Source organism: Phocoena sinus, chromosome 9 (assembly GCF_008692025.1).
Source record: "Phocoena sinus isolate mPhoSin1 chromosome 9, mPhoSin1.pri, whole genome shotgun sequence".
Lineage (NCBI taxonomy): Eukaryota > Metazoa > Chordata > Mammalia > Artiodactyla > Phocoenidae > Phocoena > Phocoena sinus.
This window is the reverse complement of record NC_045771.1, coordinates 83,248,362-83,320,450: the sequence shown is the minus strand read 5'-3', so window position 1 is coordinate 83,320,450 and position 72,089 is coordinate 83,248,362. Positions and strand designations below refer to the sequence as shown.

Genomic DNA, 72,089 nt, shown 5'->3' with positions numbered 1-72,089 from the left:
TTGTTCTAAGACCACTAGGATAGTGATTGGAAGTGTACTTGGAGGACACTGTTGCATCAAGGTAATTTCCTACACAGCTCTGTAGTTCCTATTTCAGGTTCAAAAACAAGTTTCTATTTATTTATCAATAGAATAATTTATCATGCAAAATATGAAGAAAATATTCAACAGACTTGTTACGTAAACAAAAAGTTACAAACAGTATATTCAGTATAAGGCCCAGATGGCAAATAATTTCTTTCAACAACCATTTGATAGTAATTGCCTGAAATCATTTGGATGAGAATGATTTAAACTTGTTGAGAAAGATACAGTCTCCAAGATCTACGCAGATCAAAGGCTGTGAACAGTTAGCAAGGTCTATCATGAGAAATGTTAAGTGAGAAAATTCATGGATCCCTTGGGGAAGAAAAAACCGCTAAAGTAACTATGAAATGGGCAAGATGATGTGTGGCTTTAACCATTAACATCATTAAATGGAATAAAAATTTATGGTCAACTAGTTTAATTCACTGTCACACTGTAGATATATTTACAAACAAAAACTATCGAAGTTCAGCGTATACTGATAGTAGGGTTCATTTCTAAACATTAAAGCTCCATGTTTGACTCATTTTTATATACACGCTGAATAAAATATTTATTATTGATGAAAATGTGCATAAGGTTCTAAAACAGGAATCAGCAAACTTTTTCTGTAAAGGACAAGATAGGAAATACTGAAGGCTTTGCAGGTCATATGGCCTCAGTGGCAGTCGCCCTACTCATCTCTGTCACTGCAGCACAAAGCAGTCATAGACAATATCAAACAAATGGGTGTGACTGTGTTCCAAGAAACATCTATTTATAAAACAGAGGGTGGACTAGAATTGGCCCACCTGCCACAGTTTCTTGATCCCTATACCAGAAGGTGCTTAAAATTTGTAGAACTTCATATCATGAACAATCATTTTGCGTGGCTTGGTTAGCCTGAAAGTCTCCTATAACGCTACAGTTGTACTAACCTATCATAGCTATGTAAAGTATATGTCATGAAGAACTGGGGCTACATGAAATAGATACTTTTCAACTGACTGAATTGCTTTGCCACACCAACAAAGGAACTCTTGACTTTCAGAATTAGGGACCAGTGTTACCATCTCAAATGGGGCTGCTCTGCTTGATACAATCTGAATGATTAAATAAGGAGTGTTAACCATATCTTGAATTGGTGGGGCTCTCCTACTTCAAAACTCATTTGCTCTCTTCTCAGATATTCTTTATACTTGTTTGACAATAAAATTTTGATCTGCTTTTCTCTTTATGGGTAGACATTTACAAATTCAGGCTTTTAGTATTTCAAAAAATTGTTCTTCAATAAAGTATTTTATTATTTTTTATCTTGTTTCTATTGTGAATAAATTTAAAACTCCAAGTCTCCTTTCTCTAAATGCAATGGATAGACTGGTGCCTGGGGTTTGAATTCCAAGCCCACTGCTTACTGTTTGACCTTAGGAAAATTAATTAACCCCTCTATGTCTTAGTGCCCTTATCTGTAAAATGAAGATACTGGTACCTAAATCATGGAGTGGCTTTGAAGACTAAACAAGTTAATTCATGTCAACTGCTTTCCACAGTAAATGAAAGAGTAAGCACTCAAATGTTAATTAAGACCTTGTAATTGTGGTAGATCATAGCATCTACGAGTTGATTGCCTAGTAATTCATATTTCTCCTCTGTCAAAATTGGTAGCCCTGGAAAAATTACTCAAATTAATCAACTTACGGAAAAAGCTGAAAGTTTATTATTACTACATTATACTATTATATCCTGGATTTAAATTTACCCTAGTTACAAGCTAGTAAGCTACCTTAAAATGTACATAGATGTTGGCAGAAGAGACATGACATTCCTGGGAGAGAGACAAAAATTCTCTTATAGATCAGTAAAAAACTTGAATATCAGCCTATTTGCTTTCGCTTCCCTTGGACCTCAAGTCTCACATGGGAGGTGCAATAAGGTCAAATGGTTATTGTGCACATAGTGGGATTGTACTGCAGATCAGGAAGACTGAGTTTCAGGGATCTACCACTTGCACAGCAAGCAGTAAGCAAGGCCTCTTATGGTTTGGAGGGCAGGAGTGAGGCATTATATCATCCCTCCACGTTCACCACTGAAAACATAAGCCAAAGAAAAGGCCCAGATAGTGAGCAGTTAGGTCCTGTTTTTCTTGGCACACCCAGCAAGACACGTAAGAAAACAATAAGCCCAACAACTACTATTTCTTTCATTTGTACACCAGGCCCAGCAGTGTGTGATACGTTCATTTTTCTTTACTCTTTTAAGCTCTATGATAAACAGCTTGGTAAACTTGGGTTTAATGACTTTAAACTAATTTCTTCTTGGACTGTTTTTCAAGCTCTTAATGTGCTGTAAATCTCCAAAAAGAAAAATTTACTGTTCAGTGTTTCCCAAACTTTTATGACCATGGGTTTCTTTTACTTAAGAAGAATTACTTACAAATACCAAGTGCATTTTTCAAAAGTACTGTTGCTGTTGCTATTCTGCTTGCTTCTCACTATTTCCTGATCTTTTAAGAAAAATCACTGTAATACACTTAATCTGTTCATGAATATACAGTGCCAAGATCTAGTAGTTTTCTGGTGACATCCTTAAGATTTTCTATGGATAATATCCTGTCATCTGCATCAATTAATTTGGTAAACTTACAGTTACAAAATTAATATAAAGAAATTTGTTGCATTTATATACACTAACAACAAAATAACAGATAGAAAAATAAAGGAAATAATCCTGTTTACTATAACATCAGAAAGAATAAACACCTATGAATAAACCTAGTTAAGAAGGCAAAAGACCTGTACTTGGAAAACTATAAGACTCTGATGAAAGAAATTGAAGATGAAACAAACAGTTGGAAAGATATACCTTGTTCTTGGATTGGAAGAGTTAATATTGTTAAAAAGACCGAACTACCCAAGGCAGTCTAGAGATTCAGTGTAATCCCTATCAAATTATCAATGGCATTTTTCACAGAAATAGTAAAAAAATTTTTTTAAATTTCTGTGGAAACATAAAAGACCCCAAATAGCCAAAGCAACCTTGAGAAAGAAGAATAGACCTGGAAGAATCAGGTGCCCTGACTTTGGACTATACTACAAATCTACAGTCATCAAAACAGTATGGTACTGGCATAAAAACAGACACTTAGATCAATGGAACAGGACAGAAAGCTCAGAAATAAACCCACCCACCTATGCTCAATTAATCTACAGAAAAGGAGGCAAGAATATACAATGAAGAAAAGGCACTCTCCATAACAAGTGGTACTGGGAAAACTGGACAGCTACATGTAAAAGAATGAAATTAGAACAGTCCTTAACACCATACACAAAAATAAACTCAAAATGGATTAAAGATCTAAATGTAGGACTGGATACTATAAAACTCCTAGAAGAAAACATAGGCAGAACACTCTTTTACATAAATCACAGCAGTACCTTTTTGGATCCACCTCCTAGAGTAATGGAAATAAAAACAAAAATAAACAAATGGGACTTAATTAAAGTTAAAAGCATTTGCACAGCAAAGGAAACCATAAACAAAACAAAAATACAGCCTACTGAATGGGAGAAAATATTTGCAAACAATGCAACTGACAAGGGATTAATTTCCAAATATATAAACAGCTCACACAGTTCAATATCCAAAAAAAAAAACAAAACACAAAACAAACAACAACAACCACCCAATCAAAAAATGTGCAGAAGATCTAAACAGACATTTTTCCAAAGAGGACATACAGATGGCCAACAGGTACATGAAAAGATACTCAATATTGCTAATTACTAGAGAAAAGCAAATCAAAACTGCAGTGAGGGATCACCAGTTCAGAATGACCACCATGAAAAAGTCTACAACTAATAAATGCTGGAGAGGGTGTGGAGAAAAGGGAACCGTCCTCCACTGTTGGTGGGAATGTAAACTGGTGCAGCAATTATGGAAAACAGAATGGAAGTTTCTTTAAAAAAGTAAAAATAGAATTGCCATATGATCCAGAGATCCCACTGCTGGGCTTACACCCAGAGAAAATTATAATTTGAAAAGACACAAGTACCTCAATGTTCTTAGCAGCACTGTTTACAACAGCCAAGACATGGAAGCAGCCTACGTGTCCATCAACATATAAATGGATAAAGAAGATGTGGTATGAACACACAATGGAATATTACTCAGCCATAAAAAAGAATGAAATAATGCCATCTGCAGTAACATGGATGGAAATAGAGATTAACATACTAAGTGAAGCCAGTCAGACAGAGAAAGACAAATATCACATGACATCACTTGTATGTGGAATATAAAAAATTGATACAAATGAACTTATTTACAAAACATAAATAGACTTACACACACAGAAAACAAACTTATGGTTACCAAAGGGGAAAGTGGGGGAAGGGAGAAATTAGGAGTTTAGAATTAAAACATACACACTACTATATATAAAATAGATAACCAACAAGGACCTACTGTATAGCACAGGAACTATACGCAGTATCTTCTAAGAACATATAATGGATAAGAATCTTAAAAAGAACATATATATGCATATATATAACTGAATCACTTTGCCGTACACCTGAAACTAACACAGCATTGTAAATCAACTATATTTCAATAAAAATTATAAAATTAAAAAGGGAAAACAAAACTTATAAAATAAAGTGCCTAAGGCAGAAAGAGGTACATGTAAAGTGCTCAGTATTTGAAATAGTTGCCTTCCCTCTTCTGTGGCTTTCACTGGCATGCTAACCTTAATCATCCGATCATGGTAGTAACTGCATTGTTTTATTAACTTTTTGTACCATATAACACATTCCTGGACTACACAGCTACCATTTTTAAGTGAATGCTAAACATTCTTTTAATTCCCTGCTGTAACTTTCTGAAATTCTTCTCTTGCTCTTACATGTGGGATATCTTACTAATGATTATTCTTCCTTTACATTCAGTACAACCTCATTCTGTGGCAAACTCTATTCACCATTGTACAATAGTTAGATTACTCTATCATGACATTCAGGAGATATCAATTGGTTAACATCATGGCAATTTTGCTCATAAAAAGAAGTTAAGGAGTGTTATTAGCTGTGGCAGATACAGTGGTAGCCCCAAATATTTTGTCCACTCCCCTGCATCTCTCAGACCCCTACAATTAGGAGCAGTTATGCAATAAATTCTGGCTGATTGTCCATGGATGGAAGCGCCACAGAATACTTCCTCAGAAGCATTGCAGAGCATTCGGGTTCTTATCAGCTGCTGCTACACCTGACCACGTGCAGATGAGATGGTGGGCTCCCATCAGCTTGACTTCCTGGGTGACCGTGTAGAGCACAGCCCCATGAGCTCTCAAGTGTGAAGCATGTGTTATGAGAAAGAAATCAACTGTTGTGTTAAGCCATGGAGATTTTATTAAGTTATATTATCATGAAAAGAAAACCATTTTTGAATAATAAAAGGGCCCCCCCAAAGCTAGAAATTTTTAAATCCACAAACAGCCTATATACTCCCTGTGTTAATAAATTTGGAAACCTTGAAGGTGCTTGTTATTGAGAATTAAGATATCCTGTAGTAACGTTTACTAAATGGTGTCCCTTAGAACACTAATTCTTGGGTATAATAGATACTATATGTAAAAAATTGGTCTGCTGGAGAAATATTTGGGAAATACTGTAAACTAAATAGTCCCCTTGAAGAGTCACTAAACATATAAGCATGATATATGTTCCAAGACACCAATATTTCTTTAATCCAATTTTCTAAATGTAAGCATGGAAGACAGTGTTTTCTATTAAAAATTTGGGGTATCCAAGTGAAACAAAATCTATATTCACACAGAAACCTGAATGTAATGTTTATAACAGCTTTTTTCTTCTGTAACCACCAAACACTGGAAACAACCAAGTGTTCCTCCCCTGGGAAATGGATAAACCAACTGTGGTCTATCCACACCATGAAAGAGCACTCAGCCACAGAAAGGAAAAAAGTGCTGATACACCCAACAATATGGGTAAACTTCAAATGTGTTACACTAAGTGAAAGAAGCCATTCTCAAGAGGCCACATACTGTATAACAACATCCACTTGCATGACATCCTAGAAGAGGCAAAAAATACAAGCATAGCGAACAGATCTGGGTTCACTGGGTTAGCACTGGGGTGGGCTGGGGGGATGGGGGGCACAAAGAAATTACACGGGTGCTGGAAATTTTCTGCACGCTGTCTGTGCACGAGGCTGTAAGAACCTAGTCTATGCATGTGTAAAAATTCATCAAACTGTATACCAAAAAAGTGATCTTAACTGTACGTAAATGTGAAATGTTTAATTCCTATCAAAAAACTTAAAATACTAAAAAAATATTTGGGGTAGTAACTTACAGAATTCCAGTTTGGAAAAGCCAGCATGAGGAAATGTTTAGTACTTCTTTTCAACAGGGCTGCTAAGTGATAGAGGGACTATGCATCTTTCGTATATTTCAGGAGCTCCAGATAAATGGGTACAATATAAGGAAGATAAAGAAGATACATGTTGGCTCAAAAAAGAACCCTCTTTACTCCCTAAGAAAATGCTTGGATGGAAATTAATGAGGACAACCCTCAACTTCTGCTGGCAGCAGTCAAGTTCCAAACTAGAATAGATTATTTGTGGGAGTGCCTAAGGCACCTGAACCTTAACTTCCTAGTCATGACAAAAATTTCCTGTTACATATAAAATTTTGAAGCAGGTGAGCAAAGGGAAGTACAAGGTGCAACACACAAGAACACACATGTGCATGAATACACGTGCATATGTACATACAAGGATACATATGAGTGTGAGTTTACATAGGTATGTGTATATAGATAAGATCATAAAAATGACTTCTTCCCCCTTCTTGTAGAGAGTTAAGTCAGCTTTGCAAAAGTTCAAGTCAAGATTAGGTCTGCCAACATTTTCAGCAGGCCCATGAAATTTACATACTAATCTGGCCCTGCCCACATGAGAGCTATCCAGATATACAAAAGTGCTCTCTCTTTAATCTGTCTTTTACACACAGCTCCTACTGCGGCTTCTATAAAACATGTGGATAAGTTTATTTTATATCTTTAATGCAGTAGGCTTACTTTCATTCTGTGGTTTGATTCATTAAACTGCATCGTTTAAGTCTAAATTTTAATGACCCTGATAGTCTACATTTCATCTTTAATGGTGTCCTTTAAATTTTCTTTTAAAGGTGATATCAGTAACCTCCATTTTAATCACTCAAGCTTTCGCTGGCATTACCATACCCTGCTATGTTTGTGCATTCAATATTCTCTTCTTAAATTATGTACATATGTTTTTATTTTTACCCTTGCATGTGAAGACCCTGCTCACGATATAAAGCAGGTATAACCTCCCATTGGTTTAATATTTCTATTAATGAACAAAGCAGCGATTGAAGAAATACGTTTGCTTATGTATATATGCACACAGACACACAATCATGTGTATTGTGTATGTGCATAAATACCGGTGTGTAAATCTCTATGGTTAGTTACCCAAAGGATTAAAGTGATGAAACTTATTTTACCTTATGGTTTTACACTGGTAACTAATGTTTTGAGATACTTTACAGTGTATGTGTACAGTGTATGTGTTACAGGTCTTTAGAATGAATTTTATTTGTTTTATTTAATCTCAAAATAATTCTATTACTTGCCACTTACAGAATACTGTCATTGTTCATTCCTTCTTTGTTGTATATAGATATCATTTTCTTTTCTAATATCAGGTTATTTAAAATTGTTATTCAATGTGTACAAATGTCTTGAAAAGAATATGTAAAATTGGTATTGATCAAGAACTCGTTTATATATATATATATTTTTTTTTTTTCTTTTAGAATAGAGTATAGGTTCCTCAGTCAGTCTATCTGGGTTTCAGTCCTTCTTTTGCAAATATTAGCTGTGTGACCTCAACTAGTTCTCTAAAGAACATAGTAAGTGGTATGATAGGTCAATGAGATAACATATGTGAAACACTTATTTGGACAAATGGCAGATAGTAAGGTCCCAATACATATTCACTCTGTTACTGTATTATCACTGTAATTTATAGGTCTTTGCTTACCCATGTAATTCATAGGTCTTTGTTAGAATTGCAATGCATATAATATTAAAATTCTTTTCATTTGCTGGACTGTAAAAAAAGAAATGAATCTCTTTATAGACTCTATCTACTACAAAGAATCTATTGGGTTGGCCCAAAAGTTCATTCGGGTTTCTCTGTAAGATGTATGGAAAAAAATAAACAGAGCACTCTATGACATAAATCACAGCAAGATCCTTTTTGATCCACCTCCTAGAGAAATGGAAATAAAAACAAAAATAAACAAATGGGACCTAATGAAACTTCAAAGCTTTTGCACAGCAAAGGAAACCATAAACAAGACCAAAAGACAACCCTCAGAATGGGAGAAAATATTTGCAAATGAAGCAACTGACAAAGAATTAATCTCCAAAATTTACAAGCAGCTCATGCAGCTCAATATCAAAAAAACAAACAACCCAATCCAAAAATGGGCAGAAGACCTAAATAGACATTTCTCCAAAGAAGATATACAGATTGCCAACAAACACATGAAAGAATGCTCAACATCAGTAATCATTAGAGAAATACAAATCATAACTACAATGAGATATCATCTCACACTGGTCAGAATGGCCATCATCAAAAAATCTAGAAACAATAAATGCTGGAGAGGGTGTGGAGAAAAGGGAACCCTTTTGCACTGTTGATGGGAATGTAAATTGATACAGCCACTATGGAGAACAGTATGGAGGTTCCTTAAAAAACTAAAAATAGAACTACCATACGACCCAGCAATCCCACTCCTGGGCATATACCCTGAGAAAACCAAAATTCAAAAAGAGTCATGTACCAAAATGTTCATTGCAGCTCTATTTACAATAGCCAGGACATGGAAGCAACCTAAGTGTCCAACATCGGATGAATGGATAAAGAAGATGTGGCACATATATACAATGGAATATTACTCAGCCATAAAAAGAAACGAAATTGAGTTATTTGTAGTGATGTGGATGGACCTAGAGTCTGTCATACAGAGTGAAGTAAGTCAGAAAGAGAAAAATAAATACCGTATGCTAACACATATATATAGAATCTAAAAAAAAAAAAGGTCATGAAGAACGTAGGGGCAAGATGGGAATAAAGACACAGACCTACTAGAGAATGGACTTGAGGATATGGGGAGGGGGAAGGGTACGCTGGGACAAAGTGAGAGAGTGGCATGGACTTATATACACTACCAAACCTAAAATACATAGCTAATGGGAAGCAGCCACATAGCACAGGGAGATCAGCTCAGTGCTTTGTGACCACCTAGAGGAGTGGGATAGCAAGGATGGGAGGGAGGGAGACACAAGAGGGAAGAGATATGGGAACATATATATATGTATAACTGATTCACTTTGTTATAAGGCAGAAACTAACACACCATTGTAAAGCAATTACACTCCAATAAAGATGTTTAAAAAAAAAAAGATGTTATGGAAAAACCCGAACGAACTTTTGGGCCAACCCAATACATATAGGTTTATGTTTTAAAATTTAAATCTACCATATGACTTTGTTTTCAGCTTAAGGCTTGTAGTTATTCTCTTTGACAAAAGAGGAAATCAGGAATATGATGACTGTGTGTTGCCCAGTTCACAAAACCCATTATTATTAATAAAGCTGTGGTCAGAACTTGGGCCATGTGATTCTTCTTCTAGAACTCTTATTATGCATCCGTCATCTGCTACTCAAATATGTTGGGATATTTACAATTACTCAACTTACTCTTTTACCTCCTTTACTTCACAAGTGTTAAATTCCATGAATCAGCTTATCTAGAAATACTGTTATAAAGGATTTTCTGAAACCATACAAATGCTAGACGAAAGTTTGTTCACTATTTTTCATATTGTTGGAGAAAGCCTTTCAAAACATGACACAATACTTAAAAGGAATTACTGTGAAAATTAATGGCATAAAAGTTAAAAATTTCAGTAATTTATAAAAATACAATAAAAATAAACTTTGAAATAGTCAAAAAAATTTTTAATTGTCAACTGTAAGAAGGCTAGCTACTTCCTTACTAATTAATAAGGAAGGGACAAACCCACAAGGGGAAAAAAAGATATTATCATTAATATTTTAAAATGTAAATGCCAATATAATTAAGAAAATACGTTAAAGTTCACTTAATTAAATATTTACCAGTAAATGCTAAAAACTTAAAGTACAATATAAACCAGTGTGAGTGATGTATGGAGAGAGGCATTTTCACACATTGTTATTTACCTGTATGAACTGAAATTTGGTAAAACTCTCCCTATCAAAACAAAAGTATGTACTTTCAACCCAGAAATTTCACTTTCTGTTTACTAGTGCCCAAGCACATAAACAAAACTATACAGGCATGAATTTTTAGCATTGTTTTTGTAAGATCAGAGAACTAGAAAAATCAAAAGTTTCATTAAAAATAATACTGGTCATTTAAAAGACAATACTACATTTATTATGGACCATTTTTTAATAATGGAAAAAAATAGAGTTAACACTATCAATGATATGAGAATATCCCCAAGGTACTTGATATTAAAAGAGGCAAGTTGCAGAAAGTATGATTCAGTGTATGTAATAGTCCATACACATATGTATATAAGTTTAAAATTCTTAAAATTAATGGAGGGTATGAGGACACACCTGACATTGGTCACTTCTGAGGAACAGAACTGGTGGTTGAACAAGACTTCTCATTTTATACCTCTAAACAGATAAAACTATCTCCCCTCCCATGAAGCCAACATTCTAGTAGATGCAGAGACAGGACAAAAAAATAGGTCAAATATATGTCTGATAGAGAGACGTAATCTCCAGGAGCTAGAGCAAAGAGAGAAAAGGGGAAAGGGACCTATGGAAAGGGAAGCACTTTGTTGCCTCATCATCAGGCCCCTGTCAAGTGTTGCACACAGCTCGCCTCAATTAATTCCTATTATGATTCTCTTATTTAGTTTTCTCCATTTTCTGATTAAGAAAATATGAATAAGTAGTTATTTAACTCCTAATCCCCAATCAATATAACTAGTGTTGGTAACATCAGGAGTCACTTATGTCTGTCTGTTTCCAAATTCTAAGGGGTCTTTCAGAAAAAAAAGAAGAGCTCCCGAAGCACTGTGCCTAAGCTGACTTTAGCACGTTGACAGTTTTAACTTTCACTCCACTGAATTTGTCTAGTGCTCTAGTGGATTTACATAAGGCAAGGTATACCCTCATAAAAAATATCCTTTCAAAATATTGCACATACACAATCGTTTTAAAGTGGAAACCCCAACATGCATTAGAAATGGGTACAGTATTTTTCTGCCTTATTGCTCAAGCTGAATGTTTTGCTCAAAATGTAAATATATGGTTGCAGACTACACATAGCTTGCATTTTCTGGGTCTTGTGTGCTAAGCTACTAAGGAACTGTTGTCTATGGGGCTGAACACTTAACAGCTGCCTTTGGGAATGTAAATTTGATTCTTTGGGCTGCTCATGGGAGGGTGTGACATTTTCCTCTTCAGAGACAGAGGACTGGATGGCATTAGGCCATTGATTAAATAGTGATCCAAGTAAATTCAGTGTCAACTTATGCATCTATTTTACATGTATTTTCTTCTGAATCACCTTTCTCTAATAGTCTTCATATTTTCATTATCATTTAACTATCCTTTCAATATGTTTAAGATATGCTGTTTAAAATGGCATCTGAACTCCTGTGTTGGTGGGCTATTTCTGAATTGTCACACTGGAGGGTCTGCATATGTGTATTTGTGAGAATTAAGGCTGAGAAGGAAATGTATCAAAGCAGATTAAATACAATAAAATAGACATTCTTTTTTTTTTTTTTTTTTTTTTTTTTTTTTTTTGGTGGTACGCGGGCCTCTTACTGCTGTGGCCTCTCCCGTTGCGGAGCACAAGCTCCGGACGCGCAGGCTCAGCGGCCACGGCTCACGGGCCCAGCCGCTCCGCGGCACGCGGGATCCTCCCGCACCGGGGCACGAACCCGCCTCCCCTGCATCGGCAGGCGGACTCTCAACCACTGCGCCACCAGGGAAGCCCTAAAATAGACATTCTTAATCAAAATATTAAATTAGCCTTTATACTACCTTTTTTACTAATACAACAAAGATAAAAGTTCACAGATATAAGGAAATCATCTTTTTAGATTACCTAAAATGTCCATAAGTTACTCTTCTTAAATGAAAAGCATAATGAGATCACACAGGTCATTTCTACTTTATCGTAATTAAATGGTCTGACATTGGAAAAAAGAATCTCAATATACCTAAAATTTTTTTATAACTTATTAATTTTACAATAAATTTGTCAGTCAAAATACTCTGGAAAAATAATGCAACACTTGAGGAAGAAGAGTGCTTTGGATTCCTTTCCAGTTGTATTGCACAGCTAGCAAATGAAGATCCAACACATGCCCAGAAGGGACAGCACAAGCAATCCAATGAGGACTGGTTTAAATACGACCTAATGAACTAAATGTATTTCTGCCTATTACTGTTAGGTTGTCTTTCAAGGCTGACTTAGAGGTATTTATTCAGCTGGTCAGAATAAATACAGAAATATCAATTCAAATAAATTCAGAAATATCAATTCAATCTATCTGGTCTATTGTGTCATTTAGAGCTTCTGTTTCCTTATTTATGTTCATTTTGGATGATCTGTCCATTGGTGTAAGTAAGGTGTAAAGTCCCCCACTATTACTGTGTTACTGTTGATTTCCTCTTTTACAACTGTTTGCAGTTGCCTTATGTATTGAGGTCCTCCTATTTTGGGTACATATACATTTATAATTGTTGTATCTTCTTCTTGGATTGATCCCTTGATCATTGTGTCATGTCCTTCCTTGTCTCTTGTAACATTCTTTATTTTAAAGTCTATTTTATCTGATACGAGTATTGCTACTCCAGCTTTCTTTTGATTTCTATTTGCATGGAATATCTTTTTCCATACCCTCACTTTCACTCTGTACGTGTCCCTAGGTCTGAACTGGGTCTCTTGTAGACAGCATATATATGGGTCTTCTTTTTGTGTCCATTCAGCAAGCCTGTGTCTTTTGGTTGGAGCATTTAATCCATTCACATTTAAGGTAATTATCAATATGTATGTTCCTATGACCATTTTCTTAATTGTTTTGGGTTTGTTTTTGTAGGTCCTTTTCTTCTCTTGTGTTTCTTGCCTAGAGAAGTTCCTTTAGCATTTGTTGTAGAGCTGGTTTAGTGGTGCTAAATTCTTTTAGCTTTTCTTTAGCTTTTGTCTGTAAAGCTTTTGATCCCTTGAATCTGAATGAGATCCTTGCTGGGGTAGAGTACTCTTGGTTGTAGGTCCTTCCCTTTCATCACTTTAAGTGTATCATGTCACTCCCTTCTGGCTTGTAGCATTTCTGCTGACAAATCAGCTGTTAACCTTATGGGAGTTTCCTTGTGTGTTATTTGTCATTCTTCCCTTGCTGCTTTCAATAATTTTTCTTTGTCTTTAATTTTTGCCAATTTGATTACTATGTGTCTCGGCGTGTTTCTACTTGTGTTTACCTTGTATGGGACTCGCTGTGCTTCCTGAGCTTGGTTGGCTATTTCCTTTCCCATGTTAGGGAAGTTTCTGACTATAATCTCTTCAAATATTTTCTCTGGTCCTTTCTCTGTCTCTTCTCCTTCTGGGACCCCTATAATGAGAATGTTGTTGTGTTTAATATTGTCCCAGAAGTTTCTTAGGCTGTCTTCATTTCTTTTCATGCTTATTTCTTTATTCTGTTCCGCAGCAGTGAGTTCCACCATTCTGTCTTCCAGGTCACTTAGCCGTTCTTCTGCCTCAGGTATTCTGCTATTGATTTCTTCTAGTATAGTTTTCATTTCAGTTATTGTATTGTACATCTCTGTTCGTTTGTTACTTAATTCTTCTGGGTCTTTATTAAAACACTTCTTGCATCTTCTCGATCTTTGCCTCCATTCTTTTTTTGAGGTCCTGGATCATCTTCACTATCTTTATTCTGAATTCTTTTTCTGGAAGGTTGCCTATATTCCCTTCATTTTGTTGTTTTTCTGGGGTTTTATCTTGTTCCTTCATCTGGTACATAGCCCTCTGCCATTTCATATTGTCTGTCTTTCTGTGAATGTGGTTTCTGTTCCACAGGCTGCAGGATTGTAGTTCTTCTTGCTTCTGCTGTCTGCCCTCTGGTGGATGAGGCTATCTAAGAGGTTTGCGCAAGTTTCCTTATGGGAGGGACGGGTGGTGGGTAGAGCTGACTCTTGCTCTGGTGGGCAGAGCTCAGTTAAACTTTAATCCACTTGTCTACTGATAGATGGGGCTGGGTTCCCTCCCTGTTGGTTGTTTGGCCTGAGGCAACCCAACACTGGAGTCTACCTGGGCTCTTTGTTAGGTATAATGACAGACTCTGGGAGGGCTCATGCCAAGAAGTACTTGTCAGAACTTCTGCTGCCAGTGTCCTTGTCCCCACGGTGAGCCACAGCCACCTCCTGCCTCTGCAGGACACCCTCCAATACTAGCAGGTAGGTCTGGTTCATTCTCCCCTGGGGTCACTGCTCCTTCCCATGGGTCTCGATGCACACACTTTGTGTGTGCCCTCTAAGAGTGGACTTTGTTTCCCCCAGTCCTGTCAAAGTCCTGCAGTCAAATCCCACTAGCCTTCAAAGTCTGATTCTCTAGGAATTCCTCCTCCAGTTGCCGGATCCCTAGGTTTGGAAGCCTGACGTGGGGCTCAGAACCTTCCCTCCAGTGGGTGGACTTCTGTGGTATAAGTGTTCTCCAGTCTGTGAGTCACCCACCCAGCAGTTATGGGATTTGATTTACTGTGATTGCACCCCTCCTACCATCTCATTGTGGCTTCTCCTTTGTCTTTGGCTGTGGGGTATCTTTTTTGGTGAGTTCCCGTGTCTTCCTGTTGATTACTGTCCAGCAGCTAGTTGTGATTCTGGTGTTCTCACAAGAGGGAGTGAGAGCACATCCTTCTACTCCGCCATCTTGGTTCAGGCCCCATCCAAAACAACTTTTAAGTTGTTATATTTGAAAAACATAATTTAGTGATGTATATTATTGTTTTACATTATAGATATCTATAAACTTTTTTCTATTACATATTTTTACCTCCATATATTCTGATAGGATGGAAATGCACAAGTATATTAAAAGGATTATGGTAAGTTCAAGAAAAAAATGTGTTGGAGATCTCCTAATCTAGTTATTTAAACATTTTCCACAGAGCCCTTGGGTTCTGTGGGGATGACTCAGAGCCCAAATGAGATGTGACTGGAAGGGGAATGGGCCATAGTTCCCACTTTGACCAGAATAGCTGTTCTTTTAACTATCTTTACATATTGGGATCGCATGTAAAATACGTACTAGTCTAATGACCTTCTGTTTCCACATGATGAAACAACCAGATTTAAATGACTGGTTTAACTAGCTTGGATGTGTATCTGCATTTTACTCATGTCTAGGGAATCATGGCTTTGTAAACACACCTAGATATTGTGTAAAGTAAGAGTGTGAAAAGGAACTTAATTAATTTTGAAAGCTAAATTTCACCACTCATATTCAACCTGTTGTTGTGTTAATTACACTCAAAACTCTAAAACTGAGTTTTATGGGCAGATACTGTATTTATTAGGTGAGGAAGATTGAGTATCAAAAGAATAATAGTGTGTGTCTAGTGGAAAACACAGGTGTCTGATCTGGTTCCCTATTCTAAGGAAAAATGGAAAGAAGACTTATGGATAGAATAGGAAATTTGTGATACTCACTCATGAGTTAGAAAATGTCATCCAAGTCCTGGCATTCATTTATGGTACAAGTATATATTCTTGTAATCTGAAACTGTTTTAAAGTTTCGTAGTTCACATCCCAGGAAATTTTACCTCTGGGTGATGGCTTTTATTTATTTTTATTTTTTTTTAATTACTTTATTTTTGGCTGTTTTGGGTCTTCATTGCTGCATGCAGGTTTCTCTAGTTGCAGCGAGCGGGGGCTACTTTTCATTGTGGTGCACAGGCTTCTCATTGCGGTGGCTTCTCTTGTTGTGGAGCCTGGGCTCTAGGTGCACAGGCTTCAGTAGCTGTGGCGCACGGGCTCAGTAGTTGTAGCGCATGGGCTTAGTTGCTCCGTGGCATGTGTGATCTTCCCGGACCAGGGATCGAACCCGTGTCCCCTGCATTGGCAGGCAGATTCTTAACCAAAGAGCCATCAGGGAAGTCCCTGGGTGATGCCTTTTCTAGGTGGAGTTTCCCAGGGAACACAGCTCTATCCACACATGGGAATAATTACAGATTCCCTGGGAACTTTGTTGTTCTGAACTACGTATTGCAGATGCTTTTTAGAGCTCAGCCTCAGTTCCTACCACCAGTGCAACATAGTGCAAAGGCATACTGCTCATTCTAGAAACACTATGTAGATATGACAACAAAAAAAGAAACAGAAAAATTCTATTCTTCCTTCTTTCAAAGAAAGCCCACATGTAGATATACTCACGAATTCTACAAAAGAAATAGAATTTATGATCTATGAACTGATAGGATACAGCTGATATCCCTACAGACTCAAGAAAAGTATGTGATTAGTGATATCTTAAAACATACTTTTTACTTTCTCTACTTGACATAAGTCTTAATAATTAATTTTCTTTCCAGCACCTTTGTTTTCTAAATTTAAGTACTTTAAACAAGCAGTAAATTACTACAGACATCAATATCTTGTCTATTTCTATGAAGAAGAAACAATAAAGAAAAAAGTTTAATCTAAAATTAGCAAATAAAATAAATTTTAATATGTAAGATGCTGCATTGTTAAGAAAACCAAGTAAGCAAGAAAAAATTTTACTTGCTATAAATAACTGCATTTGAGAGAAAAGTGGGGAAGCTGTTGAATAGGATGTGCTGAGTAACCTGAACTTTCTTCTTATGTACTCAGTGTATGCCTTACATAATGGGTTTGTCCCTCTTTTGCTTCAGGTGAATAAAACTACAGGTGACCCTTGAACAAAACAGGTTGAAACTTCAAGGGTCCACTTTTATGCAGATTTTTTTCAATAAAAACTACAGCACTGCCCAATCCACAATGGGTCATTGGTTGAATCCATGCAGAACCACAGATAAGGAAGGCTGACTATATAGTTATAATGTGGTTTTTCCACTGTGAAAAGGGTCTGTGCCTATAACCCCTCTGTGTTATTCAAGGGTCAACTGTATTTATAATTTTGTAGTATGAAGCATAAGGTTAAAGTATGATTATGATAGCAATACTTATTCATGGTGACAAGGCACTGAAGCATAATAAATGTACCCAAGTACGGTAATCACTCCCTTATCCATGGATGTCTTGGGGTACCTTCCAAGACTTTCAGCATGGCCCTGAAACCATGGACAGCACCAAATCCTAAGCAATACCCCTTATTCAAGATTTTGCTTTGGACAGTTTTAGTTGCCCTCAGTTGACCTTATGTGACTGTGGGTAACTGAAACCACAGAAAGCAAAGCTGCTGATAAAGCAGGACTACACTCATGTGAAATATCTTCCCTATTCTTAGAGGGAAAAAAATGGAAACTTACATCAAGGTAACAAAAGTGAGTCACGCAGTTAAAAATTTGAAAAAGTAGATAAACTCAATCTTTTTCTGCTGAAAATATCAGTACACATGTGCAGGAATGTTAGAGTAACTCTGGTATCATTGCTTATGCATTATCCAGAGTTAGACTAGGAACTGCCTAACCATGCGATTCAACACAATAAATTATTGACACTTCTGTTTTCTGATGAACTTGACTCAACAGCAGTGGGCTGTGTACACTATGTCACTTTAGTTTTAACTTTAAAGCAGACAGAGTCTAGGCAGTATGCAGGTCTGCCCATGATTTGATGTCTCTCAGCTCAGGGTTCTTATAAGTCATAATAATGAGTTTTCAGGTTTAAAGAGGGAGGCACTGAAGAACGTGCTGCCCCCTGGGTTCTCCAGTGGACTTTCTTGGGACTCTTTGCCCCTTGGGACTCTTCCCTACAGTCCATGGGGATGCTTGAATAAAGGAGAATGATTCTGGTAAAGGTCAAATAGATTGTCAACTAGGTGATGGCATAGAATCCGAAAAGTAGCAAATAAACACACGTATATCCATTTTAGCAACAACCAAATTATAATTTTTAAATCATTTTATATTCCATCTGTCAGAACTGCAAAGGACATCGGGGTCTCAGGGTTGCCACCACTGTTATAATCATAGTCACTCTGCTTGGTCTTCTGTGTAAGAATTTGAGTGAAGAGCCAGTTCAGCTGCTTAAATTAAAAACTACAGATCTCATCTTAGCATCTTGTGTTACACACGAGGAATTTGAGGTATACAGCCATTAAGTGGCAGCATATCAGGCTTTGGTTTCATTTTCAGTCTACCAGTCTCAATTACACCAGGTTGGATCCCTTTATTTTAATGACCACCTTAGGTACAACTTGCAGATGAAAAGTGGGGAATGTTCTATGAAATGGGCATTCAGTAAAATATTACTTGATAAGCTCCCCTGAATATGATCACTTGTATACAGTACAGGACACCTGGGTGACATTCTCTACTTAGCAATTACAATGATTGTTTAAAAGATTATGTTCCACGAAAATTTTCAGGTGCTGTACAATTATCTACCTGAGAATATCTAGTCATTATTATCAGGTTTACATAACTTGTTCCATCGCATTATGACAACCCTGGCCAAAGCCATAGGAGGTAGCCTGTTATTCTTCACCCTCCACCCCCAAGCAATTAATAAAAAGCCCACCCTACTTGCTCAGTGACACATAAAATTCCACAGGAAAAATAAGTCACTTGTTTAGGCTTGTGAGTTTTTCACTTACAATGGAAAAAAAAAAAAAAACATGTGACACTCATGACTATTCAAGCTTCTCAGCCACCAGGACCTCAGTGTGAATCAGTTTGTTTATCCTGACTTACAGTGAAACAGGTAAAGGGAAATCCTAATAGATAAAAAGAGTAAAATATTAATAAATTGCCATGAAAATTTTTTATAACATTTGTCTTTCTGCATTTTGGGGAAACTCTAATTTCCCTTATTTTCTTAGCTATGCTGGTAGTAATTCTGAAAAACTAAGTGGTTCCTAAAGTGGAAAGAGATACTAATAAATTCATAAGAGTGGTGTTTCTACCACAACAAAGCTATGGAGGGAAAATCTGAGACCATAACAAAATATAATTTTTATTACTATATTTACAAGGTTGACAAAAATATCATGTGTGCCTCTTTTTTGTCTATAGCCTCCATTCTGTTGGCATTTTTGTTTTTCCTGGCCAGGGGCATTTTGAAGTAGGGAATATTTGATTAAAAGCTACAAAGCACGATCTGCTTATCAATGTCAGGTCAACTCCATTTAAAAAAAATCCTGTTGCAACCAAAATAGCTCAACTGACTATATTTTCAAATATTAGAGTAATAAATTCTTTGTTACAATAGGATCTACTCATTCCACTAAGAGTTTTCTTGCCATCTTTATGAAATAAGCATATATCATATAAAGATACCAAGGATAAGATTGACTAGGTGAAATACATACTGACACCATCTGGTTGATTTTAACAGAATTGTCATTAATCAGTTGTCCATGACAAAATGAACAATACTGCACTAGAATATGTTAAAATATATATATTTGAGGCTAGTAAGAAAACAAGACCTATCACAGAAACTAGGCATCCACTACCTTAAATATTTTCTTCACCATTTATCCACTATGCCTATATTGTCCCTCCTTCCTCTCCTCTCCTCACTGGTAACCACTAGTTTGTTGTCTATATCTATGAGCCTGCTGCTTTTTTTTTTTTCCACTACTTTGTTGTATATTTTAGATTCCACATATAAGTCATATCATATAGTATTTGCCTTTTCCGTCTGTCTTATTTCACTTAACACAATGCCCTCCAAGTCCATCTATGTTGCTGCAAATAGCTAAAAAAATTCTCATGGCTGAGTATTCATTCCTTTGTGAAAATATACCACTTCTTTATCCATTCATCTGTTGATGGACACTGAAGATACTTCCGTATCTTGGCAACTGAAAATAACGCAGCTATGAATACTAGGGTGCACGTATCTTTTCACATTAGTGTTTTTGTTTTTTTCACATATATAGCCAGGAGTGGAATTTCTGAGTCATATGGTAGTTCTATTTTCAGTTTTTTTGAGAAACCTCCACACTATTTTCCACAGTGGCTGCACCAATTTACATTACTACCAACAATGAATCAGGGTTCCCTTTTCTCCACATCCTCACCAACATTTCTTATTTGTCATGTTTTTAATGATAGCCATTCTGACAGGTGTGAGTGATATCTCATTGTGGTTTTGATTTGTATTTTCCTAATGATTAGCAATGTTGTATATCTTGTCATGTGCCCATTGGCCATCTGATATTCTCTTTTAAAAATGTCTAGTAAGTTCTTCTGCCCATTTTTAAAATAGGTTGTTCGGTTTTCTTTTGATGTTGAATTGTATGAGATGTTTATATATTTTTGATATTAACCTCTTATCCATGGTCATAGCATTTACAAATATTTTCTTCCATTCAGTAAGTTGTGTTTTTGTGTTGTCAATCTTTCCTTTGTTCTGCAAAAACTTTTAAGTTTCATTAGGTCCCATGTTTATTTTTGCTTTTATTTCCTTTGCTTTTTGAGACAGAGCTAAAAAAATATTGCTGTGATTTATGTCACAGAGCGTTCTGCCTATGTTTTCCTCTAGGGGTTTTATGATATCCAGTTTTAAATTTAGGTCTTTAATCCATTTTGAGTATATTTTTGTATATGGTATGAGGGAGTGTTTAGTTTCATTGATTCTCATGAGGTTGCCCAGCTTTTGCAACACAACTTGCTGAAGAGAATGTCTTTTCTCCATTGTATGTTCTTGTCTCCTTTGTTGAAGTTTAATTGATCATAGGTATGGGTTTATTTCTGGGCTCCCTATTCTGCTCCATTGATCTATGTATCTGTTTTTGTGCTAATACAATACTGTTTTGATTACTGTAACTTTGTATAATTCTCTGAAATCAGGAAGCTTGATTCCTCTAGCTCCATTTTTTTTTCTCATGTTTGTTTTGGTTATTTGGTGTCTTTTGTGTTTCCATAGAGATTTTTAAATTATTTATTCTAGTTTGTGGAAAATGCCATTGGTATTTTGATAGGGATTGCACCAAATCTCTAGTTTGCCTTAGGTGGTATTATTTTAATAATATTAATTCATCCAATCCATGAACACAGTATATCTTTGCATCTGTTTGTGTTGTCTTTAATTTCTTTCATCAGTGTCGTATAGTTTTCCAAGTACAGGTCTGTTACCTCCTAGGTTGGTTTATTTCTAGGTATTACATTCTTTTTGATGCAGTGGTAAATGGGATTGTTTCCTTAATTTCTCTTTCTGATAGTTCCCTGTTAGTGTATAGAAATGCAACAGATGTCTATATTAATTTTGTATCCTGCAAGTTTACTGAATTCATTGATGAACTTTAGTAGTTTTCTGGGGGCATATTTAGGATTTTCTATGTATAATATATGTCATTTGCAAACAGTGACAGTTTTACTTCTTCCTTTCCAAATTAGATTCTTTTTATTTCTTTTTCTTCTCTGACTGGTGAGGCTAGGACTTCCAAAACCATGTTGAAGAAAAGTGGAAAGAGTGTACATTCTTGTCTTGTTCCTTATCTTAGAGGAAATACTTTCAGCTTCTCACCATTGAGTATGATGTTAGCTGTGGTTTGTTATGCATGGCCTTCATTATGTTGAGGTAGGTTACCTCTGTGCCCACCTCCTGGAGAATTTTTATCATAAATGGATGTTGAGTTTTATCAAAAGCTTTTTCTGCATCTATTAAGATGATCATATGGTTTCTTTCTTCATTTTGTTAATGTGGTGTATCACACTGTTTGATTTGCAGATACTGAAAAATCCTTCCATCCCTGGAATAAATCCCACTTGATCATGATATATGATCCTTTTAACATATTGTTGGATTTGGTTTGCTAACATATTGTTAAGAATTTTTGCATCTATGTTCATCAGTGATATTGGCTTTTAGTTTTCTTTTTCTGTACTATGTCTGGTTTTGGTATCAGGATGACACTGGCCTCACAGAATGAGTTCGAAAGTATTCCTTCCTCTGCAATTTTCTGGAATAGTTTCAGAAGGATAGGTGTCAATTATTCTCTAAATATTTAGTAGAATTCACCTGTAAAGCCATCTGATCCTGTACTTTTATTTATTCGGAGTTTTTAAATTACTGATTGAATTTCATTACTCGTAATTGGTCTGTTCATATTTTCTATTTCTTCCTGGTTCAGTCTTGGGAGACTGTATCTTAGAACTTGTCCATTTCTTAGTCTAGCTTGTCCATTTTACTGGCACACAGTTGTTCATAGTAGTCTCTTATGATCTTTTGTACGTCTGTGGTGTCAGTTATAACTTATGCTTTTTCATTTCTGATTTTACTGATTTGGGCTATTTCTTTTTTTTCTTGATGAGTCTGGCTAAAGCTTTATCAAGTTTGTTTATCTTTTTTTTTTTTTTTTTTTTTTTTTTTTTTTTTTTTTTTTATGCGTTACGCGGGCCTCTCACTGTTGTGGCCTCTCCCGTTGCGGAGGACAGGCTCCGGACGCGCAGGCTCAGCGGCCATGGCTCACGGGCCCAGCCGCTCCGCGGCATGTGGGATCCTCCCAGACCGGGGCACGAACCCGTGTCCCCTGCATCGGCAGGCGGACTCTCAACCACTGCGCCACCAGGGAAGCCCTGTTTATCTTTTCAAAGAACCAGCTTTTAGTTTTATTGATTTTTTTTTTTTTAGTTTCTATTTCATTTTTGTCTGCTCTGATGTTTATGATTTCTTTCTACTAACTGCAGGTTTCTTTTTGTTCTTCTTTCTCTAGTTCCTTTAAGTGTAAGTTAAGATTGTTTAACTGAGATTTTTCTTGTTTCCTGAGGTAAACTTGTATTACAGTAAACTTCTCTCTTAGAACTGCCTTTGCTGCAAAACACTGGTTTTGGATCATCATGTTTCATTTTCATTTCTCTCTAGGTAATTTTTGATTTCCTCTTTGATTTCTTTAGTGATCCATTGGTTGTTTAGTAACATATTGTTTAGCCTCCACGTGTTTTGTTTTGTTTTGTTGCAGTTTTTTTCTTGCAGTTTATTTCAAGTCTCATTGCACTGTGGTCAGAAAAGGTGCTTAATATAATTTCAATTTTCTTAAATTTACCAAGGCTTCTTTTGTGGCCTAGCATGTGATCTGTCCTGGAGAATGTTCCAGGTGCACTTGGAATGAATGTGTATTCTGCTGCTCTCAAGTGGAATGTTCCATATAATCAATTAAATCCATTTGGCCTAATGTGTCACTTAAGGCCAGTGTTTCCTTACTGATTTTATATGTGGATGATCTATATGATGTAAGAGGGGTGTTAAAAATCCTCTACTATTATTGTGTTATTGTCAATTTCTCCTTTTATGTCCATTATTATGTGCCTTATATGTTTAGGTGCTCCTATTTTGGGTGCATATATATTTACAAGTACTATATCTTCTTCTTGGTTTGATCTCTTGATCATTATGGAGTGTCTTTCTCTGTCTCTTATAACTGTTTTTATTTTAAAATCTATTTTGTCTTATATAAGTATTGCTACTCTGGCTTTCTTCTGAATTCCTTTTGCATGGAATACCTTTTTCCACCCCTTGCTTTCAGTCTGTGTCTTTAGATCTGAAGTGAGTCTCTTGCTCACAGCATATATATGGGTCTGTTTTTGTATCCATTCAGCCATTCTGCCTTTTGGTTGGAGCATTTAGTCCATTTACATTTCATGTAATTATTGATATTTATTTATATTGATATTTATGTTCTTATTGCCATTTTATTAATATTTTTGGATTCATTTTTGTAGGTCTTTTTCCTTCCCTTCCTCTTTTGTTCTCTTCTCTTGTAATTTGATGGCTATCTTTAGTGTTATGAGTTATTCTGTTTTCTTTTTTGTGTGTATATGTATTATAGACTTTTGATTTGTGGTTACCATGTGGTTTTTGTATAGCAGTCTATATATACATGTATGACTGCTTTAAGTTGTTGATCTCAATTTCAAATGCATTTTTAAAAACCTGCATTTGTACTCTCCTCCTCTCGTGATGACTTTTTGATAATTATATTTTAATCTAGTTATTTTTTGTATTCCTTAACTGCTTATTATTGTTTTTAATTATGTCCAAACCATATATTGATATGCTTTTGAATAAGAAATAAGTAACTGTATTTTGTGAGAGTATATTTACAGAAGTAGTTGCACTCTGGTTAATATGCAGAAAAGTAAAATGATATTTCTTATACATAACTTAAACATAATTGTGTTTAATACTGATACAGGAATATTTGGCAAAACTGGTAAAAAATAATTTTTTGTTTGCTTAACTTCTTTTTAAAATATGTGTAATAATATATGATTGTCTTATAAATATTGATATTTCCTATTGATGAAGTTTTATACTTGACTCTTAAAAAATATTTTCAGAAATGATATATAGGATATACCCCAGTATATGCATAATAAGTTGACTATAGTTTTAACTAAAAATAAAATGACTTGGTATATAGACTTTGCACAACAAGCCAAAATTTATCTCAATCCTAGCTCTTTCTAATTCAGCTTCACACTCACCAACTTTAATTGATAAAGAGACAGAAAACTAGGATAAGGAGTAGCAGATCTGCTGAAGTCCTAAACCAGGGATGGAAAAGTCAAATTTCAAGTGGCTTCAAGGGTTTGAAGACAAACTTAACAAAAAATTTTTAAGATGCCAAGAATAAGATAAAGTGAAGAGAGGGACTACTGGAATTTAAAAGTGTGTGCTCTGCCTAAAGGCATGTGTGTTCATTTTCTAAACCTAATGTTGACCAAATAAAACATATCTGAGTGCTTGCCTCAGCTCTCAGCGTGGTTCAGATGTCAGTGGTCTAGATGTTAGTAAGCACAGTGCACACTGGAGAACAAGAACTGGTTCATAAAATGGGCTAGACTACCAACTCACACTGCAATTTCTGTTCCTGCCAAGACCATTATCTGTCTCATCCATGTTTGACAAATAAATACGTAGATTTAATTTCAAATCAAGTTTCTTAGGACAAGAAGTTATTATTTTCCAATGCTTTGTTTTTGTTGCTTAGCTAAAATGCTTATGTTTTACAGTTTAAATAAATTGTCTCATTGTACCATTACAGCTGTTGTCTCAGTATAAAAGACAGAAAAATAGGACATTTTAAGGTACACTTTCTATACTTGCCTGCTATATTGGCTTAGTAATAATATAGTAATTTCTATCTTTTCTGTTACTAACAGATTGCCTATCTTCAACTGCATACATTTAATTGAAAAAAATATTATAAGTTGAATGCCATCTCCTTCCTTGGAATTGCCAGATTTCTTGATACCATTTTTTATACAGTTCAACAGAGACATACAGGTGATGGTGAGGTGACAGTTATCTAATGGTGTGACAGAGAATTGTCATTGCTCAACACACTTCTTATTCTATAAACTGTGCTTCCCTTCTGAATTTTCTGTGTAGAGAGAACAGGGTCAGTTCTAACACACAGACTATAACTTATATTATGGAAAAGTTTTCAGAATAGAAAAGTCACAACAATCTTCCAGTGCATAGCATTTTACATTAAGACTATTTTTTTCTGATACATAATTGATGATCAATAGCTGAATAGTGAACAACTATATATTATTATTAAACAATATTATACATATAGATTCTGTTAGATGGCAGGAGAGGTGCTAGCATCTATTTTAATTGTTTAATACGTATCTCTAAATTCACAATGGTTAATCCTGAGGAAATAAGAGTTTTCAGACATCAGAAATTTGCTTTTGTATAGAGGCTAAAAGAGAATAAAATAAATATTTATCTCAAGAAATGTAAGTTTTAACTGGGGAAAAGCAAATTATAAAAAATGTAGAGACCTGTGAAACTCTATAATTGAATTCTAAAGTATAGAATATGGAAAAATAAATGTTATCTAGAAAAAGAACTTTCTCAGAGTACTCAATAACTTCAGGAAGAAGGAGAGACTTGAGTTGCATTTTGAAGTATAAAACTTTGAGTGTCCAAAGTAGACTGCAGTAAAGGTGTCAAAGAACTGGTTAATACGATGGATAAAGTTGTGGAAATGCAACTAAATGTGATGAGGGAGGGAACAATGTAGAAAATGTGCCAGAAATATAGGATTAACAAGAGAGATGATTAGAAAGACAACATGTGGTAAGATTTAGGAAGTTTTGAACATTACGCAGAAGACTTTAATTAATGACATGATAGGCAATAGTAGTTGGTGTATGTCTTCTGGTAGGGGTTAGATATAACAAAATCTGCATTTAGAGATTGATATCAAATATACTATATACTAATATACTAAATAATTAATTTAGTGTTATTTAATGTTACTAAGAGCTTCATATATACAAATTCATTTAATCTTCACAAGTATCTATGAGAAGGTACTATTATTTTACCCATTTTATAGTCACACAACCTTAAATCAACTTGCCAACTCACCTAGCCAAAAAGAGGACGAGTCAGTTTCCAAACCTAGGCAACATGAAAGGAGGGACTTGCTGATTTACACAGCTTTGTACTCTGTAATTCTACAATAGTAAGTGTTGGAAAGTGAGGAGACCAAAAACAGGAAACAACAATATAGGACATGACCACTTCCAAGGAGAATTTAAGACTCTCTTTAGAAAGATCTTTGCACAGTCTGCACATAACAAAAGGCACCCTGGTCTAGTGTGGTGGAGTACATAGAACTGATGGGTGATGGGATGCAGCGGGATAGAGGGACTAAACAGGGAGAGAGAGGAGTAAAAAAGAACAAACTGCAAAATGTCCAACTGAGTTACTGATAGAAATGTATACCTTAGGAGAAAAAGAGAGAGGTTTTATAAATGATTTGATATGAACATCAGTGTATATATCAAACATCAGAGCTCAGATTTAATCTTTACTATAGAGGTTACAGATAAAACTAAACAGTAGATTTGCTTTCTAGAGAGTCTGAATGTAGAGACAAAGGACCGAGAAATTGGCACACATCTCTGAGTTATGTGTAATCCCAGAGAGCAAAGCATCTTACCCCTGCCTCAGGACCACTTAGGTTACTGCTGTTATTTTTACAAATGTATTTTGTAAAATCAGATCAGATTTTGTTTACCACTGAAATCAATGCAGATTACTTGCTTCATTTTATGGACTAATACCAAACTGAGAACGTTATTACCTGTATAAATGTGCCATTAAAAAAAGAAGAATTAAATTGCTTAATTTTAAAAGATCAGAAGATCATCTCATGTTGTTACCTAATTTTTTTTTTTTTTTTTTTTTTTTTTTTTTTTTATGCGTTACGCGGGCCTCTCACTGTTGTGGCCTCTCCCGCTGCGGAGGACAGGCTCCGGACGCGCAGGCTCAGCGGCCATGGCTCACGGGCCCAGCCGCTCCGCGGCATGTGGGATCCTCCCAGACCGGGGCACGAACCCGCGTCCCCTGCATCGGCAGGCGGACTCTCAACCACTGCGCCACCAGGGAAGCCCTGTTACCTAATTTTTAAAGTATAGAGTTGGGACTCTATGATGCCCTCTCATTCTAAAAGATGGCACCTTGACACTGGCCGTTGGAATAGCCTAAAATGGTCCATATATTTTACTTCATATATATATGTATTTCTTTACTCTTTATTTCCAAGGAGTGTTTTTTTAGGGACTTCGTGCTTTTTATGCATTGTATGTGAAAATTTCTTTACCAGTATTTTAGACTATGATTCCTACTAGATTTGTATGGACCCAGCAGGTTTATGCAATCTTGCTAGATAGACTAGAAGTCAATGGTATGAGCTATCACGAATGTGGAAAGTAGAAACTACCAAAGGACTTCAGAAAAAGGACAAAGAAGGGAACTAAAGATTTCTTTCTCGCAACATGCACAGACATACATATACATAATTCACACACGAGAAAATTTTTTGAACATGGGAGAACTGCTTGTAATTCGTCCAAATCAGAACAAATTTTAGTAGTGAGAGGAGAGGATGAACACTGTTTTCAGTATGTTTCTACTTTTTTTTAAGGAAGTTTTGATTTCACTAGATGGGGAGTAAATATTAAAATGATTAAATAACAGAAAAAGAAGTGTCATAAGATTTTACATGAGTTATTTCCACAGGACTGGTTTAGACAGTAATGTTAAGAACAAAGTAGTGAAAGCAATCTGGGAAGTAAATGAGATGAGAGTTCTCCCTAGAAAGGGTGGATAGAATTTGTATAATAATAGTAGCCAATGTTTATTGAATGCTTATTATATGCTAACACTATTCTCAGTGCTCACATTTACTAATTCTTATAACAACCTATGAGGATAAATATTTAATTACTCCATATTCTGCTTATTTTGACTTTCAAAAATACTAATTTTATACAGTTCAACCTAATATTAATATTTTTATTATCCCCATTGCACAGATAAGGAAACAGAGGTACAAAGAAATTAAATAACCTGCCCAAGTTTAAATGGTTAGCATGTGACCAAATTGGGGATCAAACTCATAGCATCTAGTTTCATTGTTAACCACTTCACTCTAGGCTTTGAGTAAAGAAGCCAATGTATTCGATCAGGCTGGGACTAGGACAAGGAAATCTACTCAAAGATTAAAATCTGCTGTGTATGATTCTGTTTCTTGGAACTCTATAATACCCTTGAGAAATGGGATATATATATTTTTTTACAAATGTATTCTAAACACTTCATGCATAAGAAGATATTAAATTTAATAGTTACACTAAAGTTGACCATCATGTTGATGAGTACTGTTTTCCTGTAACAGCAATAATGAAGCGACCATGTGACTAGATAGAAGATACTATTCTCCCAAACATCTGCTTTCAAATTAATGTAGCAAAGAGAAGTCTCAAGGTAAATGGCTTTCAATGCAGCTGCAGACCATGCCATGTAAGAGTCATCAGGCTGGAATCCAGTTATTACTAGGGCTGGATAATCTGAACATTTAAAGTCAGGGACACATACTGATGTACTTCTCAGACAAGTGAGAGGATCTTAAACTATATTACTTCTTCTGTACACATATTTATCACCTTTGTACTTCAAATTTAGTGAAAGATGTGCAAAATAGACCAGATAGTCCAAGGTCAATTTAAAACCAAGGCCTCTTAAATTCACAAAGGACATAAAAACTTTTCCTCCTTTTAAAACTAAAGGAACTGGAGCTAAAATTAGTCTTAGTACTCAAGTAGGCCAATACAATTTTCTAATACATACGGTAGCGTTACGATCAGAAGAAATTTATTTCTGTTCTGACTGCTTCAATATTTTTTTCTTTGTCTCTGAACAAATCATGGTATTATGGAAACTACACAAGATTGGAGTAAAAGGCCTGATTCTCCATTACCTACTACTAAATTGTCATACAACACTGAATCAGACATCTGTTTCTCTAGAACCCACTTCTACCTGTAAAAAAAAATGGATGGGGTTAGATGACCCTATCTCTAACAGCTGATAATTCATGCACTGATTTCAACTCTTTGTGTTTCAACTTTCCCATTTAAAAAAAAAAAATCTATCTCTCTATGTCTCCAGATGAACAAACAAGGCAAAATGATTCATGGCACTTAGAAGAAAAAGCATGATACACTTATGATGCCTTTTGATATTAAATGTACAAGCATGATAGTTAGGGAGTTTTCTGTCCTGCCAAGTACATTCTATCACAGTGCCTTTTCAATATAAACATATATTGTGTTCCTCTCATTAAAAACTGAAATAAATATGTACCTTCAGAGGTACATGATAAACACTTAATATTGTATTAGTCCTTAAGATTCTATAGTGTGAGAGTAATCATGTGTATGTGTGTATGCTCATGTGTGTTTTCCCCTCATAAAGTCTCTTGAAATGGGTAAATTAACATAGTTTTCAGCTTCCATATAGATTTCAGCTATAACACTCTGATCATTTAGGGTAAACATCTTTACATTTAGAGGAATAGCAATAATACTTTATCTATGTGCAATTCTGTCTTAATTTTGGGCTTGCTATGGAAATAAGACATTTTAGGAGCAAATAAAAAGATTTCCAAGGACAATTGCTTGTAAAAATTAAGAAGGTCTCACATTGCTTTAGCAGCTCCAATGTACCCAGTGTAAAAGGATCGCAACAGCACAGGGTTTCATAAAGGCATTATACCCAATGTCCTGTTCTTCTCTAAGGATTCCCCTTATTTTCTACATTAAGCAATAAGTAAAGTATCCTGAAGACAGCTAACTCAATTTGAGTTCTACCAACTAAGTGCAGAGATGACAGAAACAAAAAAATTAGTAAAAACACGGTGTAAAAGAGGACCAGCCTAAGGGTCAGAGACTAGGATCCTCGTCATGATTCTACTTCTAGGTATTTGCCTGGTTACCCTTGGGCCAGACACCTGGTTTCTCAGAGCCTCAGCACGCTCTCCTAGAAAATGTGCTAATGTCCAATGTCCTTTCCTGATCCATCATTCTATGAATTGATGCTTGCAGGTGAAGGAAACAAAGAAATCAGATTGTCCCTGTATTCATGGGTCTGGTTAGGCTCATTTTGTGTGAAATACTTCCTCCCTCTTCCTCTAGCACTAAAGTAAGTTGGAACTTTACACCTGGGCATCCCTCCCAAGGTACTTACTTGGAAACACTGCCTGCTACAAAGTCACCTTTGTCTGCGTTAGCTACTAGAGCTACAGAGGCTTCCTGCCCAGAGAGTGAAAGCCTTGCAAGGAATCCAGGAGAGCATCTACGATAACTCCCTCGTTTTACAGATACTGAAATTGACCCAAGGGGTTTGGTGACTTTCTACTCAGTCCCAGCTCCTGAAGCACAGGAGAGATTTCTAATGTAGGGTTTTCTGATTCTGTCATTGGTATTTTTTTCCTGTTTTTTCTATCATTACTATGAGGGGCATCAATTATTTGAATGGATTTCACAAAAGAATAAAAGGAAAACTTCCTTCATCCTTTTATCTAAAAAGTAGTAACCTAATTGTAATGAATTAGACTGTTGTAATTTTTGGAAACATGTACTAACAGGTTGCTGTAAATATATTGAGAATTAGAGAAGCCACACTGAGCAGGATTTTGAAGGAGAAAAGTCAAATTTGTGTTTTTCTTAATCTAACAAACGTTAAGTGACTTCCCCCTGAAGTATCCAACTTTTGAAAAAAGAGAAAAAGCTTCCAATACCACTAGATTTTTCTCTGTTTTTCCTTCTCAGTCCAACTCACTGAGGGCAGAAGAGAAGTTAATGTTCAACCTGATAAGAACTTTTTGGAAAAGGTTTAATAAAATTTCCTTAGTAAATTGTGAACTCTCACATAAAGTCACTCTAAAGCTTGCCAACGGTTGGCCTTACAATCAACAGACATGTCTGCAATATTACACACAGATTCCCTTTGTAAAAGATTAACTAAAAGAGATTGCTATCATAATTTGTTGAAAACATTTCTGTTGCAAACATATGGCAGGTTACAAAGGTTCTCACGAGCAAGATACTTGAGCTTAGTCCTTTTATTGAATAATTAAAGGTTTTAAACTCCAACAACTGCCCGTACCTACTACAAAGAAATAACCCAAACTTGTTTTCTTTTTCATAGGAAGCTGTCCTTGATGAAGGTACAATTGCTTTTAAAAATTGGGTTAAAACAGGCACAGAAGTTTACAGACAGTTCTGAATCTTTGATGTGCAGAATCCAGAGGGAGTGGCAGTTAACAGCAGCAAAATTAAAGTTAAGCACAGGTCCTTACACGTACAGGTGAATGAGTCCCCATAATAAGTGGCACTCTTTCCTTGACCATATGTATTTCTGAAAAAGCTTCCACTTGACAACTGCCATTGTATTGGAATATACTTGTTATTTTCTTGCCATTAATATACACTGAAATTTTTGTTTCTGCCTATATAAAACCCTAATCTAAGGATTTAATGATGATACGAAATATATATTTTATTATGAATTTATCAGCATCAATTAACTGCCCTACATTTAGGAAGTCACAGGAGTTTTACACTTGTGGCATGTATTCTCAACAAGTCTAAAATATGCATGCTAAATAGAAAAACATCTATCACAATTTTAAAACCAGAGCACTTTAAAATCCTAAAATTGAAAGCGTAGGTTATATGAGTGGTTCTCCAAGGGTGGCTCCTGAACCAGCCACATCAGCATCTCCTGGGAACTAAGTAGAAATGTGAATTCTCAGGCCCCACCTTAGACCAAATGAATCAGAGACTCTTGGTTTGGAGCTCAGCAATGAGTTTTACAAATACTCCGGGGGATTTCAATACACACTCAGTTCTGAGAACCACAGCATTAAACTGATTCTACCTAACTACAATATCTGCTAAGGACTTCTATTCAAACTATTTTCCAGGTCTTAAGGGTATTTGTATTTATTCAATAGTTTCATTCTTATATTTTCTTCAGTACTGAGACTAAATAAGCTATACCTTTATCTTACATGCCTTAACAGTTTAATAGACTTTTGAACTCATTCTTAAACTATAAGAACTAAGGGAAAATAATTAGCCAGAACTTTTCAATTGTAAATTTAAAAAACTGATACCAGGGGATTTGAAGTGATATACCATATTTATACAAACTTAGGACTGATATCTCTTAGACTGTTGAGTACATTTTCTTCTATCTAAATTTTAGACTATGTGCCTTTTCTAACTATCAAAGTAAGGAAAGGAAAGATTGAGGTGCTAAAAACACTAAACCTACCCAAGGATTAGGAATACATTTATGGTGCCCATATGGGAACAGAGTTAAGTCCTGCTATATCATTTGTTATACAAATGTGTGATTTTTTTCCTCAAGAATAACTACAACTAGTTATACACTATGATCAAGCATTATTACAAAATTTCATATTTATAATGGTTTCTTCTAATTCATAGTTTAACTTTCTTATCTGTTTCAGATATTCTACAATTATATAATTTCTTTCCTCTCCATGCATTAATATGTTTCTAGATTGACAACTCACACTCAAATATAATGAAATAACAGTAGTTGGAAGGGTGATGTCTGCTGCCGCAGCACACGATATATAAGCTGCAGAGCACCTTGGTACCTATTCTGGTCTAGTAATTATCCCCACATCTCCTTGTCTTCAGGCGCAGGTCTGCGACTATTCACAACTCTGTCAAAGAAGACTTGGTTTTCATTGTTACAGAAAAAAATCTTACCTTCAAAAATATTTCTATTTTTTCAGGGTCTTATGGTTCTATGTCATTATCAAAAGCCTATATGAATATCTTGTTCAAAAAATGTTGTAGCTACGATGTGTACCTATGAAAATCTAGAATTCACATATGACCTAATAAGAATCTAAGCATAACTGTTTAAAAAAATCACAACTCTGTGAACTGACCACATGCAAGAAAAGAGAATAGTTTCTAGAATTTGAGAACTCATCACAGTTTTTGTTTAATTTTTTGTTTGTTTGGAGGGGTTATGATTTTACCTTTAAGGATATTAATTGGAGTATGGGAAAACATAAACATAATATTGAATCCTGTCCTAGTCTTGCTTGATAGGTTATATAAATTTTATTCTTAGAGGCTTTAACCTATCTCTATCTGGGATGAAAGCAGGGTGGGTTAGATATAATTGATTTACTTGGAGAAGCAATGAAGTGAGGGTTAGAGAAGTTGGATTTGCAGCTAAAGTACATAAACAATAAACTCCTATTTACATGACAATGTTAAAGGAAATTATGATCAACTATGAGTCATCTTGTCTCATGATGTCAACAAAACAGAGTCCTTAGTGTCTGCTTGGATGCCTTAAATAATGGGAAAACAACTGTTTACTTTTCAGAAAACGTTAAGAGTTTGAGAGTCTTCCACGTGTTGAGGTGATCCTGCCTCTCCATCAGTTACACCCTGAACTCAGCTGAAGTTCTAAGTGGAGGAGGATGTCTCTCCTCAAACAGAACCACAGGCTTTATTTGGCTTTCTGCTGCTAAAGTGAGCTTGATGAAACTTTGATTGAAAAGATGTGACATGGGTCAAAGCATAAAATTGCCTGGATTGAGATCTTAATGATATATATTCCAACCTATACCATTTCTGTGAAGACCTGGTACCTCCTTCAGAATATTCTCAGATCCAACATAAAAAATAATAATAATTTAAGTTACTTTGCTTTGACAGGAGTACATAGAAAGCAATACTGGGCTAAATCTGAGGCAAATTCCTCCCTTTGACCTTATTAACCAACACTTTCTAAAAGCTGTATATATTCTCATTTTTAACCCAAAAATTGAGTGATGATGTTCTCTCTTTAAAAGTACATTCTAAGCACAGGCCTCAGTTTGAAGGATTTTTCCCTTAGTGAGTGCCATCTACTGGTATAGCATTGTAAGTACAACCAAGTAAACTAGAATTTGGGCCACAATTATTTTTGCTATTATTTCAACTACTACATATATATCAATCTTCCTGAAAATTAAAGTATTTTAATTTTAAATGTTAATAATATGTAACCTAAGTTTAAAATACAATTATCTAAGAGAAAAGAGTAACTGACTACTAATAGACTGTCCTGGCTGCTGTTTCAGATTTTTATATTCTTTGTATGTCTATAGTATTCCAAGAACAGTAAATAATAAAGCTTTGATGAACTTATATTAGAAATAAGATCTTTCTATCTTTTTGTGAATTCCCTTTTTAAAGAATATGAACAATTAATTATTTATTCAAAAATATTTACCAAGTACTTACCATATACCAGACACTGCTTGGGGATACAAAACACACATAATACCTATCCTATAGGAATTTACCTTTTTATTATACCTGATTGAAATCAGGTCAGGTTTTCTTTGGTTTGCTTTGGTTTTTACACCTCAGTTTCATGTTTTTTCAGTCTTTACCTTAGTTAGATAACAACAGATAACTATTAGAACCTCACATAATAGACATTCAAATATATGATAGAGCAATGAATACCCTATTTCATCTCAGTAAATATCTTGTACTTGCAAAAGATTTTTTTCCATAATAATCACCCTTCACCTCATTCCTAAAAAGTAGTTGGTATTTTCCAGGAGCTTAGAACTAATGAGTATACAGTATATGGGGCAGGGATGGAGAGGAACTGATCTCCAAAGTGGAAATTGTATTCCATTAGCTATCTTTAATTCTCATTAAAATACTGGAAATTATGGAAAAGCCAGTACAGGAAAGTCTGTGCACTTTGAACAGTCTTTCTAAGAAAACGTGCTCTTACTGTTCCCCTGTTTAAACCTCTCTGCTGTCTCCTCCTGACTCTCAGGATAAAAGCTAAACATTTAAGTATGGGATGCAACCCTTTTACGTTCCAGATGTTGCCTATTACAGTCGTTTTATTTCCACCACTCTCCTTACTCCTTAAACCAACTATATTGAAACATCTGCATTTCTAAAATTACACCTGGGTCCTACTTCTTACCTAATACATGCTATTTTCTACGCTATTTTACCCAACTAAACTTCTCTTTGTCATGCAGACCACTTATGTGGAATTGTATCTTTTTTATTTTTATTTTTATTGGAGTATGGCTGCTTTACAATGCTGTGTTAGCCTCCACTGCACAACAAAATGAATCAACCATACACATACAGATACCCTCCCTTTTGTACTTCCCTCCCATTTAGGTTACCACAGTGCATTAGGTAGAGTTCCTTGTGCTGTACAGTAAGTTCCTATCAGCTGTCTATTTTATACATAGTATCAATAATGCATACATGTCAATCCCAGTCTCCTATCTTGTCCATTATCCCCACTACAACCAACCCAAGCCTGGGTTTGCTCCTGTTCTGTGTTTTCCCACAGAATCTGTGTAACCCACTATAATAACACGTATTCCTTCTCCTCTACTATGCACATCTAAGGTTCCTCTTCTCAACTTTGCTAGAGGCTCAGCATTGGCCTACTGATCATTTTAACCTACTTGTTTAGCCTAATTTCTGACATAGTCTATGCACTCAAAAATTATTTGTTGCATGAATAAACAGCATTTGAGACTTAATGTTCACTTGCAACAATTATTTTGAATTTTATTTACTTTTGTTTTTCAGAGTTTGTTATCTAGCCAAGGAAAATATAACGTGGGACTCCGAGACCCACACAGTCTCTTTTCTGCAGCCCAATGGTACCATCTTTGAACCCTCACTATCAGTTGGAACCAAAAATGACACTTTCACTGTTCTCAATCTGGCTGTAGCAGTGAGTAGACAAACAGCAAAATTACTGGTTTTGAAATCTCTAGAATCCACTGTAATTAATCTCATGATTAGAACTATCATTAGATATTATTTATTTTGTCATTTTTATGAAAATGTGTTCTTATGGCATTATTTTGAATTATGGCCCTTTCTTTTGTTAAGCTAAATTCTAGTATTTTCCATTTATTTGTTAAAAATCTGATACTGCAACTGGTGTCTTAAACCGTGATTTCTTTTTTGGAGACTGCACCCCATGTCTATCCAAATGTATTTATTCAAGGAGTACTCAATTTACTTATCAAAAGATCAAGCTCTTCTATGTTTCAAAAGAGAACTTTGAAAGAACTATTGTGGGGCTATAAGGATCCATTCTTGAGCTCGATTCCACACCCTATTACTACTACAGTTGGTGTGTTTTATCCTGTGAGTACCAAATATGAATGTCGATATTGTTAGACTTTAACTGGATAAAAATGGTGGCATTGGCAATTCATAATTTTATTATTTAGTGTGTATTTCTGATCTGGGAATACATATTCTAATTACTTAAAAGTCTCTATCTCACATGAACTCAGCTATACTAGTTGGGGAAATTTACGTATCTGAATTTAACAATTAAAATTAAGAAGCTGACATTTAATCAAGTTTCCATTCTTTGACAAATACATAAATTGTCTAAAATTAGATTGTAAGCTGGTAAGGCTTTGAATACAGTTTTGGCTTTGATTTCCTATCTATAAATAATCAAGCTTAATGCCATATATTTGTGTTAAATGTATTTATCATATCATTCCTCCTTCTCTAGACCTCTTACAAATTTGTTTTAATGTAAACTTAAAAGTTACCCAAAATTTACATGAGAATGATAACTCAGCAATGTCATATGTTTATAAAATTAGTTGATATGAACTCCTAGTAATCTACAAATGTCATGAAATGGCAGTTAGGAGATTTTTAAAAATGTGAACTTGGTGATGTTTTTAGTTATAGCTTAACATTTTGAGTCACGAATAGAACAAGACGACTATTGAACTGAAAAACTGAGTATGATTCACTTGTCACTATATGAGATATTTGTTATATTTTCTAATTCATTGCTGTTATTCTATTTTAGATGGTTTTTAGGATTGCAAGCTTATATATCAATTAAATATAAGTATAGAAAGGCTTGAGGAATAATGAATTCAGTTACTATTATTTAACTCAAATACTCTTCTTTCCTTGGCTAATTCTTTTTAATTCTATGTACCTAATCTTTAGTAACCACTTATTAGAGATCATAACATTGAGAAAATTTCTAGAAATCTGTCATTGTTCTCATAGGTTTTGTTCACTATCCCCTCACCTCAATATAATAGGAGTAGTGATCACAATGGCCTTTCTGGCTTAATTACGACAAAGAGTGCTGGAGTTCGATCACGTCAGATTCTGATATTTGTTTTCTACCTTTGTCTCAGCATCTACAGCTATTTCTAGGCACATTTTACATTCTGTCTTTTTAAAATGTGAAAGACCAATAATTTAAAAACTTTATTGCATATATCTTTCAAATCACATAAAATAATTATGAACAACCAGTGTTTGAGAAATGCAAAAGTGAGTTAATTACATATTTTATAACTTGGAAAATATGGCTTGTTCTAGAAGTAATTTTTTCTTGTACATATCTTTTCAGACCACAATACTGCAGATGGAGTTTATAAAGTTTTCAATGGAAAAGATGACATAAGCAAAGTTGCCATAATTGACACATATAAAGGCAAAAAGTAAGTATCCAGGCAAAGTGTGTATGTGTATGTGTGTGTGTGTGTCACTAGGATACTCTAAGGCAGGTAAGAAACTTATTTAACAACTGGTAATGCACAGGCACCAACCTATGGAACAGACCTGCCTGTATCTCAGCCCTAGAAACTCCTGTTCTGCCAGGTGTTAACCCTTTAGTTGTGATGACTGGTCACACTAGTGCATAGGTGCTGAGTATCAGCCCCACTTGAGGGTTGACGTTTATGAACAGGGTCTCTTACTAAAGAAATCTAAAGGGACTACTTCCATCTCTGCTGCATAACCAGCGTTATCGTGCACTCATACAATTACATAACCGCAAATGAAAAGGAAGAAAGTCAATATGTCAACTTATCATCCAACAGGTAGGAAAATATATCTTACTGTTGTTTTATTTCTTTACTAAACATGAAATATAAAAATTGTTCATTCCAGGGACATGACTAAATATGTCTATAAAAATGGAAGGTAAATGAATCCATGCCAATGCTTTCATGACTTTCCCCTTCAAATTTTTCTCGAAATAATTTTATATACTGATAACTCAGATTTTTAAAACTTTATCAATACGAAAATGGAATTACTATTTCCTGCTCTAACATTGACATATTAAACTTGATAAAGAGCACGCCTCCTGTGAAGTAACAGTAGAATGGGATATGTTCATATAGCCATGATTTCCTACTTTTCCCTAGCTCCTGACTGTTTATCTGGAGACACCTAATTCATATGTCTAAAATAGGAAGAATCCCAATAAATATCAAGGAAAAAGCCTTTTCTCCTCAAAGTTAAAATGAGTTTTACATCAGTGATTTCCTGACGAAGAATAAAGTGATCAAAATCAAAAGAGATGAAATCTTTTTATTAAGTAACCATTACCTCACACTGGGTTCCTATCTAAAATTTGCATAAAACAGTTAAATACTAACCCATGTAACCCTTTTTCTTCTACTGAGTCCATAGTCACATTTTTTTTTATAGAAAAGTCTAATGGAGGAAAACAAACACTTCTAAATGTTCATTTTAGAGGATATCACATAGTGTTTGTACACTGACAAAAGTGAGCATTTCTTCCATTTCAATATCACAGAGAGGTTTTGAGTAGAGTTACTATATGCTCCTAATTGGAGTAAGAATTTCACATGAGTTTAAGATTATGATAAGGTTAATTTAACTGACCACGGCAAGACTGAACATGATTAATAGCTTACTCTGTTTAAAAAAGAAGCAGCAGCTTGCCTTGACATCTTACTGGATGTTATGTTAGGAGTTTGAAAAACCTGTTTTCCATCATCAAAAAGTGGCAAACTATCTCTACTGTTATATGTATATATACCAGGAAACAATACAAACATCTTAAATAGATACCAGAGTATAAATTAATAAACTTTGTCCTACTTTAATGTCAGTTCATGCAAGAGTTAAAAGAGGGGAAAAGTATAAATTGATTATCTGCATGTTTCCAATCGCTATTGATCAAACATCTGCTTCTTTCTGTCCTCCTCCACACTGCCCTCTTCTCCCTCATACTGAGTTTGCATCAGTTATCCACTTAATATTTTCCTCCTATTCAGCTGAACACTCAACATACTATGATACAATACACTTCTCCCATTCCAACAAAAGCACCTAACCCTAAGAAGAGATCTAAATTTCTGATAAATATTTCTCAACCTTTTCTGAAGAACTTTGGCTGCTCCAAATTGTTTCTCACTAACAACATTTGGCAGTTTTTATTTTTTAATCTGGCCACTTAATGGTAACAGGCACTTCATTTATCTCAACAAGATGAAAACTTCAAACAAAACATAGACCAAATGATTTAGAATATTTCTTAAACTTAGCATTTGTCACATCTAGTCTAATCAATATTTATTATTTTAGCAGAAGTACTGAATCATAATAGACAAAGTAATGTGAGATGGTGTTCTTGGAATGACAATGTTCATTTCCTTTTTTTTTAAATTTTTTATTCCTTAGGCATGTCTCTTAGTGGGCAAGCGATTGTGACATGATTAATGGTACAGGTAAGGGCATTTGTTTTGTGGTAATAATCACAGTGAAATCACCTCCTTTCTCCCATAAATCCACCATCGTACCTACAATGTTCTGGAGGGGTATGCATTTACCTGTCTTTATATCCCTACAACATAATTCAGAATCTCTGTTCTTATACAGGCTTAGTAAATGTCTGTCTAACGTGACTGAATTTCTCAAGATTAACCACTGAGGATAAACCTTTACTGCATTCCTAGGGAAATGTTTGCTTTGTAAAAACTTTACTTAATTAACTGCCTTCCTGGCCGCAGAAGTAAGGGGTTAGAAAAACTTAGAGTAGTAGTTACTGTTCACATGTTTTGTATATACTGTAGAGATAATAATTTAAAACTGAAATAATTTAAAAATCAATATAATTACAAAAGGTAAACATACATCCAAGGGGAGGTTTCAATATGAAGTAGAATCAGTGAATTTGCAAGTAGAGCCATCTATTTTGAATAAGATGATCAAAATTACGGAGAAAAGAACAACAGAAGCAACAAAAACAAGGTTACATATGTACTAACCAAGGTACTAACCATGAAAAATGTATGCACAAATGAACATTCTGAGTTAGAGTTGGGAAGAAAGAAGGTGCTATGAACTTAGATTTAAAGTATAGTTAGATCCAACTTATTATTCTCCTTGAAGGAAAGCAAAGTACACATATGACTATTAGTTTAAGAATTAAGGTTTAAAAAGCAAGGGGAATCAAAATGAGGTAATTAAAATCAGAGGCGAGCTTTCAGCTAAGAAATATCAACAGAAGCAGAGCATAATGTTTACAAAGCTGGTGAGGCAATACTTTATAGGAAAATATATAATGAAGATGAAAAATGTTAAAGTTATGTAAAAGGTAGGGAATAAAAAGGAAACACAGGGAATGTTCATTTTCACAAAGGTATTGCTGAGTTTTGCATGTTTAATTTTGTTAACACTCTTCTAGGAAAAAAAAAAGGCAAAAACACTGATTGATTGATTTGCAGAGCTTTGAGCCATGGGGATGGGTGAAGAAATTCCTTTCCAAGTGATGCATTTCTGTGAATAATGTCCCAATACCAATAAAGGTGTCCCAATACCACAAACTTTAGTAATTTTCTAAGAATAAACTTCAATCCTTCAATACAGAGAAAAATATACTGTGCTTCTTTTAAATAGTATTTATTATGAGTTTAAAAAATGTATTTAAAAACTTTGTCCAAAACTAAGAAGTAGTGAAGTTTTAAAACAGGAATTGGAGGATTCATTAATGACCATAATATAAATACATGAGCATCAGGCATGAAGTTAAAAGTATCTAAGAGGAAAATAGAAGTAAAACAAACAAGGAGCAGGGGTAGTTTGGACAGGCCAGGGACTCAGACAGAATCTGTGTGAGAGAGACTGTTGGTTATAGCACTAGGAAAATAGACTGATAAAATGGAAAAATTCCAACATTTTTATCATGATTTAGAAGTACTTCCTATACCTTCTTTAATAAGCTTAAAGAGATATAAAATGAAAATATTGATTTACATTTGAATGTATTTTAAAAAAAAAGAGTCCTGCTACTGTCCACTATCCTAGGGTCATGACCTTTACGGTGTCATTATGACATAATCTTTGATGATACTTCAGATGATTTTTAAGGCTTTTTGATGTATTATTTTCCTTTAATGGCTAAGGGTTGGGAAGGCAGTTGTAGACAATGCCCATTTAGGGACCTATCTGGGGAGTATAAGTTAACCTTCAGTATCCCATTATCTCAATCTCAGGATCAAGTTCACTGTGATATTCTGTTATATTTCACTTAAGACAAGAGTATAAGTGAAATGTAAGAAGATTCCAACGTGCAGTTACAAGAAAAAGAGCATGGTATTCATAACTGAAGGATGGGTCTTACTGTTTTGAACAAACACATTCAGTAGTGGCTCATTTTACTGATATTCATTTGTGGAGTAAATGAAGGTATTATCTAGTTATTTCTTCTTATATCCAGTGTGTGCCATGGATCTTAACAATTGTAGACGTTCAATAAACTCAACAAATGCCCTTTGTATTTTGATGTATACATTTTCAAACTATTTGCATGAAATTCTGTTTAGTGAGAGAACTTCAATAAATGATTTAAAAAACATTAATCAGCCATAAGGTTAGGCGAATGAATCACAATTGACAGTAAGAACGTTTACCAAAAGAACTTGTAAAGGAAGCTCAAGGTAAGGAAATTGCCACTGTACTGATTGGGTAGAAAAACACAATCACAGTTTTAACAACATGTGATTTTGCCATTGTTTTTTTTTAAACTTTCATTTATTTTTAAGGAGTGGGAAATTTTAATACAAAATTGAATACCATTGAATATGTATAGTATACAGACTTGTTGAATATGGTAGCAGCTAGTAACCTGTTACTATTAAGCACCTGAAATGTGACTGGTACAAACTGAAATGTGCTATAAGTATAAAGTACACAGTGGATCTTTAGATTTTGTTAATTTTTATATGGATTATACATTAAAATGATATTATTTTGGATATACTGGGTTAAATAAAATATAACTGATATTTTTATCAGTTTTAAATGTGGCTACTGGAGGATTTAAAAATTACATGTATACAAATTTCTGGATTGATCGGCTGGTAAGATTGCAGGATAGAAGGACGTGAGCTCATCCCTTCTTTCAAAAACACCCAAATCACAACTAACTGCTGAACAACCATCAACCAAAACAAAAACAAAACAAAAAAACACTAGAAACTTCCAAAAAAGATACCCTACATCCACAGACAAAGAAGAAGCCACAACAAGACAGTAGGAGGGGCACAACTGCTACAAAACTAAATCCCATACCTGTCAGGTGGGCAACCCACAAACTGGAAAATAATAATACCAGAGAATTTCTCCCTCAGGATTGAAAGTCCTGAGCCCCATGCCAGGCTTCCCAGCCTGGGGGTCTGGCAAAGGGAGGAGGAGCCCCCAGAGAATTTGGCTTTGAAGGGCCATGGTGTTTGATTGCAGGAATTCCACAGGACTGGGGGAAACAGAAGCTCCACTCTTGGAGGGCACACACAAGGTCCCAGGCACACCAGGACTTACAGAAAAAAGCAGTGACATCATATGACTCTGGGCCAGATCTACCTGTTAGTATTGGAGGGCCTCCTGCTGAGGTGGGGGGCAGCTGTGGCTCATGGTGGAAACAAAGACACTGGCAGTGGCAATTCTGGTGAGTACTCATTGGCATGAACCCTCCTGGAGGCCGCCATTTCCTCCCCAAGGCCTAACCTGACCCAACAGCCTGTAAGCTCCAATGCTGGGACACCTCAAGCAAAACAATGAAGAAGGCAGGAGCACAGCCACAACCATCAGCCAACGGGCTGCTTAACGTCTTCATGAGCATGGCCCTGCCCACCAGAGGGACAAAACCCAGCTCAACCCACCAGTGGGCAGGAACAAGACCCTTCCACCAGGAAGCCTGCATAAGCAGCTTAGACAGCCTCATACACCAAGGGGCAGAGAGCAGAAGCAAGAACTACAATCCTGCAGAATGGAAATTGCAATCACAGAAAATTAGACAAATGAAATGGCAGAGAAGTATGTCCCAGATGAAGGGACAAGATAAAACCCCAGAAGAACAACTAAGTGAAATGGAGATAGGCAATCTACCCAAAAAAGAATTCAGAGTAGCAACAGTGAACATGATCCAATATCTTGGAAAAAGAATGAAGGCACAGATCAAGAAGATGCAAGAAATGTTTAACAAAGAACTAGAAGAACTAAAGAACAAACAAACAGAGCTGAACAATACAATAACTGAAATGAAAATTACACTAGATGGAATGAATAGCAGAGTAACTGAGGGAGAAGAACGGATAAGTGAAAGCCGGAATGGTGGAAATCACTGCTGCAGAACAGAATAAAGATAAAAGAATGAAAAGAAATGAAGACAGTCTAAGAGACCTCTGGGACACCATTAAACACACCAACGTTTGCATTATAGTGGTCTCAGAAGGAGAATAGAGAGAGAAAGGACCCAAAAAATTACTGGAAGAGATAATAGCTGGAAACTTCCCTGACATGGGAAAGGAAACAGTCACCCAAGTACAGGAAGCACAGAGTCCAAGGCAGGATAAACCCAAGGAGGAACACACTGAGACACATAGTAATCAAATTGACAAAAATTAAAGACAAAGAAAAAATATTAAAAGCAGCAAGAGGAGAACAACACATAACATACAAGGTAACTCCCATAAGATTATCAGCTGATTTCTCAGCAGAAACTGATTCAGCTGATTTCTCTGCAGGCCAGAAAGGAGTGGCATGACATATTTAAAGTGATAAAAAGGAAGAACCTACAACGAAGAATACTCTACCCAGCAAGGCTCACATTCAGATGCAAGAGAGAAATCAAAAGCTTTACAGACAAGCAAAAGCTAAGAGAATTCAGCATCACCAGACCAGCTTTGCAACAAATGCTAAAGGAACTTCTCTAAGTGGGAAACACAAGAGAAGAAAAGCACCTACAAAAACAAACCCAAAACAATTAAGAAAATGGTCATATGAACATACATATCAATAATTACCTTAAATGTGAATGGATTAAATGCTCCAACCAAAAGACACAGGCTTGCTGAATGGATACAAAAACAAGACCCATATATATGCTGTCTACAAGAGACCCACTTCAGGCTGGAGTAGCAATACTCATATCAGACAAAATAGACATTAAAGACTGTTACAAGAGACAAGGAAGGACACTACATAATGATCAAGGGATCAATCCAAAAAGATAAAACAATTGTAAATATATATGCACCCAAAATAGGAGCACCCTAATATATAAGGCAAATACTAATAGCCATAAAAGGAGAAATCAACAGTAACACAATAATAGTGGCTGACTTTAATACCCCACATTCATCAATGGACAAATCATCCAGAAAGAAGACCAAAAGAAACACAGGCTTTAAAACACAAATTAGACCAGATGGACTTAATTGATATTTAGAGAGCATTCCATCCCAAAGCAGCAGAATATACTGTTCCAAGTGCACATGGAACATTTTCCAGGATTGATCACACATTGGGCCACAAAATGAGCCTCGGTAAACTTAAGAAAACTGATATTATATCAAGCATCTTTTCCAGCCACAATGCTATGAGATTAGAAATCAACTATAATAAAAAAAAAAAAACTAAAAAAAACACAGTTTGAGGCTAAACAACATGCTACTAAACAACCAATGGATCACTGAAGAAATCAAAGAGGAAATAAAAAAATACCTAGAGACAAATGTAAATGAAAACCTGACAATCCAAAAGCTATGGTAAGCAGCAAAAGCAGTTCTAAGAGGGAAGTTTATAGCAATACAATCTTACCTCAGGAAACAAGAAAAATGTCAAATAAACAACCTAACCTTACACCTAAAGCAATTGGAGAAAGAAGAATAAACAAAACCTGAAGTTAGTAAAAGGAAAGAAATCATAAAAATCAGAGCAGAAATAAATGAAATAGAAATGAAGAAAACAATAGAAAAGATCAATAAAACTAAAAGTTGCTTCTTTGAAAAGGTAAACAAAATTGATAAACCTTTAGCCAGACTCATAAAGTAAAAAAAGGGAGCGGGCTCAAATCAATAAAATTAGAAGTGAAAAAGGAGAAAAGTTACAACAAACATCACAGAAATACAAAGAATTGTAAGAGACAACTACAAGCAAATATATGTCACTAACTGGACAATCTGGAAGAAATGGACAAATTCTTAGAAGGGTACAGTCTCCCAAGACTGCACCAAAAAGAAATAGAAAATATGAAAAGACCAATCACAAGTACTGAAATTGAAACTGATTAAAAACTCGCAGGAAACAAAAGTCTGGGATCAGATGACTTCACAAGTGAATTCTATCAAACGTTTAGAGAAGAGTTAACACCTCTCCTTCTCAAACTATTCAGAAAGTTGCAGAGGAAGGAATACTCCCAAACTCATTCTACGAGGATACCATCACCCTGATACTAAAACCAGACAAAGACACCACAAAAAAAGAAAATTACAAGCCAATATCACTGATGAACATAGACACAAAATTCCTAAACAAAATTCAAGCAAACCAAATCCAACAATACATTAAAAGGACAACACAACATGCTAAAGTGGGATTTATCCCAGGGATGCAAGGATTTTTCAATATCCGCAAATCAATCTGTGTGATACACCATGTTAACAAATGGAAGAATAAAAACTATATGATCATCTCAACAGATGCAGAAAAAGCTTTTGACAAAATTCAACATCCACTTATGATAAAAAAGAAAAACTCTCCAGGAAGTGGCTATAGAGGTAACCTATCTGAACATAATAAAGACTATATATGACAAAAATACAGTTAACATCATACTCGATGGTGAAAAGATGAATGCATTTCCTCTAAGATCAGGAACAAGACAAGGATGTCCACTCTTGCCACTATTATTCAACATAGTTGTGGAAGGCCTAGTCATGGCAATCAGAGAAGAAAAATAAATAAAAGGAATCCAAATTGGAAAAGAAGAAGTAAAACTGTCACTGTTTGCAGATGACATGACACTACACATAAAAAATCCTAAAGATGCTACCAGAAAACTACTAGAGCTCATCAATGAATCTGGTAAAGTTGCAAGATACAAAATTAATACACAGAAATCTCTTGCATTTGTATACACCAACAAGGAAAGCTCAGAAAGAGAAATTAAGGAAACAACACCATTTACCATTTCATCAAAAAGAATAAAATACCTAGGAATAAACCTACTGAAGGAGACAAAAGACCTATACTCTGAAACTATGACATGTTGATGAAAGAAATTGAAGATGACACAAACTGATGGAAAGATATACCATGTTCTTGTATTCAAAGAACCAATATTGTCAAAATGACTATACTACATAAGGCAATCTACAGATTCAATGCAATCCCTATCAAATTACCAATGGCATTTTTCACAGAACTAGGACAAAAATTTCAAAATGTGTATGGAGACACAAAGACCCTGAGTAGCTAAAGCAATCTTGAGAAAGAAAAACGAAGCTGGAGGATCAGGCCCCCTGACTTCAGACTATACTACAAAGCTATAGTCAACAAAACAGTATGGTACTGGCACAAAAACAGAAATATAGATCAATGGAACAGGCTAGAAAGCCCAGAAATAAACCCACAGACCTGTGGTCAATTAATCTATGACAAAGGAAGCAAGACTGCACAATGGAGAAAAGACAGTATCTTCAATAAATAGTGCTAGGAAAACTGGACAGCTACATGTTAAAAAAAAATGAAATTAGAGCATCTTTTAACACCATAGACAAAAATAAACTCAAAATGGATTAAAGACCTAAATGTAAGACCGGATACTATAAAACTCTCAGAGGAAAACATAGGCAGAACACTCTCTGATGTAAATTACAGCAATATCTTTTCTGAGCCATCTCCTACAGTAATGGAAATCACAAGAAAAATAAATAAATCCTAACTGAACTCTGAAGCTTTTGCACAGCAAAGTAAACCATAAACAAAACGAAAAGACAACTCACAGAATGGGAGAAGATATTTGCAAATAATGCAACCACCAAGGGATTAATGTCCAAAATCTTCAACAGCTCATGCAGCTCAATATCAAAAAAACAGGGCTTCCCTGGTGGCGCAGTGGTTGAGAGTCCGCCTGCCGATGCAGGGGACACGGGTTCGTGCCCTGGTCCGGGAAGATCCCACATGCCACGGAGGGGCTGGGCCCGTGAGCCATGGCTGCTGAGCCTGTGCGTCCGGAGCCTGTGCTCGGCAACGGGAGAGGCCACAACAGTGAGAGGCCCGCGTACCAAAAAAAAAAAAAAATCATTAAATATCAAAAAAACAAACAACCCAATCAAAAATTGGGCAGAAGATCTAAATAGACATTTCTCCAAAGAAGACAAACAGATGGCCAAGAGGCACATCAAAAGATGTTCAACATCGTCAACTATCAGAGAAATGCAAATCAAAACTACAATGAGATATCACCTCACACTGATAGGAATGGCCATCATCAAAAAATCCACAAATAAAGCCTGGGAAGGTTGTGGAGAAAAGGAAATCTTCCTACACTCTTGGTTGGAATGTAAACTGGTACAGTCACAATGGAGAACAGTATGGAGGTTCCTTAAGAAAATAAAAATAAAGCCACCATGTGATCCAGCAATCCCACTCCTGGGCATATATCCGGAGAAAAACGTGGTTCAAAAGGATACATGAACCCCAATATTCATTGCAGCGCTGTTGACAATAGCCAAGACATGGAAGCAACCTAAATGTCCATGGACAGATGAATGGATAAAGATGTGGTACATATATACAGTGGAATATTACTCGGCCATTAGAAAGTATGAAATAATGACATTTGCAGCAACATGGATGGACTTGGAGATATCATACTAAGTGAAGTAAGTCAGACAGATAAAGACAAATACCATGTGATATTGCTTATATGTAGACTCTAAAAAAAATGATACAAATGAACTTATTTACAAAACAGAAACAGACTCACAGCTTAGACAACAAACTTAGGGGTTATGGTGGACACGTAGCAAACAATGGAGCATAGGAGACATACAATAAACACCCACATGCACGGACCCCAGCAAGTAAGCAGCCTTTCACTCCAGGATTAAGCCTTGGAAGATTGAAACTTTATGTTTATTTCATTTAAACTGGGCACAAATAAAGGATTTGAGGGAGTCATATAAATATTTAGTCCATAGAGGAAACTAACTATGAGAAATGTCTTCAATATAAATACTCTGGTAGTTCATAAGCAAAAAATAATCTGAGAAGCTTTTGAAAACAAAGATAAGAATAGCTCATACTCAAGTAGAGTTCTGCTAAGCCTTAAAATTTCCCAAGATTTTTTTCCCTAAGACTTAAGCATGAATTCTAACAAGATTATATCTAATTTTTGTAAGTTAAAGCAATAATATAAATTTAAAAATAGAAAAAAATGGATCTCCAGAATGAAGTTCAGTTTCCCAGAATGAAGCTCTTTCTTATCTGTGTTTAGGTCATTCTATGCTGTGTTTGAAGGCAAAATTGATCTGATAGGAATCCCTGTGTGTAGATTCATTTTTCCATCCAGGGCTTTTGCATCTCCACTTCAAAATCCAGGCAACCATTGTTTCTGCACAGAAAAAATTACCTCCAAAGACTATACCTTATATCGTGTGCTAGATGTTAGCAAATGCAAAGAAGGTGAGTACAAGTTCTCAGTGTCACTATCCATGGCATAATTTGCATTATTCTTTAAAATGTAAACTTCACCCGAGATTCCTTTCCACTAGAAATTTAAAGTGAGAAAGCAATAAGGGCAGAAAGTTAGGGTGATGGTAGGATATTTTTGTTCTGATTTTTGTACCGCTTTCAAGCTCCCAGTTGTTTCAGTGTTGCAAAACTTAGTTACTGTTAGGTAAAACCATACTGATATTTCCCTGTGCTACTTTGGATAATATAACTTTAGGTCCTTCATGCATTTTTTAATTGGATTATTTATTTTTTTGAGTTGTGTGAATGCCTTGTATATTTTGGATGTTAATCACTAATGGGATATGTGGTTTGCAAATATTTTGTCCCATCCCATAGGTAGCCTTTTCATTTTTGGTGGTTTCCTTTGCTGTGCAGAAACCCTGTGCTCCTTTTAGATTTAGGGTAAAATGAAAATAGTTCCCAGAATACTTTGTGCATCCCAACTTATCCAGCTGACATTTTTCTAATTTTTTCTACCCTAGAAAATGGTAAATAAAAATAAGTATATTTCAGGATGTCTCTGAAAGAAGAATTGACTCAAACACGAAATTTGGAGTCTACCTTATTTTGCTCACCTACTTCATGTTGGAGTTAGTGTGACTAAAGAGAGAAAAACCTCTTCAATAAATTCTCAGTCCATAGACATATTACTGCCTGAAACATGAAGGTATATGGTTGTAACTTTGTGTTCAACAGCTAAGCTTTACATATTTAAAATAAACACCAAAGTGATGAACAACAGACACCAATTGACTGGTTACTAGGAGAAGTTTAAACTTTATTTTTGTTCAAAAGTGATTAGATGTTATAATCTTCCCTTACCCTGACCCTCCAATTAGTATTCAAAGCCAAATTTGCACTTCTTTTTTAACTTAAAAAGCTTTATTTTCAAGGAAATCTTTTCTGAGAGGTATGTGTAATGAGGAAAATGATTTATCCCGATTGTCTGTTAAAACTTGTTTTCAGGAAAACCCGTGTACATTTCACTTCCTCATTTTCTACATGCAAGTCCTGAAATTACAGAACCTTTTGAAGACTTAAGTCCAAATGAAGAAGAACATAGCAGGTACTTAGATGCTGAACCTGTAAGCAACTACATAATTGATCTGATTGGTTTAATATTGTTTTCTAAAAATGAAGGGAAAATTATATTATCTCCATTTTCTCAATCACATTTATTGATCATATTTATTACATCAAAATCTTGATAAATTACTTACTTTTACCTCAATGAAAATTACATTGATCTCTTCCTATTGTTGCTTATGAAATGTCACAGTAATTCTATTCTAGTTTTTTAGCATGTGGAATTTTATAGACTTTTTAATTGTTCACAGGTCAGGGAGAGCAATGATGGAATGATTCTAACTGGCTTAAAACAATTTGGTATAAATTACAATTTTATGCTCATTTTATACTTAACTACAAGCATTGCTTTTATGAATTGACACTGTAGATTACAAAGGATTATAAGAGATTTTATGGGTATATGTGTATTTGAGGCAAGATCTATTATACTTAGCGTCAGGAAAACATCTATTAAATTTCCTATAGTGTAACAGTTTCACCTTTTAATTTATTTTAATATTCTCCTTTTCAAAATTTAAATGACATGCCAGAATTTTAGCAGGCATGTTTCAGTTTAAATAATGATAGAAGTAGTATTATAATTATACTGATGATACACAGGTTCTGGCTGATATATAGTTGAACATGCATAGCTCAGGATTTAAATTGACTGTATGAGTTCTAGGTATCAGTATTGTTGTTGTTGTTGTTGATCCTCCAAAACCAGATCAGAAAAATATCACAAATCTAACGAAAGCTTAGACACGAGGCTGGGAAAAGGAATTGTGTGTGTGTGCATGTATACGCATATGCGTATACATCTGTATATGTACAGGCATATACAAATAAAATTTAATTATGGAGAGTTATGTATGTGATATTTAATATGTTCAATTAATTATTTAATAAATTTCATAAGTTTCAAGTAGTACAGTTTCACCTTAGGTTCTACATAACAGTAAAAATAAATTTTGGATTTATAAAAGACATTTTTTTTTAAAGGAAGTTGGTAATTATTTTAGTTTGTTCTCTTTTTAGGTATCTGGATTTACTTTATGATTTAAAAAACAGCTGCAGATCAATATACTGGTTAAGCCAGCAAGAAAAATTGAGTGAGTCTCTTGAATGAGCTTCATTATGATTTTTAGTATTTTCTTGTAAGAATATGAGTATATCTATGAAAGGAAGGGGAAAGAATATAAAGTGTCAACTTCTCTTTGGCTTAATGTCATTAAATAATTATGAAATGCTTGTAACTTTCATTTGTAATTTAGAATTATATATATTTTCTATTGAACTGGTATTTACACACATTTTGGAATGAGTATATGGTGGCATTGCTCATTTTGCTAGCTGTCCAAATATTTCCATGACAATAGTTTCTAGAATTCATATTTTAGTTTCCTGGGCATAATTTGTGAAAGGGAAAATATATGCTTAGAAAGAGTTAATCTAATTAGAAATCTGTATTAGAAAGATTTATAAGAGTGAAAGATGTCTGAGAAACATCCATATTAAAATTTAAATGATTTATTACAGGGAACAAAAATTAGTTGCAAGAATAACTAATTTCTGAACAGTCATTTACACTAGTAATTACTAACATTTCTGTTATACATGTGTAAAGTATTAGTATAAATTTTCATAATTATTTTCAATGTATATAATAGAGCATTAAGGGGTCTGACACAGACTATATGATGCCTATTCTTTGGCTTAATGAGGTATTTTTTAATCTATTAGTCACTAAAAACAGTAAACTTCTTTGTACATAGAAAAAGCTTTTGATGTTTGAAAATTGAATAAATATGTATAGTATTTGAAGTTGTATGAGTTTCCATTACCCATATGGACAAGTTCATATATTATTAATTATATAATTAATTATTTTGAGAGAACCAAGACACACAGAAATGTCAGGATTATGTTAGATTTCAGTGTTTTTATTTTAGAAAGACAAAGTACTTCCTATCACTTAAGATTATTTTCATAATGCATCTATTAAACACTATTTCTTGTCATACTGCCTGTGGTGGGAAAGAGTCAGGCAAATGTGAAACTCCAAATAACTCAATGTGAATTCTGAACTGCTAATAAAAGCCAACCAAGTTTATAAAGACCAGGTCTGAGTAGGTATAGGCAGTTTATCTATTACCTGACAAGATATTTTTAGTGTGAATCATGGAACTGATTAGGCACAGAATTAGGAAATGCATTTCATAAGCCTTTAGAGGAAGGAAACTGTTGATATTTGCCATTTCCCTCTGTCACTAGGAAACATCATTTGGAAAACTGGAAAATATTTCTGTAAGACCATTGTATTGATCAGTGAAGCCAGTGTATTGAAAACTGCTATATAACATGTTTAAAGGGAAGAGGATTATATTTCTCTCTCTAAATATTCCACCTTGGCATTTATTACCTTGTTTGACATGCAAAAGGACTTCCATTGGTTTGTCTTACAGATAAAGACGACTAAAATGTATGCAGTGTTTTGAAAAAAGACTGATACGTAAGTGGAGGGTTTTGACTATTTTGCTCCACTAAACTACCCAAATAATGCTAAAAATTATAACTTGATTACAGACTGGCACCATTTGGTGATAAGAAGAGAGCAATGTTCATAAATCAAGTGACTGGAAAAATAAACCTCCTTGGTCTGGTAGAAATGATCTTAATGAGTGTTGGTGTGGTGATGTTAACTGCTTTTACGATTTTATACTGTGCATGAAGATCAAAGTAAAATAAGTATATAACAAAAATTTTATAGAGCTTCAATAACATTAGTTTATATATTAGCTGTTTTCATTTTATCAAAAAGAGGTTATAAATTAGGCTGCAAATATTTCTGAACATATCTGGTCAACTAATGTTTTTAATACATCCTTGAAGTTTTGAGATGCTTAATATAAGTTAAAATATAAATGAAGGCTGAATGAGTAATAAGGCCTATTAATATCAAGCACATCACTAGATTACATGTTTATTCTGGGAGGAATGGGCTAAAATATGAAATTGTCTCCCTTGAAAAGTTAGAATGTTGCACAAAAGCTATATATGTGCTAACTTTTCATTTCTTGATTATTTCTAGCTAATTATTTTAGAAATCACAAACAATTTATTATGTCACTGACTAGGAAAGGTTATGTAAAAATGAAAATGGTAGCTATTTCGGGAGACTGAAATTTACAAGAGAAAAGAAAATAAAAAGCAAAATTAAATAACCTAGAAATTAATGAGAAATAAAAACTCAGTAAATGATAGAGATAAAATAGGATAAATATGCTATTTTAAAATGAAGATAACATATTAATACAGAAACAAGATTTTAGCATATAGACATGCTGTCCAAAATCACGGCGTGCACCCTATATGTTTAAATGTGGATGCCCTGACAAATGATTACAATTCATGAACTAAAACTGAATACAACAGTACAAGAAAATAGAAGAAAAACAATGTTCAACGCAGGAAAACTGAATTACTCAGAGTTTACAGGAAAAAATCAGGTAACTGTGGACAGTAGGAGTTTTAGCAAAACTGTAGAGGCGGTTCAGGCCTCTGTGTTTTAGACATTACTGCCTGTGGCCCCTTGTACATAGAGGAATGACTGTCTGACCTTATCTCCCCTAAATGGAAGCCTTTCTTTAATAAACATACGTTGAATAAGTATGGCCTGCTGGGGGTAATTTTCCACTTAACCATAGTTTCCATCCTCCCTCCCTTCCTAGGAACCTCAAAAAATATATACAAAAAGAAAAAAAAATATATATATATATACAATCAAAATAAAAGCAATATACTTAGTATGAAAATCACAACTTCAAAACAAGTCTTACCCTACTTCCAATCAGATTGCTGACTGTAAGCTGTCTTATACAGAAATTCTGGAGCTGCCACTGATAATTACTGACCTTCTTTTATGCACCAAAATTATGCTATTTTACATGAATTATCACAACTAATCTCTAATAAAATTTTATGTTTCCAATAGCCAGGGATTCATCAGCAACCATTCTATTTGAGACATTCCAGAAAATTTAAAATTTTAACAGTGAAAAACTGTCCATTTTCAAAATGTGAATCTAATCTAATATTAAAAAAATAAAGTGGAACATTTGGAACAATATTTGTGAGTATGTGAGACTGAGAGCTTGGGCCTAGGAAGGCAACTCAATCTTTTGTTCTGATGCTTTCTGCCTATATTTATTCACTAAAATAAGGACTGAACAATTCTGCCTACAATCCTTTGAACAGAATATATTCAAAATGCTAATCTAATATATTCACATTATAATGAAGGAAATACTGCATCACCTTTAAAACCTGTCATTAGTCAATTAACAGATAAGTTATGATTAAACAAAGTAATTCATATGACTGCTTATATAATAGATAGAAAAGATTATCCACTTAAAAGCCAAATTACAAAAAAACCTTGTTCTAGTGGGAAAATATGTTTTTCAAAATGAAGTATAGTAGTTGTAAACATTTTCTGATACTATTCTCTACTAAAATTATATGATCTATTTCATCAGTGCTTAATGAGCCCTGAATGTCCAGTATCTTGGGTCTCTATGTGGCTAAATTAAGGTGAAAGATTGAAAACTTTCTAGAGTGTCTTTGTCAACAAGTATATTGACTTGGCTTAAACATTTGACAGTTACAAAGAAAAGTTACTGCTCTTTACACAATGATTTGTCTCTTTTTTTCTTTACAAATAGAGAAGAACACTGTTCTCTGTAGATTACATGATTTACTAGATTTAGAAGAATCACAGGTATAGATTTCCTTAAACAAGCCTCAGTTTTAGTATTATTATAATTGTGCCTTTGGGCAGACTTTCACACAATTGAAAAAATAAGGAAATGGGTGTACAAGAGGAAATAAAGCAAAGATAGTGGAGCTAAGGTGTGCTTTTACTCAATGAATCACAAAGAGAGTAAGCCAATAGTCCTTTCAAAAGTAGCAGTATATACACTGCTAAATGGAGAATGGTCTGAAGGGACAGAAAAGAGCGGAAATGCTCATCCAGAGCAGATATAACGAGCTACCCCTCCTTATCTGGCCATGTGCAGCTCTTGAGAGCTGGGAAGCAGCCTTCCATGTATCCTGGAATGGGAAAATAACTGCCTTATCCATGAAGTTCATCAGAATTTTTCTCTGTAGCTTGAGAAACTGGGCTAACTTATAGAAAATATGATATCTTATCTATGTATAGAATTTGAGTATTACCTGTTTTATTTTTTCACAACTTTCTGATAAGTACTAAGTACTTACCTCTCTTCTACTTTCCAGGAAGCAAATGAGTCTTTACATTCATGCACCAAATACGTCAGGACCATTCTTAATATCGACCTACAAAATGAAGATTTGTATGTTTTATTTTTGCAAAACACACCTTATCTTACAGTTGAAGAACTGGGGGCACTTTTTTTGCACTGAGCATCAGCACATTTCTAAAGGATTATTAGGGTGCCAGTGAAGTCCATACTTTGAACAAAAATAGGTACCTTTTAAAATTCAACAGGTACACACAACTGAATTGATTTAAGTTGCTATAGACTTCACTTATTCATGATCCCATTATTTTTACTTGGTATTGATTCACTAATTAATTCCCTGGTGGCAAATTTGACAGAGGAGTAGGCAATATAAACAAATCCTGGACCCTGAACTCTTGTCTTCCTCATCAAAGAGGAAATACCATTACCTTCATCAGTGCCCCTGCAACACACAGACCCCAGGACTGTCAGGACATTGCATTTCACAAGCATCAACTATTTTGAAAGACATTTAAGAATGGTAACCAAATGTTTGGCCTATGAACCATTTATTATACATTACTTAAGTTTCCTTCTCTATGGAATCCTTTGTACAGCATCAGTAGGCACTATAACCATGCTCTTTACAAGAATATGGCTTATATTTTTGTCAACGATTCTGCAAATGGACATGTATAAGGACTTTGTCATTTTCCATGTTCTGCAGCTCTTCTGGAAAACTGAGTAGATTTTGATCTTTTCACTCAGTTGCATACAACTTATGCTTGGCAACTTCAGAATGCTGTGCTAGTATTAAGAGATATAAATGATAATAAAGAAATTATTGTGTGGAAGAGTACAAAGTGTAGAATGTGCATTCATAGTTATTTGTTGTAATATTTCTTGCTTTCATAGTAACTGCAGAAAGACTGGTTTCAACCATTAAAAGATGTCTTTTCTTAAATCCCTTAAATCCCATCAGTGCTTTGCCTAGTTCCTGTTATGTCACAAAACAGTCTAATTTTATGTCTGAAGTAGTCTATTTGAACTTTTATTTCTTTATGCATCTATATTCCTTTCTGAAACATTTTCTTCTGAAACATTCTTTCTAAATTCAATCTTGACCACTAAGCTAATTTTTAAAGCAAGTTGGGGGGAAAGGAATAAAAGATACTTGGTTACAGCTTACTGACCAAGTATCTTTTATTCCTTGGTTTCACCCTTTTCAGCAGCAGGACTTAAGCTCTAGACTGTGAAGGATAACCCTACTTTCTTCAGCAGGGGTTCACTTTTGGCAGAGAGCACGAATTCTCCTAAAAAGCTCCCCATAGAAAGGGAAGATGGACCACATTCTGTCTTATGTTTTACAAACAGAAATTTATAGGACAAAGTATTTGTAACTGATTTGTTTGGCTACTAAAATCAAGAATAATTCAGTCTCCTCATATTAGGTGTCACATTAAATACTGAAAACCCCAAACCAAGATACCACCATTTCTGAAGGATCTTTGGAAAATCTGAAGATACTCAAAATATACTGATATAGTGTCCTTTCATTTAACTGGGAGGGGAAAAAAAGTATCCTCCTAAGATATGGACATGTGAGATCCTAGACATCCTCTTCTGATACTTGAAAGTCTACTCCCTTTGCATTAGGATATTTGTGGACATGTTGATCTAGCAGGAATATAAAGGATACTTTTTAAATTCTTAAAATAAGTAGGGCTGAATGATGTAAAGTAGAAACTCTTCAAAAGGAGTGAGAAATTGCATATCCACCTCATGGTAGAACCATATAACCAATCAATGACTCAGATTTTTAAATCTTCATACAGAAATGAATCTCATAGTATTTATACATCAGGAAAAAGATTTTGACTTATGTGTCTTTAGTATATTTAACTAAATATATGTATACTCTAATCTTCATCATTCCTCACCATATTTTCTTTAAACTCTATAAATTATGAACAAGATGAAAGAAAATCCATACACAAACATTAGTGAAATACATTAAAAACACCCAGTAGAAAATATGACACTTTCTTTAAAAAATGATAGATTTTTTAATGAAAAATATATTTGGACGTGTGTGCATGTGAGTGAGTGTGTGTGTGTGTGTGTGTGTGTGTACGCACTGAGATGGGATGAGGCACTTTTGGAAATGCGTTCAATGCATGACTTGTAGTTTGCCCTACAGAAAGTGTAATATAGCATCTGCAAAGGCGTTAACACAAATTAGAGAATCTATAGCATATTTAAATGGGTTAATGTTTACTCTTGCTGACAACTACATGAAGAAAGAGAACAATGTACACAGCTTTCAGTTCTCAGAAAAAAAGAGGATTTCATTTCAGGAAAAAAATGTAGCTATAGGCAAACTAGCTATCCCTGAAATTTTACACTTGTGAAGGTGCTGGATATTTGTGTTTAGATATAATCTGTCCCATTATCAATGTCTGATCTACACATTAATTATCTTTGGAGCTTCAGTTTGTTGCAGGTGTGTTACAACTCTCAGTTCAGTATTTCCGGTTGAAGTTCAATGTAGGAGAGACATTGTGGCTGCTCTCTCTTTTTCTGCCTCTTCTGGCCCGTCTACAACTCTAAATAACCACTCCACTCACTCCACTTAAATGATCACTGTCACTTACCTTTTCTGCATACACTAACAAAACTACCTATGATTGTTTTTCTGAGTTATTTGCAGTGAGCTGAGCTAATGAACTAAAAATGAATTAGCGTTGAATATTGTTATGAAATACATATAGGCATACTCTGCTTTCTCCTTTCCTGACTCAAAGTTAGCTGCATTTTTAAATATTTGTGGACATAAAGACTTCCATGATTAGAATAATGATTTATTTTTCCTTTATAATTTTTGAATGTGTTTGACTTCAAAGTTGTTTGATATTGCTACTATAATTCTATATTAGCTGCTTTTGTCTATGCATGAATTATTGACATATTAACTCCAATTTTCTTTTCCCAACTGTTCTCAGATGCTAGTAAGCTTATGTGTGCATATTTCAGAAATGCTCTGTTCTACACACTCATGAAGAGGAATTGTGACATAGCTAGGAAAACATAAATGTTTTAAAGTTTTGTTTCTTTAATTCTGTGAAATCTGAGTCAGCAGCCTCAGAACACCTGAGAACTTTTTTAAAAACAGAATCTCAGATGCTAACCCAGACCTACTGAATCAGAATCTGTAGTTTAATAGGATCCTCAAGTGATTCACATATACAAAAAAAAATTGGAAAAGTCCTGATTTTAAGTCATACAGAAATTGGACCACCTATGTAACCGCTTTACTTGACTTGTTGCTGCTATTACTTTGATTTATCAAGGACTTAAGAGAGCAAAGCTATATAAGCCTACTGAGACAAAAGGAAACCCATCAGACTTGAAAATCTGCTATAAATATTCCACTAAGTTTTGTCGTTTGCCTTGTTGAGCCTGTAAATGGTATTTTCAGATAGTATTAGAGCTAATCTATATGGCAGGGTAGAAGATGAAGTGCTACTAACTTTATTGTCTCAATTTTCTGGAATATGTTATTTGATCTGCTTGACAATATTTATGACAAATATTCATACTGACTGCATGTAAAGTAGGAGATAGTATCTCTTACCTGCCTCTGACCTAACACTGGAGATAGTCCCCAGAATTTATCTGAGATGGAAATTATCCACTGGAATAAAGGGACTCTTCAGCATCCAGGAGTTTTACATATCATATAAGTTATAAGGAATATATTAACAGCTATGGAGCTTTACTCTGGGCAAGATAATGGTCTGGATTGCTAGTTTGGAGGATGTCTAGAGTGGGATAAGGAGCGGGAGAAAAGGAGACGCATACAAAGATGAAGGCTTATTTCTAGAGAAGAATGAGTATCTATACAGTTATAGAAGAATAAATAAGGCCAGTGTGGAGGAGAGAACTATCTAGGCTCAAAGAGCCAAGTTGACAGCTACTGTTCTTCTCTAATCCTACCCTCAGTCTACATAGTTGAGGACCACGGTCATTATGAAAAGATGGGTCTACATGAAAGGATAGGAAATAAGTGGTGGGTCGTTTTATAAACTCCACCTCCTAAATATTAAAGAGGAGAATTTAGTTATTGGAGGCTTTGAGGAACCATCTTAAAATAGAAATCTGGATTGTGAGAAAGTATTAAATATCTTCAGATTTTGATAGAGACCAGGGAGCATGATTCTAAAAATTTTCTTATTTCTGAAACTTTTTGGAAATATTAACATACGTTAATGTTGCACATTTTTCCATAGATATCTGAATAATCATTTAAAATTAAAGGTCCTATAAGATTGTGAGAATTATCTGTATTGATAGTCAGCCACTTCCTTTTGCCCATCCCCATTCCCTTCCCACCAAAGCCTGCCACCAGCACACATGTAGCATGTTTCTAGAAGTATAGGGAGGGGTATCAGAGGAGTAACCAACTGAATGGGCAGTTGAGTCATTAGGATTCAGAAATTTCTTCTACAAATAATTTCTTGCTGAAATGTGTTATTTTTCTGTATTATTTATATTTGTTGTGTTTTTACTGAATATTTAGCTCTGGTTCCAGTTGAAGATGGCAACATAGGAAGATCCTGAACTCACCTTAACTCACGGACACTTCAGATCTACAACTATATAAGAAACAATTTTCTCTGAATAAACTAAACGCTAGCTGAGCAATTCCTGCACATAGAGCAAGTGAGAAAAATCCACATCAAAGCAGGCAGGAGAGGCTGAGACACAATCTTGTCAAAAATCCCACCCCCAGCATGGCAACCAACATTCAGGAGGAGACTTAAAACCCGTATCTCTTCCCAGAGGAGCAAAGAGTTTGAACCCTACATTGAGCACCTTAACTTTTAATATCTGCAACTGAAAGATGAGCCCCCAGAACATCCAGCTTTCTAAGCCAACAGGTCTTGCATCCACGAGACCCACAAGGGTATAACAAACTGAGAAATGACTCTTAAAGGGCTCACACGCTCAGATTCACCTGCCCCAGGAGCAGGTACAAAAGTAGCAGAACAAGAGACACCCAGATTGTATATGAAAGAGGATCATTTGCTAACCTTAAAATGTCAGACTGAGGGGCAGGCATCTCACTTAACACACATACAGGGGCCTGCTGGGATACTTTCTGGGACAGGGGCTGGTGACACCATCTTCACACTCTTCCTCTTCCTTGTTCCCTACCCCCACCGTGGACACCATGCTTATGCTCTCCCTCTGCCTCACTCCAGCCAGCAGATGCCAATTTCACATTCTCCCTCTGCAGTGCTAAGGAGAACCTGTATCTCAGAGAGGGGAGCAAATTTACATGAATTTGGTGATTCTGCTCTTATATGTGGTGCCGTGATTTTGAAGGCTACTTCCCAGGGCATACCCCTTAACTGCCTGACTCTAGAGGCCAGATGGCCTTGTGTTCCCAAGTCTCATGGGACTGTGACAAATTAGAGAGACAGTTCTTGGTTGACTACCACCCCCAGGCCACTGCACAGAAAACAGACTGAAACACCCCCATTCTTTCTGTGACAGAGGCCTATTTGTTTATCCTGGAGCTTTGCTGAGGGGCAGACTTCAGGAATGGCACACATTTAGAGGTCTACGGAAATACTCTCATGGAACATAGGCTGGTGAATGCCAGCTCAGTTCTCTTTGTCTCACCACAGCTCACTGGTATCTCCCAGAAAGGAGCTTATTCACTTGGCTGAAGCCCTGATTTTTGCAACCGCCACCCAGGGGAACACTTCTGGAATATCTGTCTTTGGTAGCCAATGGTGCTTACAATTGTGGTCCCACAGGATAGTATGAATTTGCATATTTTAAAAGCTGCAGCCTGAGGTCTGGCTTCCAGTCAGCTTGAATCTAGGTGCTCACTGAACTCCTCTTCTTTGGGACACTATAGGTCTTGTACACCCTCAAATACTTGCAGCCATTAAAAATAAAACAGGCTGCTTGGACAATCACAGATATGTGAGAGACAAACAAGAGCTAGGGCACGAATGAGTGATATGGTTCATTTCCTGCACAAGATCACTCCTTCAAGACTGGAAGAGGTGGCTATTTCATCTAATGCACATAAACCAGCACAGAGAGTCAAGCAAAATAAAGAATTAAAGGACTATGTTTCACAAAAAGAACAAGATAAAACCTCAGGAAAAAAAATCTTAATGAAATGGAGATAAGTAATTTACCTGATAAAGAGTTCAAGGTAATGGTTGTAAAGATGCTCACCGAACTCAGGAGAACACAATGAGAACTTCAACACAGAGAGAGAAAATGTAAGAAAGTATGAAATAGCAGTCACAGAGCTGCAGAATACAATAACTGAACAGAAAAATACACTAGATGTCTTAAATATTATAGTAAATGAAGCAGAAGAAAGAATCAATGAACTCAAAGACAGGGCAGTGGAACTCATCCAGTCAGAACACCAAAAAGAAAAAACAATGAAAAAACTGAAGATAGTTTAAGGGACTTATGGAGCAATATCAAGTGGACTAACAGGTGCATTATAGTGGTCCCAGAAGGAGAAGAGAGAAAGGCGCAGAGACTTTATTTGAAGAAATAGTGAATGAAAACTTTCTTAACTAGGGGAAGGAAAGAGACATCCAGATCCAGGAGCACACAGAGTTCCAAATAAGATGAACCCAAACAGACCCACACAAACACACATTATAAAACATCAAAAGTAAAAGACAAGGAGAGAATCTTAAAAGCATTAAGAGAGAAACACCTTGTTCCATACAACAGAATCCCCATAAGACCATCAGCAGAACTTTCAGCAGAAACTTTGCAGTACTGATGGGAGAGGCATAATATATTCAAAGTGCAGAAAGAAAAAAAAAAATCTTCCAAACAAGAATACTCTACCTGGCAAAGTTATTATTCAGAATTGAAAGAGAGATTTAAAATTTCCAGGCAAGCAAAAGCTAAAGGAAGAAATTACCTTTGAACCAGCCTTACAAGAAATGATAAAGGGACCTTTTAAGATGAAAGAAGGGTGCTAATTAGTAACAGGTAAACATATGAAAGTATAAATCTCACTGGCAAAGGTAAACATTATATATGGTAAAGCTAGTATGAAGTTTAAAAGTCTAAAGTAGTAAAAATAACCATAACTACAATAATTACTTAATGGATATATAAGATAAAAACATGTAAAATGTGACATCAAAAACAAAATATTAGGGGGAGAGTGAAAATGTAGACCTGTAGGATGTGTTCAAACTTAAGTAGTTATCAAGATAAAATAGACCAATATAAACATAAGTTGTTATATGTAAGCCTCATGGGAACCACAAAGCAAAAACCTATAATAGATGGACAAGAGAAAGAGAAAAAAAGCTAAGCTTACCACTAAAAATGTCATTAGAACAAAAAGGAAGGGAACAAGAGAAGAGAGAGAAACTACAAAATAGTCAGAAAACAATTTACAAAGTGACAGTAAATACATATCTATCAATAATTACTATAAATTTAAATAGACTAAATTCTCCAATCAAAAGCAAAGAGTGGCTAAATGGATTAAAAAGAAAAAGGTTCATCCATATGCTGCGAGCAAAAAACTTACTTCAAACATAAGAATGTATACAGACTAAAAGTGAAGGAATAGAAAAACATATTTCATGCAACTGGAAAGCAAAAGAAAGCTGGGGTAGTTATGCTTATAGCAGACAAAAGAGACTTTAAAACAAAGACTGATAGAGACAAAGGAGAGCATTACATAATAATAAAGGGGTCAATCTAAAAAGGATGAAGCATTGTAAATATTTATGCATCCAATACAGGAACACCTAAATACATAAACTAAATATTAACAAAAGTAAGTGGAGAAATAGTCAGGTATACAATACTAGTAGGAGAATTTAATATCCTAGTTACATCAATGTATAGATCATCCAGACAGAAAATCAATAAGGAAACATTGGGCTTAAGTGCTAAGTCAGGCAAGATGGACTTATATATGGATATAGATATGGATATGGATATACATATAGATATAGATAGATGTAGATAGAACATTCCGTCCAAAAGCAGAATACACATTCTTCTCAAGTGTACATGGATCTCCAGGATAGATCATATGTTAAACCACAAAACAACTTTTAATAAATTTAATAATACTTTAAGAAGATTAAAATAATATCAAGCATCTTTTCTGATCACAATGGTATGAAACTAGAAATCAATTTCAAGAACTAAACTGGGAAATTCACAAATATGTTCAGATTCCACAACATGCTACTATCCCAATGAACAACCAATGAGTCAAAGAAGAAATCAAAAGAGAAATCAAAAAATATCTTGAGGCAAATGAGAATATGTTTCAAAATATGTACAAAATACCAAAATTTATTGGACAGCAAAAGCAGTTTTAAGAGGGAGTTCACAGTGATAAATTTCTACCTCAAGAAACAAGAAAAATCTCAAACAACCTACCCTCACACTTCAAGGAACTAAAAAAAGGAAAAAAAATGAACTCTTAAGTTAGTAGAAGGAAGGAAATAAAATCAGAGCAGAAATAAATGGAGACTAAAAGAAAATAGAAAAGTTCAATGAAACTAAGAGCTGATTTTCTGAAAAGAGAAATAAAATTGACGAATATTTAGCTACATACACCAAGAAAAAAAGAGGATCCAAAAAAAAAAAAAAAACTAGAAATGAAAGAGAAGACATTACAGCTGATACCACAGAAATACAAATGTTCCTAAGAGGCAACTATTGACGATCATATGTCAAGAAATTTGAAAACCGAGAAGAAATGGATAAACTCCTAGAAACGTACAAACTGCTAAGACTGAATAATGAAGAAACAGAAAAACTTAATAGACCAATTACTAGTAAAGAGATTGAATCAGTAATCTAAGACCTCTCGCCAAACAAAAGTTCAGGACCTGACAACTTCATTGGTGATTAACACCAAACACTGAAAGAAGAAATGACACCAATCCTTCTAAGATTTTTTCAAAAAATAGAAGAAGAGGGAACACTCCAAGCTCATTTTATGAGGCCAGCATTACCATGATACCAATACTAGATAAGGAAGCCACAACAAAAGAAAATTACAGGTCAATATCCCTGATGAACATAGATGAAAAAATCCTCAATAAAATATTAGCATAGCAAATTCAACAACACACTAAAAGGATCATACACCATGTTCAGTGGTATTTATTCCAGGGGTCCAAGGATGGTTCAAAATATTCAAATCAAACCCTGTGATATACCACACTGACAAAATGAAAGATAAAAATCATATCACCATCTCAATAGATACTGAAAAACATTCACAAAAGTCAACATCCATGTATGATAAAATCTCTTAAAGTTAGAGGGAACTTACCTCAACATAATGACATATGTTGCCATATATGACAAGCCCACAGCTGAAATGAAACTCAATAGTGTAAACATAAAAGCCTTTCCTCTAAGTCTGGGAATAAGACTAGGGTGCCAACTCTTACCTCTTTTATTCAACATAGTATTCAAAGTCTTAGCCACAGCAATCAGACAAGAAATAAAAGGTGCAAAAACGAGGTGAAAAACCTGCACACTGAAAACTGTAAGACAATGAAGAATGAAATTGAAGAAGGCAGAAAGAAATGGAAAGATATTCCATCCTCATGAATTGGAAGAATTAATATTGTTATAATGTCTGTAGTACCCAAAGCAAACTACAGATTCAACACAATCCCTATCAAAATTCCAATGGCATTTTTCACAGCAATAAAGCAAATAATCCTAAAATTTGTATGGAACCATAAAAGATCCTGAATAGCCAAAGCAATTTTGAGAAATAAGAGCAAAGCTGGAGATATAATGAACCCTGATTTCAAACTATATTACAAAGTTATAGTAATCAATGCAATATGGTATTAGCATAAAACAGACACATATATCAATGGAACAAAATAGAGAGCCCAGCAATTAACTCATGCATATATGATTGTCTAATTTACAACAAAGGAGACAAAAATATACAATGGGGAAAGGAGAGTCTCCTCAGTAAATAGTGCTAGAAAAATTGGAGAGCCACATGCAAATGAATCAAATTAGCCCACCATCTTACAGCATATACAAAAATTAACTTAAAATGGATTAAAAACTTGAATGTAAGCCCTGAAACCATAAAACTCCTTGAAGAAAACATAGGCTATAAACTCCTTATCATCATTCTTGGTGAAGATTTAATTTGGCAACAAAAACAAAGGCAACAAAAGCCAAAACAAACAAATAGAACTATATCAAACTCTACATCTTCTGCAAGGCAAAGGAAACCAATAAAATTAAAAGGCAGCCCTCATAATGGGAGAACATATTTGCAAACCATATATGTAACAAGGGATTAATACCCAAAATATATACAGAACTCATGAAACTGAATAGCCAAAAAAGCAACCTGATTTAAAAGTAGGCAGAAGAGCTGAATAGACATTTTTCAAAAGAAGACATAAGGATAGCCAACAGGTACATGCAAAGATGCTCAAACATCACTAACCATAAGGGAAATGCAAATCAAAACTACAGTGAGATCTCACCTCACACCTGTTAGAATACCAACCACGAAAATGACAAGAGACAACAAGTGTTGGCACGAATATGGACAAAAGGGAACTCCTGTGTCCTGTTTTTGGAAATGTAAATTGTGTAGCCACTTGAGAAATGGTTGGAGGTTCCTAAAAAAATTAAAAATAGAGCTACCATACTATCCAGCAATTCCATTTCTGGCTATTTATCCAGGGAAAACAAAAACACTGATTTGAAAGATATATGCACTCCTCATGCTCATTGCAACATTACATACAAAAGCCAAAATCTGGAAATAACCTAAGCCTTCATCAGTGAATGAATGGATAAAGAATCTGATACACACACACACACACACACACACACACACACACAGAATGGAATATTATTCAGCCGTGAAACCTGAAATCCTGCCATTTATGATAACACAGATGGACCTTGAGGGCATTATGCTAAATGAAATAAGTCAAACAGAGAATGACAAATACCATATGCTCTCACTTACATGTGGAATCCAAAAGAAAAAAGAAAACAACAAATTCATGAGTACAGAAAACACGTCAGTGGCTGTCAGAGGCAAGGGATGGGTGTGGGGGAAATGTGTGAAGGGAGTCTAAAGGTACAAACCTCCAGTTATAAAATAAATAAATTCTGAGCATGTAATGTACAACATTACGACTCTAGTTAATAATAATGTATTGCATATTTGAAAGCTGCTAATATAGTAAATCTTAAAGTCTATCATAAGAAAAAATATTTGTAACCATTTACAGTGATAGCTGTTAACTAGACTGATTGTGGTGATCATTTTGCAGCATATACAAATATCAAATCATTATGTTATACACCCGAAACTAAGGTAATGTTAGACAGTCATCCTTAGGTATCTGCAGGGGACTGGTCCAGGACACCCACAGACACCAAAATTCAGGGATGCTCAAGTCCCTTATATATAAAATGGTATATAGTACAGTTGATCCTCTATGTCCACCGTCCACACCCCCAGATTCAACCAACCACAGACTGAACTCCAAGTCTGATTGAATCTGTGGGTGGGAAGCCTGTGGATATGGAGCAGGGACTGTCTTCAATTACACAAGTTTTTAAAAGTGTATTCAGCTATGCTAACAAGAGTAACAAATAACAAGAATAGATGAAACTAAGTGTGAAAGGAAGAAGCTAGTGTGACTCATTAGATATAAAGTTTAGCATTTTTTGAAAAAAGCAAGGGGTGGAAATGTCAAGTACACAAGAGTCAATAAATCTGTAAGACATTACATTTGTAGGAGACACAGAGGTATCCTATTTGTCCCCTGTCCGTATCACACAGGGGAAAAAAAAAAGTAAAAACTATGCTGTCCATCAGGTCACTGGTTGTCTGCTGCTGTGGCAATACTTGCTCCTGTGTCTCTCCAACACAACAAGGGTAGAATTAGACACCAAGCACCTTCTGTATTTTAGACTCCCCTGCTCTTGAATCATGTGCCTCAGGATTCAGGTGTAGTGAGTCTTCTGCCTTGCTTGCACCCTGTCCAAAGTTTGGAAACTTACCCCATCTCTCTCTCCTAATTTCTCACTATGTATTTTAAACTGATTTTAAAATTACGGTATTCAACTATTTAAAGTTCTCTGAGATTTTTTGTTCTAAGACCTCTGGGAAAGTGCCTCAAAGTGTATTTGGAGGCCACTACTGTGTCAAAGTAATTTCCTACCCAACTCTATAGTTATGTTGGGATCAAAAACAAATTTCTGTTTATTTAGAGTAAGCCAGCATGCAAAATACAAGGAAAATATTCAACACACTTGCTAAATAAACAAAAATTACAAATAGTGTATGCAGTATAAAGCCCAGATGGCAAATAAGTTTCTTTTAGCAATGGTTTGATTGTAGTTGCCTGAAATCATTTGGTTGAGAAAGACTGAAACTGGCTGAGAAAGATAAATAGACAGTTCAAGATCTGTGTAGACCAAAGGCCACGAACAGACAGCAAGCTCTATCATGAGAAATGTTAAGAGAAAAATCCCTGGACCTCTAGGGAAAGGAAAAGTCCCTAAAGGTAACTATGAAATGGGCAAGTTAATGTGTAGGTTTAACCACTGACATCAGTAAATGAGATAAACATTTATGGTCAAATAATTTAATTCACTGTCACACTGTAGAAATATTTACAAATAAAAATTCTCAAAGTTCAGCATATACTAATAGTAAGGTTCACTTTTAGACATTAAAGCTGCATGTTTGACTCACTTTTATATACCTGCTGGAGAAGATATTTATTATTGATGAAAATGTGCTTAAAGGACTAAAACAGGAGCCAGCGAACTTTTTCTGTAAAGGACCCGATAGGAAATATTGCAGGTTTTGCAGGTCATATGGCCTCTGTGGCAGTTGCCCCTACTCAGCTCTGTCATTGTAGCACAAAGCAGTCATAGACAATACCCAACAACTGGGTGTGACTGTGTCACAATAAAAATTTATTCACAAAACAAAGGGTGAACTAGAATTGGCCCACATGCCAGTTTGTTGACCCCTGTAGCAGAAGGTGCTTCAATTTTGTAGCTCTTGGTATCACGAGTAATCATTTTGAGTGGCTTGGTTAACCTGAAAGTTTCCTACAATACTACAATTATGCTAACCAATCACAGCTCTGTAAAGTATATGTTATGTTGAATTCGGACTACATAAAACAGCTATTCTTCAGCTGACTGAATTGCTTTGCCACACCAACAATGAACTCTGGACTTTGGGGATTAGAGGCCCATGTTACCATCTGAATGGGGCTGCTCTGCTTGATATGATCTGAATGATTAAATAAAAAGTGTTAACCATATCTTCAATCAGTAGGGCCCTCTCCTTTAGTTCAAAACTCATTTGCTCTCTTCTCAGGTATTCCTTACACTTGTTGGACAATTAAATTTTGATTTGCTTTTCTTTTAATGGGTAGAAATTTACAAATTCAAGTTTTTAATATTTCAAAAAATCTTTCTTCAATGAGATCTTTTATTATTATTTTTGTAACAACTGTTCTGGTTTCTACTGTGAATAAATTTAAAATTCCTATATCTCCTTTCTCTTTATGTGATGGATAGAAATCTGGTTCTGACACCTAGGTTTGAATTCCAGGCCTACCACATACTGTGCGACCTTGAGAAAATTAACTCCTCTGTGTCTTAGTTTCCTCATCTGTAAAATGAAGATACTGGCACCTCCATCATGGAATGCCTTTGAGTAGTAAACAAGTTAGTGCATATAAAGTCATTTCCACAGTAAATGAAAGAGAGCAACCACTCAAATGTTAATTAAGACTTGCCCATCAAACATTTAAAGAAGAATTAATACCTATCCTTCTGAAACTATTCCAAAAAATTGCAAAGGAAGAAATATTCTCAAACTCATGCTATGAAGCCATCATCACCCCAATACCAAAATCAGACAAAGATACTACAAAAAAAGAAAATTACAGGTCAATATCACTGATGAACATAGATGCAAAAATCCTGAACAAAATACTAGCAAACTGAGTCCAACAGCACATTAAAAGGATAATACACCATGACCAAGTGGGATTTATCCCAGGCATGCAAGGATTTTTCAATATCCACAAATCAATCAGTGTGATATACCACATTAACAAATTGAAGAATAAAAACCATATGATCATCTCAACAGATGCAGAAAAAGCTTTTGACAAAATTCAACACCCATTTATGAGAAAAAGTCTCCAGAAAGTGGGCATAGAGGGAACCTACCTCAACATAATAAAAGCCATATACATCAAAAATACAGTTAACAACATACTCAATGGTGAAAAGATGAAAGCATTTCCTCTAAGTTCAGGAACAAGACAAAGAGGTCTACTCTCACCACTTTTATTCAACATAGTTTTGGAAGTCCTAGCCGTGGCAATCAGAGAAGAAAAAGAAATAAAAGGAATCTAAAACTGTCACTGTTTCCAGATGACATGATACTATACACAGAAAATCCTAAACATGCTACCAGAAAACTACTAGAACTCATCCAGAAAATCGATAAAGTTGAAGGATACAGAATTAAAACACAGAAATCTCTTGCATTTGTATACACTAACAAGGAAAGATCAGAAAGAGAAATTAAGGAAACAACCCCATTTACCACGGCATCAAAAGAATAAAATACCTAGAAATAAACCTACCTAAGGAGGCAAAAGACCTGTACTCTGAACACTATAAGATACTGATGAAAGAACTTGAAGATGACACAAACAGATGGAAACATATACCATGTTCTTTGGTTCGAAAAATCAATATTGTCAAAATGACTAAATTACTCAAGGCAATCTACAGATTCAATGCAATCCCTATTAAATTACAATGACATTTTTCACAGAACTAGAGCAAAAACTCTTAAATTTGCATGGGAACACAAAACACCCTGAATACCCAAACCAATCCTGAGGGGGAAAAAAAAGGACCTGGAGGAATCAGGCTCCCTGACTTCAGACTGTACTACAAAGTTACAGTCATCAAAACAGTATGGTACTGGCACAAAAACAGAAATACAGATCAATGGAACAGGACAGAAAGCCCAGAAACAACACCACACAACTATGGTCAATTAATCTACAACAAAGGATGCAAGAATACACAATGGAGAAAAGACAGTCTCTTCAATAACTGGTGCTGAGAAAACAGGACAGGTACATGTAAAAGAATGAAACTAGAACATTCTCTAACACCATACACAAAAATAAAATCAAAATGGATTAAAGGCCTAAATGTAAGACTAGATACTATAAAACTCTTAGAGAAAAACATAGGCAGATCACTCTTTGATGTAAATCATAGCAATGTCTTTTCTGAATTGTCTCCTAGAGTAATAAAAATAAAAACAAAAATAAACAAATGGGACCTAATTAAACTTAAAAGATTTGCACAGCAAAGGAAACCATAAACAAAACAAGAAGACAACAGACAGAACAGAAAAAAATATTTGCAAACAAAGTGATCGACAAGGGATTAATTTCCAAAATATACAAACAGCTCATGCCGCTCAATATCACATAAAAAACAAACAACCCAATCAAAAAATGGGCAGAAGATCTAAATAGACATTTCTCCAAAAAAGACATACAGATGGCCAAAAAGCATGTGAAAAGATGCTCAACATCACTAATGATTAGAGAAATACAAATCAAAACCACAATGATGTGTCATCTCACACTGGTCAGAATGGCCATCATCTAAATGTCTACAAAAAATAATTGCTGGAGAGAGTATGGAGAAAACGGAACACTCCTGCACTGCTGGTGGGAATGTAAATTGGTACAACCATTATGGAGAACAGTATGGAGGTTTCTTAAAAAATTAAAACTAGAACTACCATAAAATCCAGTAATCCCACTCCGGGACATATATCCAGAGAAAAGTCTAATTCAAAAAGATATATGCACCCCTGTGTTCACTGCAGCACTATTTACAATACTCAAGACAAGGAAGCAAACTAAATATCCATCAACAGAAGAATGGATAAAGAAAACATTGTACATATATACAAAGGAGTAATACTCAGCCATAAAAAGAATGAAATAATGCCATTTGCAGCAACATGGTTGAACCTAGAGATTCTTTTTTTTTTTT

General features: G+C 35.1%; 1 pseudogene; it reads left to right on the top strand.

Annotated features, from left to right (window-relative positions):
- Positions 1-15,266: 15,266 nt before the first annotated feature.
- LOC116759166 lies at positions 15,267-53,386 on the top strand (annotated as a pseudogene).
- Positions 53,387-72,089: the final 18,703 nt, after the last annotated feature.